This window comes from Lutra lutra, chromosome 14 (assembly GCF_902655055.1).
Source record: "Lutra lutra chromosome 14, mLutLut1.2, whole genome shotgun sequence".
Taxonomy (NCBI): Eukaryota; Metazoa; Chordata; class Mammalia; order Carnivora; family Mustelidae; genus Lutra; species Lutra lutra.
Window position 1 is genome coordinate 55,959,094 of NC_062291.1, and position 72,089 is coordinate 56,031,182.

Consider the following 72,089-nt stretch of genomic DNA (forward strand, 5'->3'; position numbering starts at 1 on the left):
GTCATACATATTTTCTGTCTAAAGGATCATCGATTGACGGGATTTAATCATATCAGCCAATTTGTGAAAGTGCCTTGCAGATAAAAGCGCTCCTAAAGTGTTAATTCTGAACCATCATCCAATACGTGAGGAAACTGGGCTCTCCACAGTGGGCAGACTCACTCGTCCAGTGTTACAGACCTAGTTAAAAGCTAGCGGCAGAACCCAGTTTTCCCAAGATAGACCTCTTGGTAATAGCCCACGGTCAGCCAGGTGGGTTCTGACGAAAACTAAATTGCGCCAAATCTCGCGCCTCCGGGATTCCGGGGGCGGGGCGGAGAGTAGAAAGTATCGCGAGATGACGACGTTTTCCCGCGAAGTAGAAGCGCGCGTTTTTCCTTGGCCGGGGAATTGGTGAGGAGGCTGAGCAGGCAGCGTCTGTGAGACTTCGGCGCGCGGCGTTGCAGACCCTGAGAGCCGAGGATCGGGTTCCGGAGTGTGTGTCCAGCCATGCCGGCGCAGCGGCCCGCGAGTAGCGGTGGTGAGTGCGGAGACCCTTCCTCCGGGCGCCCGCGGCGGCGTCCGGGCCGGGGGCGGGGGGGGGGGGGGGGGAGGGGGGCAGCATGGAGGCTACAACCGAGATTGGTGGGTAGAGCTGATTCCAGGCAGAGACTGAGGAAGAGAGGGCAAGAAGCTGTGGAAGGTGAGTGGAGGGCCCCAGATGCGCATATGTGCGCGATGTAGGAGACTTTACACAGCGGGGCCGCATTTTCGAGAGCATCCCTACTGGTCACCTGGGGTCCTGGCCACTTGACATTGTGGAGACCCAGGATGTTTTCAGAGGACTGATGCTGGCGTCCCGTGGGTCTTCAGTTTTTGCCTCAAATGCATCCGGGAAAGATTATTGAATGTGGGAGTTGAGTAACCGGTAATTTTTTAAAACTGCAATTTTAAAACTTTATCCCCTCTTAGGGTCCCCGACTCCAGACGTGGTTGAACCGGAGCCTGCCGTGATTACTCAAGCCATGCTGGAGGAGGAAGAACAGCTAGAGGCTGCTGGACTTGAAAGGGAGCGGAAGATGATCGAAAAGGTAATTTAGGAATCAAGTTCATCGTCGATTGAGCCAGCAGTGACCTTCCTCGGAGGTTTGGTCTCCCGTCTGCTTTTTTCATGATCTTTAAAACGGGCTGTTATTTATCTATTAGTATGTTTACTCAACGCTATCTTTGAGACACCTTTGCTCGTGCTTTCAATGATGCTTCTGTGATTTGTAGTCTTGGTCGGAGAACGTTTCAAGTTGCTTCTTTAGCTAGATCAATTCTTCCAAAATCGGTAGTGAATTTCTTAGGTATTTAGTGCTATTGACCACCTAAGTGATAAACTTGGTGTTTTCCTTTTGGTTTCTTGGACTAGTGCTAAGTAAGATTGTTTAGATAAAAATGGGGTGTACATTTTCGGTGATAAGTGGTTTTCTTTTACAGAGTATATATTTTGCAGATGACCGAAGCAGTTTTTAACCACTTGAAATTTCAGTTCTTAAGTGTATTTCACTCCCAGTAATAAAGCCCCACTTTGCTGCTTTATCATCCCCTGTTCAAAAAAAGGAGTGATAGCCACCCCCACTTACATTCCGCCTCCTAAATTATTTTCTTGTAGTAATTTATTTAGCACTCCTGATATTGTGATGCTGTAGGTACTTTTGATATCTCTACATTTACATATGAGGAAGCTGGGGCACTTGGGGGGGAGGGTCACACACCAGTGAACTTGAATTTGAACTCTGGCTGTCTTAAGTGTTCTTATCTTTAACCCTATACCTTAGGAAGTATACTTTAATATTTAATTAACTCCATGCAGAATTACTTAATTTGGGAAATACTGCACCTCAAAGGCAATTAATGAATCAATTGGTTCCCTGCTATTTAATATTAACAGAAATGATTCTTCTGCTAGCACTGTTAACACCTCCTGAACACTGTTGTGAATGTTGTACATGTATTTACTAATTGGCATCTTAACTAGACTACAAAGTAGATACTGCTGTTCATTATAACTATTAAATTTACTAGCTTAATTACTAGTATAAACTACTATTTTTATTAAAGCATTCTGTGAAGTAGGTTCTGTTTTCACTTCATTTTACAGATGAGAAAACTGAGGCATGTAGAGAACGTGCCGGGAGCAGGGAGTTCCACAGCTTTAATAGAGCCAAGATTGTAATGTAGGCCATGTCATTCCAGAATTCACACTTTCTAACCACTGTGCTGTACTTTCACTCCAGTAATACTAGTTTTGTTATTATTCGTCAACCATAGTTAACCATAACCAGTTACAGAAATGTTAAGAAATTTTAATAGAAAAACAAATTTTAATAGAGTTGGGAAGTCGACCACGAATCACCTTTTACCTTTCCTCTCTGTATAAATTTTTGTAGTACTATCTAGTACTAAGTAGTGTTATCATTACTTACCATTTTGCTTACTGAGAGGGCGTCACTTACTGTTTTGTTTTTGTTGGCTGTTCACCTATCAAATAGGCAATCAGTAAATTGTTTATTGAATTTCAAACTATGGAAAAAGAATACTTTATTATTATACAGCATATATAAGATTATGTAAATAAAATAAAGGTACTTACTAGCCATGTAACCAGAGGATAATTATAAAGGGTGAATCCTGGGGCAAGTGTCTAGAACTGAATCAACTGCAGAGGTTGTAAGAATGGTAAAGCCTTCATTTTGAGTAGTATATCTTCAGTTTTGTGACTCATGAAGATTGTTGGGAAAGAAAGTACTATTTGAAGAAACAGTATGAGGTACAATGAAAAGACATTTCCAGAATGCATTAATTCAAGGGATGAAACATTTTTACATTTTTCTTTTAAAAGATTTTATTTTTAAGTAATCTATACACCTAACATGGGGCTCAGACTTACAACCCTGAGATCGAGTCACATGTTCCACTGATTAAGCCAGCCACATGCCCCCATTTCCACATTTTGGAAAGCTCTCTCAAAATTTATAGTACCCTAAGTATTTGCTGATTAAACAAGGAATCAAAATGACTTATACTTTAAGCGAAATATTTAAGCTTTTGAACAAATGTTTTGCATCAGTCCAAAAATTTTTTGGAATTGTTACTGTTGAGGGATAGGTATGGTAAAACTAGCTTTTCTTTAGCAGTTATTCATCATAGAACTTTAAATAGCAATTTCTTTTTTTTTTTTTTTTAAGATTTTATTTATTTTTTTGACAGAGATCACAAATTGGCAAAGAGGCAGAGGGGGGGAGTAGGGAGCCAGCCCAGATTCGAGGCTCGATCCCAGGACCCTGAGATCATGACCTGAGCGGAAGGCAGAGGCTTAACCCACTGAGCCACCCAGGTGCCCCTAAAATAGCAATTTCTAATCCATTTTCAATCACTCCATGAATAAATTGTATAGCTCTCTTCAGTTCTTACACTAAAACCAGTGTGTGCTTTGCCGAAAAGCCAGTCGTATTATGGTCTATTATTATTATATTGCCTTTTTATTTATAGTATTGAAAGAATTTGATTAATTTTTGCACTTTTAACTTACAAGTTGTTCCTTACTTGACGATGGGGAAAATTCTAAGAATTAGTCTCTCCTTGCTTGCTTGTCTTTGGAGACCAAAAAATTGGCAGTACAAAAATAAAGATTCCTTTTCTTTTGGGAGAAAACGTATTTATGGGCATATATTTAGAAGTACTTAAGAAGAGCTTGCTTAAGATTCTTTTTTTTTTTTTTTAAAGATTTTATTTATTTATTTGACAGAGAGATCACAGGTAGGCAGAGAGGCAGGCAGAGGGAGAGGGAGAAGCAGGCTCCCCGCTGAGCAGAGAGTCCGATGTGGGGCTCCATCCCAGGAGATCCCAGGACGCTGAGATTATGACCTGAGCCGAAGGCAGAGGCTTAACCCACTGAGCCACCCAGGCGCCCCAAGATTCTTAATGAGGAGCATTAACTTTGCTTTAGGAGATTGTAAAGTTTGTAAAGAGTAGAAAATGGCTTTTACATTGATTTGCTACAGTTATTTTCTTTGGCTTTTCACCTGTATTTCCTTTTGAAAGAAGTCATTGTTAGTCCAGAAGAGGTGAAGAATAGCATTAATGTGTATATCCTGGGGGAGGGGAAAGGTAAAAAGTTCTGATAAGTGTTAGATGAAAGGAAAGTAGTTCAGATTGTGGAGAGTGAAGTGTAACTCCACCCCCACTCCCAAACTGGTGTTGGTGCTCGGGAGAGATAATGATGTAGACTGTGGGAATTTATGCCATTGGTGTCCATTGGCATACTCTTCCTGCCAGGCGCTCAGTGCTTTCCACAGAGCTACAGTTCACCTTAATATAACAGATAAAATTGTTAAGAAACAGTAATGGTAGATAAGGCTTATTACCAAATTATTTTGAAATACGGAAGGTTGGTGTTGAAGGTTAGTAATTGATTTAGTTTCCTAATTATATTATTTACAGATTAGTGTAACATATTTAATCTTTAATTACTTAAAATGTGTGCTAAATTATTCTGAACAGGATTTAAGGTAGCATATATATCTAAATTAATATCTAAATTAAGCCCAGAATATTTTAATTAAAGTTTAAACAAATTTTAAAAGTTAAGGATTTTTTTCAGGGGCACCTGGCTGGCTCAGTTGGTGGAGCATGTGACTCTTGATCTCAGGTTTGTGAGTTTGAGCCCCATGTTGGGTAGAGACTACTTAAATTATTTACCAAAAAAATCTTTTTTTCAAATTCTAAGTAATTTCATCTTTCAGTTTATAATATCTATTTCATTCATTGACTATTGTAATCCAGTAACATCGGTAATAGTAAAAGAAACACTGTTCTAAAAGAACTGAAAATAGTTTTGTGAGATGTGAACAGAGATTATCTGCATGGACAGATTTGGGGTTTTTTTGTTTGTTTGTTTGTTTTTAAGGATTTTATTCATTTATTTGACAGACAGAGACCACTAGTAGGCAGAGAGGCAGGCAGAGAGAGAAAGGGAAGCAGGCTTCCCGCTGAGCAGAGAGGCGGACAGGGGACAGGGGACTCCCCTAGGACCCTGGGATCATGAACCAGAGGCTTCAACCCACTGAGCCACCCAGGCGCCCGATAGAATTGTTTTATGGGTGTTTTTTAAATATATAATTTTTTTTTTTAAGATTTTATTTATTATTTGGACAGACAGAGATCACAAGTAGGCAGAGAGGCAGGCAGAGAGAGAGGGGGAAGCAGGCTCCCTGCCGAGCAGAGAGCCCGATGCGGGGCTGGATCCCAGGACCCTGGGATCATGACCTGAGCCAAAGGCAAAGGCCTTAACCCACTGAGCCACCCAGGTGCCCCTAAATATATAATTTCTCTAAAATGTGTATTTATTTTCATTTTATTTATCCTTACACATTTTATTGTCATTGCTTTTGTAATAGAAAAATTTATTTTGAAAGAAAAGCTGGAGAGATGATAGAACATCTAGGAAAAACAGTGGTCTCTGAAGTACAAGATCAGCCTCTGCATGTATGCATACATGCGTGTGTGAACCCTCATGCACACACAAACTTTATCTCAGGAGTAGAATTGCTGGTTGGTAAGGTTTGCATATATTTAGCTTTGATAGATGAATTCACCTGGATTCACTTCAGCGCACTTAGTGTGTTGTAGGTTTTTTTTGTTTTTTGTTTTTAAATTCAGATTATACTGAGTTGACATATTATGAACTGGATCGTGCCTGTTTAGGTAAATAAAGTTCTGTTGGAACATAGCCTTGCCCATTTGTTTATATATTGTTTTACTGCTCTTGTCCAAAAAGGCAGAATTGAGTATTTGTAAGCCATATGCTCAGATATTTAAATATTTACCCTTTGGCCCTTTACAGAAAGAAGTTGTGGACCACTGAACTATACTATTTATTTGTTGCTTTTATGTTCATCATGTGCCCTCTGGTATTTTTTTTTTTTAATTTTTTTTAAATTTTTTATTTTATTTTATTTTTTTTTCCCTCTGGTATTTTTTAGAAATATTTTACTTTATCATTGTGAACTGAGAGAGGATTCCTCCTCAGCCACTAGCCTACTGTAGATTTAGAAATCACTTAATAAATGGTGTGTTAAAGTAATAGAGAAAGCAGGTTTGTAATTTGAAGATGTACAGAAGAGGAAGATTGAGCTAAGAGTAGGAATAAAACAAGCCTAAAAACAAGGGCAAAACTGGGGACACAACGCTGAGGAGGAAGAAGCTTCTAATAATCATAAGTAGATTTAGCATGTTGAAATATTTTGACAGCGCAGTTTTTGTTTTGTTTTTTGTTTTCTGAAGCAATCTCTAGGCACAACTGGGGCCCAAACTCATACCCTGAGATCAAGAGTCGGCATGCTCTACCGACTGATTCAGCCAGGCATCTGGACAATACAGTTTTAAAATTCTAAGAACAGTTGTTCTAGTTCCTAGCCAATTAAATTATTTATTACTTCTAATGCTCTTTCAAATAAAACTGGTATGTAAAAATTTTTTGAAATCATTTGATTGTTCAAAAAACTTAAATCTGCTTGAAGTATTTAATTTATAATGTTAATTTTGTAACTTTCAAAAATTGATGGATGCCAGTAAACGTGTCCAGTGTCTGAATTTCAATATTTTGGTATCTAAGCTGCATCATACCAAATGGCATGTTGAACCCCGGAATCCTATTTTTTAAGCTATTTGTCCTGGTTTTGGGTTAAAATAAACCATTGTTAGTAAAGTTAATACTAGAAAAATATTTTTTCCCCATTAATTACAGGAAATATATCAAACTCAAAGAGTATTTATTTAGCCTTTTTTTTTTTTAACGTCTTGTGCAAAACATCATGTATGTCAGAAAACTTAACAGTTATGGAAATTTTCTTTTTGGATAGGCTCGCATGTCTTGGGATAGAGAGTCTGTGGACATTCGGTACCGTAGACTTCAACATTTACTTGAGAAAAGCAATATCTACTCCAAATTTTTATTGACTAAAATGGAACAGCAACAACTAGAGGTATGTGTATGTAAATGATTAGAACTAGTAGCTTACATTTTTAAAAAATCACTTTATTGTGATAAAAATCACATACAGTAAGCTGTACACATTTTAAGTTTACTGTTTGATGAGTTTTGACCAGTGTATAGATCTGTGTAACCACCAGCACAGTCAAGATGAGGAGCATTTCCGTTACCCCAAGAACTTTTCTTGTCTCAGTGATCCCCATGCCTGGCCTCCAAGACCTCTGATTTCTGTTTTCTGTCACAATAGATTGGTATTGCTTTTTCTAGAATATACAGATGGAACATGCATTAAACACTTTATTGTGTCTTGCCTCTTTAGCTCAGCATATTGTGATTCACTTGTGTTTATTCAGTAGGCCGTTCTCTTTATTCCTGAGAAGGATTCCACTATATGAATATACCTCTGTTTATTTGTCTGATTTTTATCCTGTCTAGTGATAGTTTTTGGATGCTGGAAATTGTGGACTTTATGTTGCTTAGTCTTTTTTTTTTTAATTGATTTATTGAGATATAATTGATACATACAAAACACATGTATATAATGTACAGTTTTATATGTTTTCACATGTATACACCCATGAATTCACCACAATCAAGGTAATCAACATAGCCATCAACTCAAAAAATTATGCCCCCCCTTCTTTTTAAATTAAAGTAAAATTGACATAATGTACTAGTTTCAGGTTATGATTCAGTATTTGTGTATGTTGTGAAATGATCACCACAGTAAGTCTAGTTAACATCTTTCACCATACATAGTTAACAATTTTTTTCTTATGATAAGAAATTTTAAGCTTTAGGGACGCCTGGGTGGCTCAGTGGGTTAAGCGGCTGCCTTCGGCTCAGGTCATGATCCCAGCGTCCTGGGATCGAGTCCCACATCGGGCTCCTTGCTCGGTGGGGAGCCTGCTTCTCCCTCTGCCTCTGCTGCCACTCTGTCTGCCTGTGCTCATGCTCTCTCTCTCTCTCTCTAACAAATAAATAAATAAAATCTTTAAAAAAAAAAATTTAAGCTTTACTCTTAGCAACTTTTAAACAAGCAATAGAGTATTACCAACTATAGTCACCAGGCTGTATAATGCATAGCCCTGACTGACTATAACTGGATATTTGTACCTTTTAACTTGTCACTCATTACACCACCACCAATCATCAGTCTTTTCTCTGTATTTATGAGCTTGGGGTGTTTTGTTTTTTTAAGATTCCACAAATTAGATTATGTGGTATTTATCTTTCTGACTCATTTCACTTAGCATAATGCCCACAAGGTCCATTCATGTTTCAAATTGCAAGGTTCTCTTCTTTTATATGACTGAATTCCTGCCCCCTTTTAAATTTTCTCCCATCCTTCACTTCCTGTCTTCCTCACCAAATAGTCACTGATCTGCTTTCCGTTACAATAGATTCATTTGCATTTTCTTTTGATGATATATTTTTTAGCTTTTGTATTTCTGAAAAAGTCTTCATTTGCTTTTGTTTTTGGAAGTATTTTTATTTGAGTGAAGAATTTATTTTTCTTCAGTGCTTCCTTTTTCCTGCGAAGGTGATCCCGTGTTTCACTGCTTTCTATGAGGTTTCACTGTTTTCCAGTTTACATTGATTGTGACAAAACCAAAATGGTTTTTTTTTCTTTTTTTTTTAAGATTTTACTTAATTTGAAAGTGATTACAATGGACGGGGCAGGGGAAGGAGGAGGGAGATGCAGGGGCAGAGGGAGAATTAGCCTCCCTGCTCAGCAGGGTTGGACATGGGACTCTGCCCCAGGATCACGACCTGAGCCAAAGGCAGATGCTGAACCAGCTGAACCACCCAGGTGCTCCAATAAGCCTTAAGTCTTAATGGTGGTCCACAAGACAATAAGCAGTCTTTTTTTTTTTTTTTTAAAGATTTTATTTATTTATTTGCCAGAAAGAGAGAGCACAAACAGGAAATGACAGGCAGAGAGAGAGAGAAAGAAGCAGGCTCCCGCTGAGCAGAGAGCCCGATGCGGGGCTCGATCCCAGGACCCTGAGACCATGACCTGAGCCGAAGGCAGAGGCTTAACCCTCTGAGCCACCCAGGCGCCCCAAGACAATAAGCAGTCTTAACTGTCTCCTTCAACCCTCTTACTTTTCTAGACTTCATTCTAGAAAAGTGTGTTTCTGCCTTTGGGCCTTTGCACTAGCTGTTTTGTACTTGGAACCATCTTCTTGTAGATATCTGCATAGCTTACTTCATCACCTTTAAGCCTGGCTTAAATGTTTTCCTGATGAAGCCTGCCCTAACAATCTTAAGTGAAATTGCTGTCTGACACCTTTTCTGTCTGCACACTCCTGACCCCCTTTACCTTGTCTGTTCTTCCCATTGTACTTATATAAGATACTATATAATTTATTTATTGCCCACTAGAACCTATGAAGATTTAAAACCTTGTGCAAATTTCAAGGCTACAGTAATCCCCTGTGTCCCCATCATTCACAGTTCAGTTATCAATCAAGATTTTGCTTTTGCTAAGTATTTTTTCCTTTGCTCATGAACTTTTGTATGGTAAAATGAAATACAAATATAGGAGAGTAAAATAATCCACACTTAATGAGTTATTATAATGTATGTATCTTTTTTTTTTTTAAGATTTTATTATTTATTTGACAGAGTTTGCACAAGCAGGGAGGAAGGGGAGAGGGAGAAGCAGACTCCCCCTGAGCAGGGAGTGCAATGTGGGACTCGATCCCAGGACCCTGGGATCATGACCTGAGCCAAAGGCAGACACTTAACTAACTGAGCCACCCAGGCACCCAAGGCATACATCTTTTTTTTTTTTTAATATATATATTTTTAAAGATTTTATTTATTTATTTGACAGAGAGAGATCACAAGTAGACAGAGAGGCAGGCAGAGAGAGAGAGAGAGAGAGAGGGAAGCAGGCTCCCCGCTGAGCAGAGAGCCCGATGCGGGCCTTCATCCCAGGACCCTGAGATCATGACCTGAGCCGAAGGCAGCGGCTTAACCCACTGAGCCACCCAGGCGCCCCATAAGGCATACATCTTTTAACCATCTTTTGGAAATGGTTTGAATCCCTTTTTTTTTTTTTTAAAGATTTTATTTATTTATTTGACAGAGATCACAAGTAGGCAGAGAAGCAGGCAGAGAGAGATAGGAGGAAGCAGACTCTCTGCTGAGCAGAGAGCCCGATGCGGGGCTCGATCCCAGGACCCTGGGATCATGACCTGAGCGGAAGGCAGAGGCCTTAACCCACTGAGCCACCCAGGCGCCCCTTGAATCCCTTTTTGTCTGTCTTTTAAAGCTTTGTTAGGGTGCGTATGGAACAGCTTTTAGTCTGGTAGTAACTTGCCTTGTCACTTTGCCTGATGGGTACGAACTGTTCCTGATCGATCCCCTGTAAGCACAAAGGATTACTTTACTTGCTATTTTCTAGTTGCCTTGGTTTTACACTCATGTCACTGATAGTTCTCAACCTGAAATTTCAACTACGTACCTTGAGGGCTTTCTTTGTGTACCTGACCCTGAGTATGCTAGCTGCTCTTAAGTTTTGTCCTCTTGTCTCTTCAACTCAGGGAGGCTGTTGAGCTGTTAGGATTCTTCCTCCACGGGGCACCTAGGTGGCTCAGTGAGTTAAGCCTCTGCCTTCGGCTCGGGTCATGATCTCAGGGTCCTGGGATCGAGCCCCGCATCGGGCTCTCTGCTCGGCAGGGAGCCTGCTTCCTGGGCTCTCTGCTCGGCAGGGAGCCTGCTTCCTCCCCTCTCTGCCTGCTGCTCTGCCTACTTGTAATCTCTCTGTTAAATAAATAAATTAAATCTTTAAAAAAAAAAAAAAAAGATTCTTCCTCCATTATTTGCACTTGAGAATTGCCTTCAGGCAGTAAACTGAACAATCAAGATTTGTCTCATTTGTTTCCCTTTTTCAGTGTTCACTCTCCTTTGCTGCATATTGTCTGAAAATCACTGTTTAATATACTTATATGGATTTCAGTTGTGTAAGGCAGGAAGGTCTGTTCCTGTTGCTCCTTAAAGGTTTGAAGTGTAAGTTCTCCCTTGTTTTTAGATCTTTCTATAGCTCTTCGTTGTGTACATGTTACTTGAGCTGTGTGTTTTATATTTTGCATTTTCCACTTGTGGCACTAAGAAAAAAGTATCTTACAGGAACAGAGGAAGAAAGAGAAATTGGAGAGAAAAAAGGAATCCCTAAAGGTTACTAAGGTAATATATAGTAAGCTAGAAAGTCCTTTATGTTACCTTAAATATTGAGGAAATTCCTCTGTAGTCTTAACTTTATAGATCATCTACTTAATTTTAACCTTCTTTATCTGAAAACCTATCTTTGTTATAAGCTGCATAGGAACATATAAAATCTGTTTTCTCAATATTCTTAGATATGGAAGGAAAGCTAAAGTATAACCCTTTCAGTTTCTTATTCTGTTTTTCTTAATTTCAAAATTTCACTCTTCTAAGTGGCCAGTTCTTTTGGTGCTCATAGTGATTATTCTTTCCCCTTAATGCCTCCAACCTCATCATGTCAGCATGGATCCATAATAATTTAAATTTGTATCGTGCATAGCTGCAGCAGTGAAGCCAAAATTGGAGCAAATTTATTCTATCCGCTAATAACATTTCAGATAATAGAGCATTCATTTAGGGATAGCTGGAATTTTAGATGTGATCTTTTGGGGTAAATTTATTTTAACATGAGGCTGTTTAATGCCATATTGTTGGAATTTGTATAAAGAACAGTTGTACTAGTGAAAAGAGAGAGCAACATTTAGAGTACTTACTGTGTGTCATATATTCTAAGCTTTACTTTTATTTTTTATTATTATTGTTGTTTTAGATTTTTTTTTCCTTTCTTATTTGACAGAGAGAGATCACAAGTAGTCAGAGAGAGGGGGAAGCAGGCTCCCTACTGAGCAGAGAGCCAGATGCAGGGCCCGATCCCAGGACCCTGAGACCATGACCTGAGCCGAAGGCAGAGGCTAAACCCTCTGAGCCACCCAGGCACCCCTTATTTTGGGTTTTGAAGAATGTAAACTTAAAAGATAATTTTACTTGTTTAATCATTTACTTCCTACTCTTCAACCTGTAGGTTTAATCTGTTGTTCACTTTTTCCCAGCTAACTTTTTATGTCAGGGTTTTGTCCCCGTGTGCCCTCCCCCCCACCGCTGCTGTATTCAAAAGGTGCCAGCCATTAAATTCTGCCTGTTCCATCTCACCAGTCCCTTTTGGTATTTTATATTTTTAATCCTCTAACTTTTTTCTAAAGATTTTATTTATTTATTTGACAGAGACACAGCGAGAGCAAGCAGGGGAAATGGGAGAGGGAGAAAGCAGGCTTACTGCAGAGCAGGGAGCCTGATTTGGGCCTCAATCCCAACCTGAACCAAAGGCAGATGCTTAATGACTGAGCCACCCAGGTGCCCCAGTCCTCTAACTTTTTAACTTTATTTTAAAATTTACCTTCTTTTTTTTTTGAGATTTTATTTATTTTATTTGACAGAGAGAGATCACAAGTAGGGAGAGAGGCAGGCAGAGAGAGAGTGGGGGAAGCAGGCTCCCTGCTGAGCAGAGCTGGATGCGGGGCTCAATCCCAGGACCCTGAGATCATGACCTGAGCCGAAGGCAGAGGCTTAACCCACTAAGCCACCCAGGCGCCCCTAAAATTTACCTTCTTGAGGCACCTTGCTGAATCATTCGTTAGGTAGAGCACATGACTCTTGATCTCAGGTTGTGAGTTTGAGCCCCATGTGTGGTGTGGGGTTTATGTAAGAAATTAAATTTACTTTTGTTATTTTGATTTCTTATACATATTTTCTCCCTATTCTTGATCTTCCTTTCCACCTCTCATTTTGAAACTTTTTTTTGAACATCTCTTCCTTTCCTGTATTTCCCCTCACTAATATTTTTAAATCATTATTCTCTTTTATTTCTGCTTTCAGTTATTTAACATAAAAATTTTACTGAAAATGAGTTGTCCTTCCATATCATACCCACTGAATATCTTTAGCATAAACCTGCAGTTACAGAAAATATACATGGCAAAATAAAAATGCCTTCTGTGTTTAATTTGGAAATATATCAAATGGGAAAAAAATGGGGAAAGTAGAGTCATCAAGAAAAAGGAATACAGTTATAAGCAAGTTCTGGTGGGGAAATGTAGAAAGAGGTTACATGTTGGTAGGAGTAATAGAGTTGTGGATGTGACTCAAATGCAAGGACATTGGGCATTTATTTACTTAATGTCTTTTAATATGTAATACCATAAAGTTCCTAGAAAAATAATATCCTAAATTCTTGTTTTGTAGAGTAAAAATTCCATTGATGCAAGTGAGGAGAATCCAGGTAAACTTCCTTGTTCTACTTTTGAAGAATATGTTTATATTTTCACTTTTATTGCTATCAAAAATAAAATAATTTTTTTTAATAGTCATGAGAAAGAAGAGAGGAAGAGAAGATGAATCCTACAATATTTCAGAGGTCATGTCAAAAGAGGTAAAAATAAAGTGGGGAGGGCCCATAAGATTCACTGAGTAGAACTTGTGGATTTCAAACCACATTTAAAGCTGTATGGATTGCTGTTATTTGTTTGGCTTTTCAGGCTGTGAAGGGACTATTTCAGGGAAGAAAATGGCACCGTCTTCCTGTTTGCTAAGGGAATGTGAGCTTGGCCTATTTAGAAATTATTATAATAAAAAGTTACTATTATCAGATATTTCTCATGACTTCAAGATCTTATCTTCAGAACTTTGTTCTTGTTCCTTGTTGAGGACCTTTAGGGAACTGAAATCATATAGTCATTTTTATTTTATTTTTTATTTTTTAAAGATTTTGTTTATTTGAGAGAGAGAGTGAGAGCACAAGCTTGAGGGAGAGGCAGACTGCCCACTGATCAGGGAAGGGAGCCTGATGCGGGTCTATCCCAGGACCCTGGGATTATAACCTGAACTAAAGGCAGACACCTAACTGACTGAGGACTTAGGCACTGCCCACCCCCCCCCCCCCCATATAGTCCCTTTTAAAACCAGATCCTTTTTTATCTTCTTGTCACATGTTATTTCATAAAATATAAATTAAAAAGCATATTTAATTATAACAAACCTTAAATATCCCTTAGGCATATTTAATGTTACATTCTTACATTAAAAAAAAAAATTCTAACATTGTTATTTACTATATTTTTCTGTAACCTGAGATTCAAACTCTTGAGATCTTCATAAAGTATAAAATACAAAATTTCACATACTTGTGTTTATGGGTACACTCTAATATTTTCCTTCTTTTTTTCTTTCATTTAAAAATAATGGTGAAGGGGCGCCTGGGTGGCTCAGTGGGTTAAGCCTCTGCCTTCGGCTCAGGTCATGATCCCAGGGTCCTGGGATCGAGCCCCGAATCGGGCTCTCTGCTCAGCAGGGAGCCTGCTTCCTTTCCTCTCTCTCTCTGCCTGCCTCTCTGCCTACTTGTGATCTCTGTCTGTCAAATAAATAAATAAAATCTTAAAAAAAAAAAAGTAAAAATAATGGTGAAGACTCATTTGATTGATTATAAACATAGCCTACAATTTGAAAAACTATTATTTAAGTATTACTTAGACTTATTGAAATTCAGGCAGTTACACATTTATCAAATGTTGGTAGCATATCAGGTGTGGGCAAACTTTGTCTTACATGTATAAGATCAATTGATCAAGCTTAGTAGATACGGTCTTTGCCTTAGCTTTCATCCTGTGAGAAATGAGTAGTCAATTATAATTGGGCTCTTTTGAGCTTATAAATGGACTCTAAACTGAGGCACTAAGTTCATAAAATTTTTATTTAGAAGGTGACATCTGAGTTGTAACTTGAAGAATAAAAGTAAAATCATTTAAAGGTTGGGGAGAGTTAATAGGGAAATAGTAAGATATAGAGGAGGTAGTGAAGAGTGTTCTAGGAAGAGTGAATAACCTTTGGCAGAATAACCTTTGACAGATGTCCAGAGGCAGGAGAGAGCCTGGCAATTTCAAAAACTTAAAAATACATATTTGTTACCAGTTTGTATATAAATGAAAAGGAGGTAAGGAGGGTCAGGAGTTTAGTTACAAGGTTTAATTTTTAACAGTGCTTCATAGATAATACTAGGTTTGTTTTGGCTGATTCACACATTATTTTTCAAGAAGGTTCAGCTTAGTCATTGTATTTATTTATTTTTACTTAGTTTAAAAGACAGCTCTGTTCCCTATATCCCTTCAGCCTTAGGGTATGAATATCTATACTTAAATAATACTTTGCATACACATGTGACAACCCATGTAAGCATGTATATATATTTTTGTCAGCCACTTAACTCATGTGTCCCATCATCCTACATATCTTAAATTTAAGATATATTTGAAGTTTCTTGAAAGTATCTACCATTTCATCCCCTCTGCACATGCTATTCTCTGCTTGAAACATACCCTAACTTAAATCTTTAATGGTTATGTCCTGATGATAACTTTTTCAGATAATTTGATATAATACTCTCCTAACTCATCAAGTGGCATTCAGGTATTGCTTGTCTTCATAACTTTAGCATCTGTTTTTCTTTTTTCTTTTTTTTTTAAAGATTTTATTTATTTATTTGACAGAGAGAGATAGAGATCACAAGTAGCAGAGAGGCAGAGAGAGGGAGGGGGAAGCAGGCTCCCTGCTGAGCAGAGAGCCCAATGTGGGGCTCCATCCCAGGACTCTGGGATCATGACCGGAGCCGAAGGCAGATGCTTAACCGACTGAGCCACCCAGGCGCCCCGTGTTTTTCTTTTTTTAAAGATTTTATTTATTTATTTGACAGACAGATCACAAGTAGGCAGAGAGGCAGGTAGAGAGAGAGAGGAGGAAGCAGGCTCCCCGCTGAGCAGAGAGCCCGATGCAGGGCTCGATCCCAGGAACCTGAGATCACGACCTGAGCTGAAGGCAGAGGATTTAACCCACTGAGCCACCTGGGTGCCCCATACCCTTAGCATCTAGTAGGTACTTCAAAATCAGAACACTTCTATTCCGTATTTTTAATTTATTTGTCTTTGCCTCTTGCTCAAAATTACAAACTCAGATGTCTATCCACAGAGGCCTAAAGTGGAATAGAGTTGGGACTAGAATACATTTGGAAGTGAATCCTGAAATACCAGGAGTAGCCACAACTTAGACTGTAGAGCAGGGTTTGGAAGACCTTTTCTGTACAGGGTCAGATAGTTGTTGGCTTTGAATAGTTGAGTGGGTAACTACTCAACACTGAACTTGGCCTTTTGTAGCCTGAGAGCAGTCATAAGCAGTCATAAACTAAGCAAATATGCTCAACTTTGTTCTGATTAAACTTTATTTACAAAAACAGGTTGCCAGTTGGAGTTGGTCTACATGCTATATTTGCCAATCCCTGTACTAGAGGATTATTGTCATATGTGAATTCGGATTTAAGTCTCTTCAGTAAGCTTTGGCTTAAAAAAGAAACAAAACAAAAAATCCTGGAAATTTTAGGAGCAAAGAACCCAATTTTTAAATATTGTTAACTAATGCAGAGTTTTATAAGACTAACCTTAATTTTGCTTGAGGTCCACCAGTTTTGAGTCCTGTATTTTAATTACCTTGAGAGCCTATCCCCATTTCCTGGCATGAAGATATAACAGAATAGAATATTTTATAGAATATTAGAATAGAATATAACAGAACAGAATAAATGCTTGTTGAGTAAATAAATGAATGAACTACATATATTGTTACTTTATTTCTGTTTTCTCAATGTTCTAGGAAATTTTGTCTGTGGCTAAAAAAAATAAAAAGGAGAATGAGGTAAGAGATTTATGAGAAATTAAATATAGGAGCCTTATCTGTTTCTCTGATCATTAATTCCTTTAATCTCCAGTGTACATTTTTTTCTCACTAGCTATTCTATTTCTTAACCTTAAAAAAAAATTTACTTTTTTCTTATCCTATCGTGCTGCTTACTTACATAATCAACTTAAGGTTTTCTATTGCATGGTCCTTAATATGTAAATATTAGTTTATGGGTCCTTGGGAGTTTAGCGGTAATGCGAGTGCCTATAACAAAATGCATTCCACATGTATATATTCCACAGCTTGTGGAAGCTCTAAGAGGTGCCTTAATCTTGTTTCTGACATGAAATATTGTGTTTGGATCTGTTTGGGAAGACTTCTCACCCCACCCCCATTTTATGTGGAGAGATTCCTTGTTATCTGAGTATTCACTGTCCATGTCCCTTCAAGTATAAGATTTCTCAGGGAAGCAGAAACAGTTGTAATACGAAAATGCTTACCAAGGGTTATAAAAACTAACTTACCTATCAAAGATTAATAGGCTTTTGGGAAAATTGATGACATTATAAAATGGGAGCTATTCTTTTTGCCCATCATAATTTTGACCAAAATTTGTATCTTATATAAGTGCACTAATTTTTATTCTTTGTTCAGTATAAGGATTAGTTTATGATACAGTTAAAACTCAACAATGTTAAATATAAATAAGATTAAGCATTTTTTTTATAATATATAGTTGCATATTTATTTAATTAAAAAATTCTATTTAAGAGCACGCCCAGAGCAGCGCAGGAGGGGCATGGCAGGGGGAAGGGGCAGACTGGGAAACAGGCTCCCCACTGAGCAGGTGGGGCAGGGCTTATTCCCAGGATCCTGGGATCATGACCTAAGCTGAAGGCAGACTGCTAACCTACTGAGTCACCCAGGGGCCCCTTTAGTTATATCTTCAAAGATAAAGCTTCAGTCTGATTTCCCATGACTTACTATGGAATTTTGACCATTTTATAGTATGCAGTAAGTAAATGTGTACCATGCTTATGTTAATTCTGATGAATTTTGATAAATGTATGCATTCCTGTAATTACCACCCAAATCAGGATCCTAGAACCTTTTCATATGATAGAAGGATCCCTTGTATCCCTTGCTATTCATTTCTCCCACCACCAAACCTGGAGGCAACGACTTTTTGACTTTTGTCACAGACCAGTTTTGCCCAGTTTTTTTTATTTTTTATTATTTTTATTTTTATTTTTATTTTTTATTTATTTATTTATTTATTTGACAGAGAGAGATCACAAGCAGGCAGAGAGGCAGGCAGAGAGAGAGAAGGAAGCAGGCTCCCCGCTGAGCAGAGAGCCCGATGCGGGGCTTGATCCCAGGACCCTGAGATCATGACCTGAGCCGAAGGCAGCGGCTTAACCCACTGAGCCACCCAGGCGCCCCAAGTTTTGCCCAGTTTTTAACCTTTTTCACAGGCTGTTTCATACAAATAAAATCCAAATATGTATCTTTTATTTCCTGTTAACTTGTTATTCAACATAGTTGATACTCATTTATATTGTTGAGTTTATTAGTAGCTTTTTTTAAATTGCTGAGTAAAATTCCATTGAATGAATATTATAATTTCTTTATCCATTCTCTGGATGGGCATTTGAATTGTTTCCAGTTTGTGACTTATGAATAAGACCACCATGATAATTTGTGTACAAGTCTGTATGGACGTATTTTCTTGTTATTGAGTATATACCCAGGAATGGAATTGCTGGGTCAAACTGTAAATGTATGTTTTAAGTTTAAGAAAATTCTTTTCCTGAAGTGAACACACCATTTTATTCTCACCAGCAGTGTATAAAAGTTTCTGTTAAGAAAAATAAAAATAAATAAAATAAAAGTTTCTCTTGATGTTACTACCAGCATTTCATGTTAGTCTTCTTAATTTTAACTGAACATGAAATGAATTTCACATTTTACTGAATGTGAAATGAATCTTGTGTGGTTTTATTTTGCATTTTCTTAATTGCTAATGTATATTTTCATGTTCTTAATGGCTTTATGTTTTCTTTTAGAGTTCCTATTCACATCTTTTGCCCATTTATTGAGTTACTTGTCCTTTTATTGTTGATATATGAGTTCTTTATATAATGCACAAGTTCTTTGTCAGATTTATGTACTGTATTTTCTTTCAGTTTGTGGCTTGCCTACTCATTTTCTTAATGGTGTCTTTCAGTAAGCAGAACTTCTAAGTTTTATAGTAGCTCAGTTTATCGCTTCCCCCCAACCCCTTTGGTAGTTAGTGCGTTTTTGTCCTGTTTAAGAAATTATCACGAGGTTATCAAGATCCTCTGTTTTCTTCTAAAAGCTTTATGGTTTTGTTTTTGACTTTATGATGAACATCACAAATTAATTTATGTATGGAATGGTAAAATTCAGGGTTTGTAATTTTCCAGTTGAATGTCTAGTTGTAGCATTATTTGTGACTTCTCATTTATAAGACTTCCATCTGAATTGACTCAGTCCTCGTTTTCACATTCTTAAATGTGAAATAAAGAGTTGTGGACGTCACTAACCAGTAAAATCTATCATTTGTTGTAAGTTGGTAATGCGTGTCATTACAGATAAATGGCTACTTTTTTTTTTTTAATTTTTATTATTTATTTGACAGTTCACAAGTAGGCAGAGAGGCAGGCAGAGAGAGAGGAGGAAGCAGGCTCCCCACTGAGCAGAGAGCCTGATGTGGGGCTCTATTCCAGGACCCCGGGATCATGACCTGAGCTGAAGGCAGAGGCTTAACCCACTGAGCCACCCAGGCGCCCCGATAAATTGCTACTCTTAAGTGTGATGTAGGGAGTTCTTAAACTTTATTTACTTTGCCCCTTTTTCTTCAACGAAAGTAATTTAGATGGAAGTAAATGTTCTTGTTTCCTTGAAAGGATTTTTTTTTTCCTTTCTATTTTATGGACATTACCCATTATTTTTAATTTGGGTGAAAGAAATTATTATTAAGAAAATAGTTTAATAAATTCTTGAGTAGCTCATTTAAAAAGTTTGGATGGGCGGTACAGTTGTAAAGGTCATTTCAATAATGTGTGCCTGTAATCTGTAAGAGTTATCTCAATTTTTTTTCAATGGCTTTGCGTTTGTGAGAAAATGGGGGTAAGTATCTCTAAGGTTTTATTCAACAAATGGTTTTATTTCTATATACTTAATGATTATAGGACTGGGTAAATTTTGATTAAATTTTCTGATAAATAGAGGGTAGCAGCCTTATGTATCAGCGTTCTGATTAAGCTTTTTTTCTTCACAGAATGAAAGTTGTTCTTCTAATCTCTGTGTAGAAGACCTTCAGAAAAACAAAGATTCAAATACTATAATTAAAGACAGATTGTCTCAAACGGTTAGGCAGAACACTAAATTCTTTTTTGACCCAGTTCGGAAATGTGATGGACAGCCAGTACCCTTTCAACAACCAAAACACTTCACAGGAGGAGTGATGCGATGGTACCAAGTGGAAGGCATGGAATGGCTTAGGGTAATGAATTCTCAATTTTAATAGAAGATATTGGTTCATATCTATATAATAGCCTATTAATGTGCTATAACATAACTTGAGTTGTTCCTTCCAAGTTCATTATTAAATGTGAAATTTTGTGTGTAAATACTTACTTTCAAATTTATTTATCTAGACTAAATTTTTGGTATTTTATTCAAGATTGCCAACACTTCTATGGTTTTGATAACCAATTTCCCACAGGTGTTGTAACCATGAATATGTCAATCTTATCATTATTATCATTGGGTAAAAAGAAGAAGTAAACTGTTGCTAATCCAGCAGGTGTTTATATCCGAATTTAAATACAGTGTGTATTGTTTTGTCCAGATGCTTTGGGAAAATGGAATTAATGGCATTTTAGCAGATGAAATGGGATTGGGAAAGACCGTTCAGTGCATTGCTACAATTGCACTGATGATTCAGAGAGGAGTACCTGGACCTTTTCTTGTCTGTGGCCCTTTGTCTACACTTCCTAATTGGATGGCAGAATTCCAGAGATTTACACCAGATGTAAGATATATTTCCTTTTGTTGAATATATTATCATTTCTATTACTGTTTTGTGGCCTGAATTGTAAAATTATTATTATAATTGATTTTTGTACTACATCTTGAGGGTTGTGTTAATTTTAAGTTTTTTTTTTTGTTTGTTTTGTTTTTTTTTAATTTATTTATTTGTTAGAGGGAGAGAGAGAGCACAAGCACAGGCAGGCGGAATGGTAGGCAGAGACAGAGGGAGAAGCAGGTTCCCTGCCGAGCAAGGAGCCCGATGTGGGACTCGATCCCAGGACGCTGGGATCATGACCTGAGCCGAAGGCAGCCGCTTAACCAACTGAGCCACCCAGGCGTCCCTGTTTTAAGTTTTTTTAAGTAATCTCTATACCCAGTGTGGGGCTTGAACTCATGACCCCAAGGTCAAGAGTTGCATGCTCCTCTGACTGAGCCAGCTAGGAACCCCTAGTTGAATTATTTTTCAAATGTTAGCAAAATCCATGTTAAGTGTATATGTAAGAGTAGGTACTAGTAATCTCAGGTATTTGCCAAAAATATCCCTGGATGATTTTCAGTGCATTGGATAATTTCATTCACATAAGACTGACATAGGTAGAAATTATTTCTCTTACTGTAGTGTTTTCCTTCCATATATTTGTGTCATCTTAGCCATATCCTTCCCTTGTATTTGATTTGTTCATGGCTTATTTTATTCTCTTGTATAAGTAAAGTAATTTATTAGAGTTGATTGACTCCTTTGCTATAGAAAAATAGAGCTAAGATTAATCATCTTTTCTCTCCTAAATGATAAATTTTATATTTTCCAAATTGTTAATAATTTGCATTTTGTCCTTAAGTTTGTTATAAATCAATATAAAATCTTTTAGATTCCTACTATGCTATATCATGGGACCCAGCAGGAACGTCGAAAATTGGTAAAGAATATTCACAGACGAAAAGGGACACTGCAGATTCATCCTGTGGTAATTACTTCATTTGAAATAGCTATGAGAGACCGAAATGCATTACAGGTATTGGTCTCCATTGAACTCTTTGTGACCCATAAACCACATTTTTCTTAGTTCATAGCACTTTCGCACCATCTGGTAGCATTTGTTGATTTTTTTTTTTTTTTTTTTTTTTCTGATGGAAGCAGTGGATTGTGTTCTACAGATTCTTTCAGAAACCAAAAGTTGGTATTAACAGATTGAGAAGGTTGTAGTCTTTAACAAGAAAATTGAAACGATAGCACCTTGACCTATAGCCATAATATCATTCTAGTGTGTTAAGTTCAGCTAGACATAAACCTAATCTGAGAATATGTTCCAGATGTGTCTGACATGTGGTTTAAGTATATAGAACTTATCCATTTAATTTTAATTAAATAAGAATAGCATATATGAAAACAAGTTATTTTTAGACTGTCTTATGACTATATGGTGTATCTGTTTTTAGTGTATGTTGTAGCTACTTAATTATTAGTGCTCAAGTTATGCAGTTGGAAAGTTAACCTTTGCTCATTGTCTCTCGATTCATTTTTTGGTATTTGCACTTCTCTATCACTGTTCCACCTATTTCACATTTAGTTCTAAATTTACAACTTGTCCTTTTTCTGTCTGGTATATCAGATTTTACTTGTGTGCTGGTGGAAATTTGGGCTATGAATTGCAGTTATGTTACTTCACAATAAAAGTAATATACACTGCTTGTAGAAGAAAGCATACAGACTTCAAAGCAGTTGTAATTCTGAGAATGCTGCTGCTATATTATTTTTGTTAGCATATAGATATAATTTATATATTGTGTCTTGAAAATTAAGTTTTCTACTAAATAATATAACATGAAGACCTTTCTAGTTATTTTGACCTCCCTACCCTGACCATATTGGAACAGATGAGCCTTATTGTCAATTCCATTTGCTAGTGGTTAAGAATTTTTATAATTTTCCCTTTCACTGAACATAGGATATTATTTTAAGAATCTTCACTTTGAGGGTACAGGGCTCCTATTCCTGACTGGCAGCAGAAGGATCCGTTAACTTAGGAAATTTTTTTTTTTTAATTTATTTATTTGACAGAGAAAGATAGCGAGAGAGGGAACACAAGTAGAAGAAGTGGGAGCGGGAGAAAAAAGCAGGCTTCATGCCAAGCAGGGAGCCTGATGTGGGGCTTGATCCAGGATCCTGGGATCATGACCTGAACCGAAGGCAGACACTTAATGACTGAGCCACCCAGGCACCCTACTTACAAAATCATTTTTCAGAACCCTCGTTTCTGTTGCATTGGGTTTTCTCTTTGCTTTTACATACTCATTTGTATTTGTTTTGCTTTTTTATGGTAATGTCTTATAGTGAGAGATTACTTAGGTTATCTGGTATTACCAGCAAAAGCCGTCCCAGTTTGTTTTTTTCCTTAAAAAAAAGTCATAATTGGGCGCCTGGGTGGCTCAGTGGGTTAAGCCGCTGCCTTCGGCTCAGGTCATGATCTCAGGGTCCTGGGATCGAGTCCCGCATCGGGTTCTCTGCTCGGCAGAGATCCTGCTTCTCCCCCCGCCCCCCGCCTGCCTCTCCATCTACTTGTGATCTCTCTCTGTCAAATAAATAAATAAAATCTTAAAAAAAAAAAAAAAGTCATAATATTTAAAAAAATTTTTTTTAAGGTTTTATTTATTTATTTGACAGAGACAGTGAGAGAGGGAACATAAGCAGGGGGAGTGGAAGAGGGAGAAGCAGGCTTCCCGCGGAACAGGGATCCTGATGCGGGGCTCAATCCCAGCACCCCAAGATCATGATCTGAGCCAAAGGCAGATGCTTAATGACTGAGATACCCAGGTGCCCCCCAAAACTTTTTTTTTAAATTCTGCTATGAATCTATTAGAATGAAATGCAAAATATGTCCCATTTTATGTTCTTTCCCCCAGTTTACCAATCTTGTTCTCCGAGGATACCTATAATTGCCAGCTTGGTATTTATATTTCCCAGAAATAGTCCATATTTTTGCATTTTTAAACAATAAAATAGATGAACTTTAAGATTGCCTGATCAAAATAAAAGAGAAAGCACAGATAATAAAAATGAGAGTAAGAAGCTTTGCGCAGTGACAGTATTGTAGCCAATGAGGTTTATCTGAGGTGCTAATTGAAAAATGAGAGTAAGATTTGTTTTGTTGTTTTTGCTTTTTTTCCCCGCAAAGTTTTTTTTCCTCCTTTGAGTTGATGATGCTCAGAGTAAGATTGTAGTTTTGTTGTTTTTGCTTTCTTTTTTTAACAAGGTTTTGAAAAGTGAGAAATTAAAATTATTTTTATGACAACTTACTGAAAGTAGATGGATGGCTTTCTATGAAGATAGAAATTATTAAAACTGCCCCCAGAAGAAAGGCAAAGCCTAAACAAATCAGTAATTATATTAAGAAACTGAGAACACCATCAGATTAGAATGTCCATTTCAGATGAGGGTCTCAAGAATGAAAATTCTAATATTTAATGTTTCAGAGCATGTGGCACTAATAAAGCTTTAGTTCTTTTTTAGGAATCTAGTATAACACTAATCAAAACCTGATAAAGCATTACACAGGGAAACCACGGACTGCTCCCCCCACCCCGTTTCTTTTAAGATTTATTTTTAGAGAGAGAGAATGAGAGGGAGCACGAGTGGGAGGGGTAGAGGAAGAAGGAAAGAATCTCAGGCAGACTCCACACTGAGTGCAGAGCCCAATGCCGGGCTCCATCTCACGACCTGAGCCAAAATCAAGTAGGACACTCAACCAGTTGCACCGCCCAGGTGTCCCCAGACTGCCTGACTAAATAATGTGAATAGAAAAAATTTAAATACATAATAGCAGGTGGACTTTATTAGTTCATAGCCAAGGGAAGTCTATTTTAGGAACAAAAGTATGCATCAGTTTTAGGAGATTTATTTATCGTTTTAGTAGATCAGAAGAAAACATGACCATCTCAATAGATACAGAAATGCCATTTGATAAAATTGAACATCCATCCCTGATAAAGAAGTTTTATTTTCAGAATTGTTTTTAAAAAAAAATTGTGAGATCATCATTTTAAAGTTTTTCCCTAAATTCCTTTTCTAGCACTGCTATTGGAAATACTTAATAGTAGATGAAGGACACAGAATTAAGAACATGAAATGCCGTCTAATCAGGGAGTTAAAACGATTCAATGCAGATAACAAACTTCTTTTGACTGGTACTCCCTTGCAAAACAATTTATCAGAACTTTGGTCATTGCTAAACTTTTTGTTGCCAGATGTATTTGATGACTTGAAAAGGTAGGTAAGCCAGTTATTTAACTATTTTCTATATTTTTCTAACTTCAAATCTGCTCTTAGTCAAAATTAATTCCTTTCTGCTAGGTAGTTGGATTAAAAATGATAGCTTTTTGGCAACTTCTTTGTGGTATATATATGTTAATATAATTGATTTGTGGGGTAGGTTAAGTTGTAATCATTTTTTTCTCTTACAGCTTTGAATCTTGGTTTGATATCACTAGTCTTTCTGAAACTGCTGAAGATATTATTGCTAAAGAAAGAGAACAGAACGTATTGCATATGCTGCACCAGGTTGTGACTTTGTCTTATTCTGCTTACTATGGACTCAGAATGAAAAAGGATCTGCACAGATTATCTTTTGTAATAGATTTTGAAAAAGTGACCTCTAGGGCTGGGAGAAGAGCAAGGGAATAAGTTAAATCTAAAGGGGGTAGGAGGCTCTTCGTTTTTCAAGACTTGATAGTATTTTTATTTATTTACTTATCTAGCTAGCTAGCTATTTATTTATTTAAAGATTATTTATTTAAAGATTATTTATTTATTTATTTGACAGAGAGCGAGAGAGAGAGATCACAAGTAGGCAGAAGCAGGCAGAGGGAGAGGGGGAAACAGGCTCCCTGCTGAACAGAGAGTCCCATGCGGGGACTGATTCCAGGACCCTGAGACCATGACCTGAGCCGAAGGCAGAGGCTTAACCCTCTGAGCCACGCAGGCGCCCAAGACTTGACAGTACTTTTAAAGGAAAAAAGAGAAAGAAGGGATTAAGAGGTGTGTGGAGAGAGTATTGCCTGAAAGCATACGAATGCTTCATATTCACATACGTTTATTCATGTTTAAATTTTAGATTCTAACACCTTTCTTACTGAGAAGACTAAAATCTGATGTTGCTCTTGAAGTTCCTCCTAAACGAGAAGTAGTTGTTTATGCACCACTTTCAAAGAAACAAGAGATCTTTTATACAGCTATTGTGAACCGTACAATTGCAAACATGTTTGGATGCAGTGAGGTAGAGTATGGCTTTGACATAAACTATAAATAACAGTTGGTATTGGAAATTCCTTGGTTAATTTCAGTCTTAGATCTTATCATCTGTTTTTAGGACTTACAGAATATGAATTTCTAACTAGAGTATAAAGCAATAATGAAAGTTGTCTCCTAGTAATTCTGTGATCCTACTAAAATTCAGGTGATGGTTCATGCATTAATTGCTTTATAGTTATCTGGAATGTTCGTTAAAATTTTTTATTCCTATCCCAGATTAACCCAAATTATGCTATGTGGAGATGGACTAGGAAATAACAGGCACACACTATATACAAGAGTTTCCCAGCTAGACCAATCCCCCATACACAATCCCTTTATAGGAGGTTACTGGTCTCCAAAAATGTAATAGAATACCTTATTTGAAAGAAATATCTTCTTTCATTACCCACCATATTAAAGTAGAATGTGATTATCTTAAAAGATTAGGGGACCCTTAAATTTTGTTTAAATGTCTAGACTTTTTGCTGTATACCATGTACCAATCTATTTTTCAAGACATTTATGGTTCTGTACATTTCTATTTTGTGTAACCTTTAGATTCTGTTCCCCAATTTTTATTATAATTAAAGAGAGGATCTGGTTTTTGAACTATTAGAAATTTATAATCATTGCTTATTGTGAGGAATTTCATTGCAGTGTTATACCAGTCCAAAGAAATGTTCTCTAATGCAGATATGTGGAGCTCCTTAACTTAACCCTAAGTTACTAAATTCTTTTTTTTTTTTTTTTTAAGATTTTATTTATTTATTTGACAGATAGAGATAACAAGTAGGCAGAGAGGCAGGCAGAGAGAGAGGAGGAAGCAGGCTCCCGGCTGAGCAGAGAGCCCAATGTGGGGCTCGATCCCAGGACCCAGGGATCATGATCCAAGCCAAAGGCAGAGGCTTTAACCCACTGAGCCACCCAGGTGCCCCATAAATTCTTTATATAAGTTCAGAACAGTTCTATCCATCCTTAATTTTTTCCACTGAGATATGGAGGCATTTACTCTAATGCTCTGATACTGTCATAAGTGTTTAAAATACTTAGACTTAATATGACCACATTTGCACATGGCCAGAGTTTATGGAGCCTTTATTTTGTGCCTTTGGAAATCCCTAAACTTGATGATGAAAGAAAATTATTTTTTTCTTTTTATCTTAAAACATTTGCACATAAAAATATTACAATCCACTTTTATGTATTTAGAATTTAAGTGTATAGGTTCTTTAACATATATTCCTTTTTAATTATTCACTTTTAGAAAGAAACTGTAGAGCTAAGTCCCACTGGACGACCAAGACGGCGAACTAGAAAGTCAATAAATTACAGCAAAATAGATGATTTCCCTAATGAATTGGAAAAATTGATCAGTCAAATGCAGCCAGAAGTAGACCGAGAAAGGTGTGAGTTTAAAATAAATTTAAGTATTCTTTAAACCGTGATACTTTTTGTATTTCTCACATTCATGGATTATATGTTTTTGATAGAGCTGTTGTGGAAACAAATATCCCTATAGAATCTGAGGTTAATCTGAAGCTGCAGAATATAATGATGCTCCTTCGTAAGTGCTGTAATCATCCATATTTGATTGAGTACCCTATAGACCCGGTCACACAAGAGTTTAAGGTGAATACCATTTAATAATATACTATTTTGATTTCTGGAACTACCCCTCCGTACTTCCCATTCCTCCCTCCCCATCCTTTCTCCTGCTCCCCCTCAAGTAAATAAATCTTTAAGAAAAATCGACATTTGTGCTGTAAGTTTAAACTTAACGTTCTCTTATAAAGCCTCTGGGAGAGGAGTGAGAAGGATAGTTCAAGGTTGGACTTAGATTAATTTTTTTGTGAAATCGTTCATTTTATTTATTTTTTGAGAGAGAGTGTGCGCTCAGTGTTGGGAAGGAGGAGAGGGAGAGAATCTTAAGCAGGCTCCCTCCTCCATGTAGAGCCCTATGTGGGGCTTAATCTCATGAAGCTGAGATCATGAGTTGAGCTGAAATCAAGAGACAGTCACTTAACCAACTGAGCCATTCAGGTGCCCCCATTTTAAATTCCAGAGTATGTCTTTCCTTGAGAAAGAATTGTCTTCTGATTTAAAAAGATCAAATGATAAGGTCAGTTTGTTTTTTAATTTAAAGTTTTATGGAGACTTGTCATTGAGAATGAACTATTTACCTAGATTTTATTTTGACAAAAACAGATTACTGGTAATTATTGTAACTGTTTATTCTGTTCCTTCTCTGCTTTTAAGATTGATGAAGAATTGATAACAAATTCTGGGAAATTCTTAATTTTGGATCGAATGCTACCAGAACTAAAAGCCAGAGGGCACAAGGTGGTAATTTTGATCGAATTTTTGATTATTTAATTACTTCTATTAATTGGTAATAGATACTAAGATATATTTAAATTTCAGGTGCTGCTTTTTTCACAAATGACAAGAATGTTGGACATTTTGATGGATTATTGCCACTTCAGAAATTTCAACTTTAGCAGGCTTGATGGATCCATGTCTTATTCAGAGAGAGAAAAAAATGTAAGATTACTTCAGTCATACATACCAAATTATCTTTTGTAACCATCTAGGTTTCTAAAGTAATGTTCAGAGTAGAATCACAAATTGATAGACTAAAAAACCTTGTAGTAGGCTCAAACATTTTTTTAAAACTGATTTTTTTAAAAGATTTTATTTATTTATTTGACAGAGATCACAGGTAGGCAGAGGGGCGGGGAAGCAGGCTTCCCACCAATCAGAGAGCCCGATGCAGGGCTCAATCCCAGGACCCCAAGATCATGACCTGAGCCAAAAGCAGACGCTGAACCCACTGAGCCACCTAGGCGCCCCAAACACATAAACATTTTTATTTAGTATTAGTAAGTCTTAATTTTTCAAAAAGATATTTATTTATTTATTTATTATTTTTATTTATTTATTTATTTATTATTTATTTATTTATTTATTTATTTATTTAACATCAAGAGACATAGCGAGAGAGCAAGTATAAGCAGGGGGAGGGAGAAGCAGGCTTCCTGCTGAGCAGGGAGCCTGATGTGGGGCTCAGTCCCAGGACTCTGGGATTCATGACCTGAGCCAAAGCCAGATGCTTAACGACTGAGCCATCAAAGCGCCCCTTAATGTTTCTTAAGTTATATATTTTTCTGGTCCAACTTGACTTAATAATATCCTACTTCACTACCACTGTAAGAATATTGAGAGAACAATACTTTTTTTCCCTCCTGATTTTGGCTCTTTTCTCTACCCTAACATTTCACTGAAAATTTAAAATCTAAGCAGTTGAAAGAGTTTTATAGGAACATCTAGAAATCCGAGAACCTGTCATTAAGCTTATACTATTCCTTTTGGTCATATGCTTGTGATACAGAATCAGTCTATTTCTGAATCCATTTAACATTTTATCTTTTGGGGAGCATTTCAAAATAAATTACAGATAATAATTCCCTTCTATTTTTTTTTCTTAATATTTTATTTATCAGACAGATCACAAGTAGGCAGAGAGGCAGGCAGAGAAGGGGGAAGCAGGCTCCCCACTGAGCAGAGAACCCGACGCGGGGCTCGATCCCAGAACCCTGAGATCATGACCTGAGCCGAAGGCAGAGGCTTAACTTCCTGAGCCACCCAGGCGCCCCATTTCCCTTCTATTATTTTGGCATATTTTATCTTTTGGGGTGAATTTTACATATCATGAAGTGCATAAAGTCAAGTGTACATTTTCTGAGTTTTGATGAATGCAAACTTAACATCAGCTCAGCAAGTTCTATCATGCCCCCTCTCAAGGAACCCACTTTTCCTGCCTACCCCATGCACTGGGAAACCACTTGGGGTTTTAGTTGTTGTTTTGGTCACTATATTTTTAAGATTTTTAAGAGAGGTTGGTCTAGACTTTTTTTTTAAATAACATTAGATATTCTTCCTTCAATTTCCTTTGTGATGTGTGAGTTTTCTTTTTTAACAAAAATATCCTTTTTCTTTTTTTTTTTTTTGAGGATTTTATTTCTTGGAGAGAGAGAGCACAAGCAGGGGGAGCTGCAGAGGTGGTAGGGGAGAAGCAGGCTCCCACAGAGCAGGGAGCCTGATGCAGGGCTCCATCCCAGTACTCTGGGATCATGACCTGAACTGAAGGCAGACACTTAACTGACTGAGCCATCCAAGCACCCCAACAAAAATATCCTTAATAAAAGAGGGGCTTGGAAAACAAATGAAGGTAACATAAGCAGATGTTTAATATGTTAACATAATTGCTCCTAGGTCTAAGTGACTGATTCGGTTTCCTATGGGTACATCTTTTAATTGCTGTAATTAAAAACAAGTTCCCTCCTCAGTTCTTTCTGCTGAAGTTCTCTTTTCTTTATTTCTAGTACTCATGGCTATGATTTAATACAGTGAAAGGATACAGATTAAAATCAACAAAAAGAAAAGTTGTAGGGTGAAGTCTAGGAGAAACCAGATGTGACTTTTCAGTGAGGTCACATAGACAGCACGCACTTCTCCCAGCAGCAGTTTATAATTGCGCATCTGAAGTAAGCCCGGGAAACTCCTCTGAGCTTGCTCTCCGTGGTTTCCATTGAGGGTTAATCATATAGGCATGATGTATCTATGTGATTGGCCTGAGCTACCTGGTCTCAAGCCCCTCTGAAGATCAAATTGATAGTTTCCCAGGGTTACAGTCTTAGCCTGGGCAGTAGGTAATGTTTAATGATTTTTTAATTTCATGAATGGGAAGTCTTGATAACTTTCTTTTCAGCAAATTTTTTTTTTCCCCAACTTTCATGACTTCTGGGTTTTCAGTGTTTATTTATTCCACATCTGAAGAATTCATAGTTTGAAGAGTTCTGGTTTATTGGGGCACCTGGGTGGCTCAGTCGGTTAAAAGGCTACCTTTGCCTCAGGTCATGATCCCAGTGTCCTGGGATTGAGCCCCACATCAGGCTCCCTGCTCACTGGGGAGCCTGCTTCTCCCTCTGCCTCTGCGTTGCATTGGTGGTTCAGTGGTAGAATTCTCGCCTGCCTCTCCCTCTGTGTGCTCTGCCTACTTGTACTCTGTCTCTTTGTCAAATAAATAAATAAATAAATTCTTTAAAAAAAATGCTGGCTTATTATATCCCTTGGCATTGCTGTCCCCACTCCTTTGCTATAAACACATGGTTATAAGATGGTTGCTCCACAGGCAGCACAATATCCGCATTCTAGGCTGTAACAGTTTCTTCCTTACGTTTACCTTTTTTTTTTTTTTTTTTCTTGCTTTTAGATGCACAGCTTCAACACAGATCCGGATGTGTTTATCTTCTTAGTAAGTACACGAGCTGGTGGCCTGGGCATTAATTTGACTGCAGCAGATACAGTTATCATTTATGATAGTGATTGGGTAAGTTGGAAGTATAGCAATATGTTGTTATATTTCCATTCTGAATTTTTTATCTTTCATTGTATGCTTTGCAGTTTTATCTGTTTGTAAAAGGTATTCCTCTTAAGACAAAAATCATTATCAGGTGCCCTGTTTGTAAAGTCTTGAATATGTTTAATCATTGAAACTATTCTAGAAATCTAAAATGAGTTAAGACACTTAGACAAATTATGATTGGATCATGCATTTAACTTCAATAGGAGTTTAAATAACTTTAACGTTAAACTATTAAATATTATTTTTCTTTTCACTTTAAGAATCCCCAGTCTGATCTTCAGGCCCAGGATAGATGTCATAGAATTGGTCAGACAAAGCCAGTTGTTGTATATCGTCTTGTCACAGCAAATACTATCGATCAGAAAATTGTGGAAAGAGCAGCTGCTAAAAGGAAACTGGAAAAGTTGATCATCCACAAAAGTAAATTATACTTATTATTTTCTTATTTTTAACATTCTTTTTTATTATGTTCAGTTAACTACTATGTAGTACATCATTAGTTTTTGATGTAGTGTTTAGTGATTCATTAGTTGTGTATAACACCCAGTGCTCATCACAGCATGTGTCCTCCTTAAATACCCATCACCATGTCACCCCATCCTCCCCATCCGCCTTCCCTGTGAAATGTCAGTTTGTTTCCCGGGGTCCTTAAGTTTCTCATGGTTCACCTCCCTCTCTGACTGCTCCCCTTTCAGAGTTCCCTGCCTCCCCTATGGTCCTCCATGGTATTCCTTATGTTCCACATATGAGTGAAACCATATGATAATTGTCTTTCTCTACTTGACGTACTTGGCATAATCCCCTCCAGTTCCATCTATGTTGATTCAAAGGTTGGATATTCATCCTTCCTTTTTTTTTTTTTTTTATTTTAAAGATTTTATTTATTTATTTATTTGAAAGACAGAGATCACAAGTAGGCAGGGAGGCAGGCAGAGAGAGAGAGGAAGGGAAGCAGGCTCCCCGCCGAGCAGAGAGCCCGATGTGGGGCTCGATCCCAGGACCCTGGGATCATGACCTGAGTCAAGGCAGAGGCTTTAACCCACTGAGCCACGCAGGCGCCCCAGTATTCATCCTTTCTGATGGCTGAGTAATATTCCATTGTATATATATATATACCACATCTTTATTCATCTGTTGAAGAGCATCTTGTCTCCTTCCACAATTAGGCTATTGTGGACATTGCTGCTATGAACAATCGGGTGCAGGTGGCCTTTCTTTTCACTACATCTGTATCCTTGGGTAGTGAAATCGCTGGGTCGTAGGGTAGCTCTATTTTTAACATTTTGAGGAACCTCCATACTGTTTTCCAGAGTGGCTGTACCAGCTTGCATTCCCACCATCAGTGTAAGAGGGTTCCCCTTTCTTTATATCCTCACCAATGTTTGTTGTTTCTTGTTTTGTTAATTTTTGCCATTCTAACTGGTATAAGGTGGTATCTCAATTGTGGTTTTGATTTGTATTTCCCTGATGGCTAGTTAATAATAATTTGTAGTGCTTTTCTTATTTCAGTTGTCTGTCGTTTATTGTGAGATTTCATTACTGTTACTTCCTTATAAAATAAATTGGTATGACTTAACTAGTGTGGGATTTAAATAGGCAGTGGGGAGGGGCACCTAGGTGGGTCAGTCGGGTGAGTGCCCAACTCTTGATCTCAGATCAGGTCTTGATCTCAGGATTGTGAGGTCAAGCCCATGTTTGGCTCCATGTAGGGCATGAAATCTGCTTAAAAAAAATAGATGGTGTGGGGGGGGGCGCCTGGGTGCCTCAGTGGGTTAAAGCCTCTGCCTTGGGCTCAGGTCATGATCCCAGGGTCCTGGGATCGAGCCCCTCATCTGGCTCTCTGCTCAGCAGGGAGCCTGCTTCCTCCTCTCTCTCTGCCTGCCTCTCTGCCTACTTGTGATCCGTGTCTGTCAAATAAATAAATAAAATCTTTAAAAAAAAAATAGATGGTGGGGAATTTGCTGATATAAAGACCTAAACTAGGTTGGTGTGTCTATAAACATGCATGAAGAAAAACATAGTGTTTAGATGAGCAGAGGGGCAAAGAAAACTCTCCAGGACAACACTTTCAAAGTGCCATATCTTCAATTCTGTCCTGGGAATTTGGCATGATGTTAATGCTTATTCTTGATAAGAGATTGCCTGTCAAAAGTCTTTAAGAAAACGTCAAGCCGCTTCTTACTAGTCCAGTATATTAAGTATTAGAGTATTAAAGATATGTTGAAGTAGTGCTATTAAAAAAAAATCTGTTTACTTGAACTCCGTATTTCAAAAAATATTTGGCTCTGTAGAATGTCCCATTTCATCATTTCAGACCTGGTATTTTTCAAATATTGTGTGTTTTTGTTTTTTAAGAGAGGGAGAGAGGGTTGTGGGGGCAGAGGAAAAGGGAGAGAGAACAGGCTCTGCATGCAGCACGGAACCCAGTGTGTGGCTCAGTCTTACGACTCTGAGATCATGACCTGAGCTGAAATCAAGAGTGGGGTGCTTAACCGACTGACCCAGGCACAGATACAGTGTTTTCTTAAACTGGAAAAGATTCTGAGAGGTAGGGGAAGTAAAGTTATTGAGGCATTGGTATTTTATATTTTATTCCCTAAGATTCTTTGGAGAAGTTCTACTTCTATTCGTTCAGTATAAAATTCTATTCAGATAAATTAGCTTCATGGCTTAATGTTAAAAAAAAGTTGAGGGGCGCCTGGGTGGCTCAGTGGGTTAAAGCCTCTGCTTTCAGGTCATGATCCCAGGGTCCTGGGATTGAGCCCCGCATCGGGCTCTCTGCTCAGCAGGGAGCCTGCTTCTTCCTCTCTCTCTGCCTGCCTCTCTGCCTACTTGTGATCTCTGTCTGTCAAATAAATAAATAAAATCTTAAAAAAAAAAAAAAGTTGAAAAAATCTGTAAGTTATGAAGCCTAGAGAAATGGAAACATGATAATGTTGAAAATCACTATTCATTTGTTTTATGCTACTTTTCCTACCTGCTCTCTACTTGAAAATACTTTCTCCAGTGTATCTGATTTTGAGGGAGATATGGTTTAGGTTTTAGAAATCTTTAATTTGACTTGTTGGAACATTTAGATTGTAGTTGGAATTTACACTGGAGGAAAAAAGAACTTTTCTAGGGGCGCCTGGGTGGCTCAGTGTGTTAAAGCCTCTGCCTTCGGCCCAGGTCATGGTCTCAGGGTCCAGGGATTGAGCCCCGCATCGGGATCTCTGCTCGGTGGGGAGCCTGCTTCCTCCCCCCCTCTCTCTGCCTGCCTCTCTGCCTACTTGTGATCTCTGTCTGTCAAATGAATAAATAAAATCTTTAAAAAAAAAAGAAAAACTTTTCTAGTAAAATTTTGTGCAAATTAAAATTTTTTCACCTGTGCTGCTTTAGGAATTTGAATGATGAAATATATTTTCTTTATTGAATATAACTTAAATTCAGTAGAATGTGTGTCTAGTTTTATTTTTCCAAGTCTGTTTTTAGTATTTTGAAAAAGTAATATCAAAAAGCAATTTGAAAGGAATTTTTAAAATACTGACAGTATTTTATTACAATAATAGACATACAGTAAAATGCCCAGATCTTAAGTGTACAGATTAATGAATCTTGACAAATGTATATACTTATGTAACTATCCTCCAGGTCAAGGTAACAACCTCCGTTCTCCAAAAGCATTTCCTTGTGCACCAGTTCATTTTCCATGTGCCCTTGTCCCTCAGTAGAAGGCACCACTGTTCCAGTTTCTGCCACATAGATTCCTTTTCCCTTTAATTTCATACGTGGATTCATTTCTATATATGTAGCTGCTTTTGTTCAGCATAATATTTTGAGATTTGTTTGTGTTGTGTGTATTAAGAATTAATAGTTCATGTATCCATTCCTTTTTTTTTTTTTTTTTTTTTAAATTTTATTTATTTGACAGACAGAGATCACAAGTAGGCAGAGAGGGAGGCAGAGACAGAGGAGGAAGCAGGCTCCCTGCTAAGCAAGAGCCCAGTGTGGGGCTCGATCCCAGAACCCTGGGATCATGACCTGAGCCGAAGGCAGAGGCTTTAATCCACTGAGCCACACAGGTGCCCCTCATGTATCCATTCTTAAGTTGGTTGACATGTAAATTGGTTTCCAGATTTTTGTTTTTATGAATAAACTGCTCTTGTACAGCTGATTGTGGACATATGCCTTTATGTGTTTGTGGTCTTTGGGTGGGTGTATGTTTACCTATAGGAAATTACTAAACTTTGCCCTAACTTTACATCCTTATCAATACTTGGTTTTGCCTTTTCTTTTTAACATAAGACATTCTGATTGGTGTGTAATGTAATATATTTTGGTTTTAAAAGTGATTTTCATTGTTTCTAATTTCTTGAACGTTTTTTCTAGATCATTTCAAAGGTGGTCAGTCTGGATTAAATCAATCTAAGAACTTCTTAGACCCTAAGGAATTAATGGAATTATTAAAATCTAGAGATTATGAAAGGTACAATTTTGCTTAAAAATAAACATTTTTTACAAAAATGTAATTGACAGTTTTGATTTATCGTATGGACTTGAATATTTTGTTTTCTTACAGGGAAATAAAAGGATCAAGAGAAAAGGTCATTAGTGATAAAGATTTGGAGTTATTGCTAGATCGAAGTGATCTCATTGGCAAGTATCATGCTTTTACTTTCTTTAAGGAAAAGTGAAACAGACATTTTAAAAGAGAGAATAGTAATATTTAATATACCCCTTTATGTAATTCATTCAGCCACTAGTCCACAACATTTAACCAATCTTTTCTCATTGTAATTCTCTTTTGTCAGAATCTTAAAATCGTGAGATTTTACCCATCTTTTACTCAGGCATCTTTTACCAAGAAGAACCTCTCTTTAAATATAGTCACTATGTCATTACATTATTAAAGAATATTGGCAGTAAAACTTTTGATATCCTTTACCTAGGCCATATTGAGATTTCTCCAGTGGTCTTTACAGTTAGAATCAGGATCCAAATTTCATTGTTGGCTTTGTCTCTTTTCTTCTATAACACCTTCCTCACTTTTTTGTTTTTCCAAGTCATTGACAAAAACCAGATTATTTGCTCTGTGCAATGACCTGCATTCTGGAATTGGCTGCTTTTTTTTTTTTTTTGAACCGCTTTTGTGTTGTCCTCTGATTTTTTCCTAAATCTACTTATTTTCTGAAAAGTGTAAATAGCTATATATGTAGCTGTACAAGCTTAATTAGATCTAGGTTCCATTTCTTAGGAATACTTCGTTCATTCTCTCTTTGAGAAAAGCACTTGTTAGCATTTAATGAGGCTCCTTCCATGTGGCTTCAAGCTACCAGGACACAGTGCCCGCCCTCCTCAGGCCCCGATGCCAACACACCATTAATATTCTCAGCTGTTCTGCTAAAGAATTTGGCCTTCTATGATGTCAAGCTGCTTTATGAACTTTACCCGTCCCAGAACTTTGTAGCTTAATCGAATTTCATCATCGAACGATAGGATCAGCTCTAATCTTGTTCTTTGGCAGCATTTTCCAGTGTTTGCTTACTGACAGGGGCCAGTTGATCAAGGTTGCAGATGTGCAGAAGCTCTGATTCCTCTTTAAGCAGTATTGTGCCATACCAGCTTTTCCACAGTAACCTGGGTGATAGTTGTTGAAGTTGATGACCCTGGCTTCCTGGGTGCTTCTGGTGCTTGCCAATGTGGCCATGGTTCACATGGTCCTGACATTTCTGTGTCTTTCTTAGTCTGGATGGTACCTCAGCAGCCAAAACAGAAGAGCTGTCGTCAGAGTTAAAATCCTACCAGGCAGTACATATATCTGAGTGTCTTATTTTTAGTGAGCTAGGATTGGTCATCTGATTCAGGCTGATCTTAAAAAGTTTTCTGCCCTTCTGTTCTACCTGTTGGTTTTAGTATCCATTGATGATGATTGTTTAGAGCCATTATTTCCTGAAAGATTGCAAAAATGGTGATATTTCTTCTTTTGTTATTCCTTCATTAGTTAGAATTAGTTTATTAAGAACTTTTCCCTATCAATTATTTGGTTATTCTATAGGGGATACAATCTATACAGGTGAGGCAGGATAAGTTGCTTCTTTTATTTATCAGTCTTTAGAATAATGAATTGATGTCTATCATGGTAGCCATAAATAATCTTGAAAACAAATGCAATAAATATTTAAAACTCATCATTTCCTGATTATATTATTAACATACTACCAATATCTATGCTCTTGATTGTATTATATTTGTATAGTGGAAATAGTGTATAATGCTGTACTCTGCACATCTTTTCCCAAACCTAGTTCAACACTGTTATGTTGATAGCTTGGTATTGATAATGATAGGGATATTTAATACCATGGAGAGAGGAAAAAACTACAAATCAGGGCCTTTTGATGGGGCAGGGCATCAGGGGAACCAGTTAAACATTTATGAGCACATCACTGGGTTTAATTTCTTGATGTCTTTAACTTCGTTTCAAATAGCTCTTTTTAAAATTGTGCTCTTTGTCTTCTTATCATTGAGTTGAAAGAAGTCTTTATATATTCAAGATATAAGTCCTTTATCTGATACATGTTCTGCAGATATTTCTTCCCAGTCTGTAGCTTAGCTTGCATGTTTCTTCTTCTTCTTCTTCTTTTTTTTTTTTTTTAAACTAAATTCTATGCCTAGTGTGGGGCTTGAACTCATGACCCTGAGATCAAGAGTCACATGCTGTACCTTCTGGGCCAGCCAGGCACCCCTTGTCTTGCATTTTTCTTAAGTAGTGTCTTTTGAAGGTCAAAAGTGTTTAAGTTTTATAAAGTCCAGTTTGTCTTTTTTTGCTATCTCTCATGATTTTTAAATTTTTTTTTTTAAGTTTTTATTTATTTGACAGAGAGAGATCACAAGTAGGTGGAGAGGCAGGCAGAGAGAGAGAGAGAGGAGGAAGCAGGCTCCCCACTGAGCAGAGAGCCCGATATGGGGCTCGATCCCAAGACCCTGGGATCACGACCCGAGCTGAAGGCAGAGGCTTTAACCCACTGAGCCACCCAGGTGCCCCACCTCTCATGATTTTGATGTCATCTCTAAGTAATCTTTGCCTAACAAAGGTCATGGTGTTTTCTTTAAAGAGTTACGGTTTTAGTTGTTGTATTTGAATTAATTTTTCTGTAGAGTATGAGGTAAAGGTCTAAATTTTTTGTGCATGTTGTTACTCAGTTGTCCCAGCACCATTTATTGAAAAGATTATTCTTTCCCTAATGAATTGCCTTAGCAATGTTACTGAAAGTCCGTTGATCGTGAATGTAACAGTTTATTTCTGTACTCCCAACTCTGGCCCCTTGATCTGTTTGTCAATCCTATGCCACTACCACAGTGTCTTGATTATTATAGCTTTGTGGTCAGTTTTGAAATTGTGAGTGAATCCAATTTTGTTATTTTTCAAAATAAGTTTTAGCTATTCTGGATTTTTTTTTTTAAAGATTTTATTTCTTTATTTGACAGAGAGATCACAAGTAGACAGAGAGGCAAGCAGAGAGAGAGGAGGAAGCGGGCTCCCTGCTGAGCAGAGAGCCCGATGCGGGGCTCCATCCCAGGACCCTGGGATCATGACCCGAGCCGAAGGCAGAGGTTTTAACCCACTGAGCCACCCAGGCGCCCCGCTATTCTGGATTTTTTGTTTTTTGTTTTAAGATTTTACTGATTTAGGGGCGCCTGGGTGGCTCAGTGGGTTAAGCCGCTGCCTTCGGCTCAGGTCATGATCTCAGAGTCCTGGGATCGAGCCCCGCATCGGGCTCTCTGCTCGGCGGGGAGCTTGCTTCCTCCTCTCTCTCTGCCTGCCTCTCTGCCTGCTTGAGGTCTCTCTCTGTCAAATAAATAAATAAAATCTTTAAAAAAAAAAAATTTACTGATTTATTTGACAGAGTGAGAGCACAAACAAAGGGAGGAGCAGGGAGCCTGATGCGGGGCTCAATCCCAGGACTCTGGGATCATGATCTGAACTGAAGGCAGACGTCCAATTGACTGAGTCACCCAGGAGCCCATATTCTGGGATGTTTGCGTGTTTATTTTAGTTTTCAAATAGTTCAGGAAAATGAGAAAGATAAAACCCTATGGCCAAATTTTAAATACATTATTTAATAAAAATCAGTTATATGGGTGCCCAGCTGGCTCAGTCTGTGGAGTGTGCATCTCTTTTTTTTTTTTTTTTTTTAAAGATTTTATTTATTTATTTGACAGAGATCACAAGTAGGCAGAGAGGCAGGCAGAGAGAGAGGAGGAAGCAGGCTCCCTGCTGAGCAGAGAGCCCGATGTGGGACTTGATCCTAGGACCCTGGGATCATGACCTGAGCTGAAAGCAGAGGCTTTAACCCACTGAGCCACCCAGGCGCCCCGAGTGTGCATCTCTTGATCTTGATCTTGATCTATAGGTGATCTTGACCCACATTAGGTGTAGAGATTACTAAAAAAATTAAAAATCTTACATGGAGTGGGTGGTTGAGTTACGGACTTTGCGGAAGGTATGTGATATGGTGAGTGCTGTGAAGTGTATAAGCCTGATGATTCACAGACCTGTACCCCTGGGGCAAACAATATATTATATGTTAATAAAAATAATTAATAAAAAATGGGGAAAAATCTTAAAATAAAAAAAATCAGTTGTATAGAAGGAATGTAAGGATGGTATAATATCTGAAACTATTTGCATTATCTGAATAAAGGAGAACTAGATACTGAAAACCCACTTGAGATAACATCATAATCACCTATATTTCTTAAACTAGACAGGGAGAAGAATGTTGTTAATCTGGTAAAATGCATCTATCCAGTAAGTTACAAAAATCAGGAACATTCAAAGATAACCACTCTCACTCCCACTGTACAGTATACAACTTTGCACAATTTACAAGGAAGTCCTAACTAACACTATAAAATAATAAAAGTAGGTTTAGGGGAGTAGTATTTAATTTTACCCTTAAAAGTACTTTAAGTAGGGGCGCCTGGGAGGCTCAGTGGGTTAAGCCGCTGCCTTCGGCTCAGGTCGTGATCTCGGAGTCCTGGGATTGAGCCCCGCATCGGGCTCTCTGCTCAGCAGGGAGCCTGCTTCCTCCTCTCTCTCTGCCTGCCTCTCTGCCTGCTTGTGATCTCTCTGTCAAATAAATAAATAAAATCTTGGGGCGCCTGGGTGGCTCAGTGGGTTAAGCCGCTGCCTTCGGCTCAGGTCATGATCCCAGGTCCTGGGTTCGAGCCCCACATCGGGCTTTCTGCTCAGCAGGGAGCCTGCTTCCTCCTCTCTCTCTGCCTGCCTCTCTGCCTACTTGTGATTTCTCTCTGTCAAATAAATAAATAAAATCTTTAAATAAATAAATAAATAAATAAATAAATAAATAAAATAAATCTTAAAAAAAAAGTACTTTAAGTAGTTAACTAAGTACTTTAAAAGTAAATTAAGTAGTACTTAATTTTTACAGGGGGGTATAATCATCTCCATAGAATGTAAGGGAATTTAGAAGTGTTTAGATAGAATTCAAGAATGTTGCTTTTAATTAATAGTATGTGTGAGGCACTTGGGTGGCTCAGTTGGTTAAGCGACTGCCTTCAGGTCATGATCCTGGAGTCCCAGGATCAAGTCCCGCATCAGGCTCCCTGATTAGTGGGGAGTCTGCTTCTCCCTCTGACCCTCCCCACTCTCATTCTCTCTTTCAAATAAATAAATTTTAAAAACTCTTGAAAAAAAATTAATAGTATGTGTATCAGCAGTAATTATTTTGAAAATAAGAAGCTTCCAGTAACTATAAAACTGTAACATCCCTAGGATTAAGTATAACAATTTCTTTAAGGCCATTATGGGCAAAATTATGAAACATAGGACTGAATAAATGTACATATTTAACTATATTCATGGATGTGAATGGTGAATATAGTGAAATGTGTATGTGTTAAAATATAAGTTGCTATTCCCCAACTTAACTTACATTTCTTATATGACTTCCTAATTAAAACTCCAGTATGACTATTTAAAGAACTATGACAGGCAGTTTTAAAATTTTATGTGGAAGAGAAAAGGGCCAACAGCCAAGACAATTTTTAAGAACCACAAAGTATTCCATACCATGTATTAAGATATAATTTAAAGGTCACAATAACTGAGACTAGAATTAGGATATGATAAGATAAATGAACCAGTGGTTTGGCAGATTGAGAAAGCCAACCAAACTTGTGTGGAAAATCAGTGAATGACAGAAATGGCAATTTAAACTAGAGAGGGAAATTCCTGTTATTCAAATACATGATGTGGGGACATTTCTAACCGGGGAGACTTCATATCATACTCAGTGACACATTCTAGATAGGTTAATCTAATTGGTGAAAACCTAAATATTAAAAGCAAAACTTTTTTTTTGTTAACATATAATGTATTATTTGTTTCAGGGGTACAGGTCTGTGAATCATTAGTCTTATACAATTCACAGCACTTAACATAGCACATACCCTCCCTAATGTCCATAACCCAGCCACCCTATCCTTCCCCCACACCCCAGCAACCCTCAGTTTGTTTCCTGAGATTTAGAGGCTCTTATGGTTTTTCTCCCTCCCTGGTCCCATCTTGTTTCATTTTTTTCCCTCCCTCCTCACCACCACACCCATCCTGCCTCTCAAATTCCTCATATCAGAGAGATGATAATTGTCTTTCTCTAATGGATTTATTTCGAACAGAGGAATATATTTGTATGATTTTTAGAACAGGGAAATAATTCTTAAGGTACAAAATTAAATGAATAGATTGATAGATTTTATTACATTAAAGACTTGTATAAATACAGATGATACCATGAGCAGAGATGAGAGACAAACCACAGAAATATGTGCAACACATAACAGACAGGAAGTGTTTATTACATATAGATAACTAAGTCAGCAAGAAAAATGGACAACTCGAGCAGGCAGTTACCAGGAAAGAAGTGGCAGTTAACATTCAAAGATGCTTCAACATCCAAAGAAATTGGAGTAACGGCATTCAAAATCAGTAGAGATTCCATTAACAAAAACATAAAAGACCACATATTAGCAGTGAGGGGTGTGTATGAAGATAAATTTTCATGGTATCTTGCTTTCCAGCTTTTAAACTAATCACTATTGGGCTTTTTTTTTTTTTTTTTTTTTAAGATTTTTATTTATTTATATGTCCGAGATCACAAGCAGACAGAGGCAGGCAGAGAGAGAGGGGGGAAAGCAGGCTCCCTGCTGAACAGAGAGCCCAATGTGGAACTTGATCCCAGGACCCTGAGATCATGACCTGAGCCAAAGGCAGAGGCTTAACTCTCTGAGCCACCCTGGCGCCTCTGTTTTGTTTTGTTTTTTAAAACATCTCAGAATGTAATTTTAAATTGGTGCTCTAAACCTGTGTATCTTAAATTCAGAAGTGATTTTGATTAGCAAACTGATGTTTATCTGTTCCCTAGAGGCCAGTTCTCATTGTAATAAGAGGAGTATGCTTTACTTTCTCACTTTTGCTATGTTGACTATTGATTAAGGAATAAAGTGTCCCACATTCCTGTGGGTTTTTAAGCTTTGGGCCGATGACTCTTCTCATAACAATATGTTGGATGTCTCTTTTAAGAATCCTTTTTAGGGGAGCCTGGGTGGCTCAGTGGGTTAAGCCACTGCCTTCGGCTCAGGTCATGATCTCGGGGTCCTGGGATCAAGCCCCGCATCGGGCTCTCTGCTCAGCAGGGAGCCTACTTCCTCCTCTCTCTCTGCCTGCCTCTCTGCCTGCTTGTGATCTCTCTCTGTCAAATAAATAAATAAAATCTTTAAAAAAAAAAAATCCTTTTCAGGTTTGTAACTTTTTTTTTTTAATTTTATTTTTTATAAACATATATTTTTATCCCCAGGGGTACAGGTCTGCGAATCGCCAGGTTTACACACTTCACAGCACTCACCATAGCACATACCCTCCCCAGTATCCATAACCCCACCCCCCCTCTCCCAACCCCCCCTCCCCCCAGGTTTGTAACTTTTAAAAAAAATAAATCCTTGTTTATATATTTTTCTCTTAGATCAAATGAATGCCTCAGGACCGATTAAAGAGAAGATGGGGATTTTCAAGATTCTAGAAAATTCTGAGGATTCCAGTCCTGAATGTTTGTTTTAAAGTGGAGCTAAAGACTATCTTTTAAAGTTCTTGTTTACATCTAGTGATTTACCTATATTGGTTTTAAAATTTGGATTATCCAGTTTACCCTTTTGATTGTATCAGTTTACATAATGACTCTTGTACCATTGCATAATCAATAGGTGGTAATTCTCTGAGCCTTATTAAGAACAAAAGAGTATTCATAGTAACTTTAGATTTTCCGTTAATTTTTCAGGCTCAGTAATATTTTTGGGTACAGGCTGATGTGTACTTAACCACTGCCAGATTTATACAGTCTTCCTGTGGAAGTTTAATGTCTTTTTCCCCGCTTTTAGCAGTACAGTTCATGGGTTTGGGGTACTTCAGTTATGGAGTAGGCTTTGATGGGGGAAAGATTGGGATTATACTTTGTTGTTTAAATAAGAAATTGTTTGATTTTAGGGTCTATTTCTATAAAATAGTTTACCAAATAAATGTTTGTTATAAGATGATCTCATCAAATTTTTTTTTTCAGAAAAATAATGGCTCAGGTGAAATAATAACAAACATCTTGACTGGCGTTGTGATTCAACATTATGTTGACTTGATTTTATTCATTAGTACTCTACACATATATAAAGATTTCAACTGGACATTGGTTCTTGCAGAGCAGGCTTTTGAAAAAACTGTAGGGTCTTGATAAAAGAAGTGGTAGTATATCATGCAAAAAACCAAAGAGTAGAACAAGGAAGAAGAGACCTTGAAAATGTATAGTAGGGGAGGAGTAAATATTACCCGAGAGAGGAAAATAGAATGTAGGAATATAAGTAATGTAAAATTTATGGTATATGATAGATAAACATAAAGACCAAAATAGGAACAGTTTAGGCCCTGTATGTATATCAGACTATGAGGAAGAGAGCTCCTGAATGTTCCCTGAGCCATTTCTGTGTTGGTGGTTTGTCTCTTGGGAAAATGTTATATTCAATGTAGATCAGATTATCCTTGCCATAGGGTAATTGATCTGGGACTCAGAAGAAAAACCATCTTGAGAGAATATTCAGTCTGATGAAAAGACTACAGAGAGGTGTATTTTTTAAGTGGGAATGTTTACCAGCCAATCATGCTGACCAAACATCCCCAAACTTGATTGCTTAGTAGTCCTAAATTTCCCTACTCTGTTCTATTTTCTCCAATGACTATTTCATGGGTCCACCTCTGTCTTCAAATCTGTAGTAACTCCTCTCTCACCTTGCTACCTGTTGGCACTGAGGCAATAGAATTAGAAGAGAACTTGAAAGTTGCCAGACAGCATCTATAACCCCCCCGCCCCCAGCATCTGTGCCCATGTATCCTTCATTCCTGCTACTGTGGATATATTGTCCTAGCTAGAACCAACAGAAGTGTCTCATTTCTTTCTCGTAAGGAAAGCTCCTTGGAAAGTTGTAGGTATGCAATATTTTGGTGGTAGTTGTTCTCTTCCTTTTTTTTCTGAACCTGTTCTAGTCATCCCTGTCTTTCCATTGGAACATTTCCTGTCACCTCAGTTTGCTTGATCTTTTTTTTCTTTTTTTTTTTTTAAATTTTTTCAAGTTTATATGTCAGAAAGAGAGCGCAGGCAGGCAGAGTGGCAGGCAGAGGCAGAGGGAGAAGCAGGATCCCTGCTGAGAAAGGAGCCCGATGTGGGACTCAATCCCAGGATCCTGGGATCCTGGCCTGAGCTGAAGGCAGCTGCTTAACGGACTGAGCCACCCAGCATCCCAGTTTGCTTGATCTTTAAGCAACGTTTCCTATAGTTGTATAACCTCCACTAAGCAATTTCTGTAGTTTGTTAGTTTCTGGCAAACATATCAGCTGGTTTTCCTTCCTACTTCTCTGGTCCTTTCTTAATCCCCTTAGCTATTTGTTTCTTATGTCTTTGAACCCTAGACTTTAGAATGTCCCAAGCAAGGCTTGGGGTTCCCTTGGTGGTCCTACCTCATTGCTTTAAATAGATGACTCAGATTTATATCTCTAGCCAGAATCTTGTTCCTGAACTCACTTCCAGCTGACTACTTGACATTCTTACTTGGTTGCCTGATAACGCAAACTGTTCCAAACCTGAGTTTATGAACTTGTGTGCCAGCCTGTTGAGACTGACCTGAGCAGGAGCCAAGATTCAGATGCTTAACTGACTGTGCCAGCGAGGTGCCCTGGAACTTGAACATTTCTGTGCAAACATGTTTGATGGCGTCTTTCACTAATGTCTTGGCAGTTACATAATGATTTTTTAGTCTTAGCAGTTTGAAGTAATACTTTATGAGAAGACTAAAAAGCAATAATGCTTATATTCACAACATTAGGTGTTTCTATTTTAAGGTCCATACTCAATTATTTTGGTTTTGAGCTTCTTTTTAAATTAATGGCAGGTAAGTTTTTGTGATCCTATTTGTTCTATTAGCCAGTACATTTCCACAAATAACATAGTGTGCTTTTTTACTACACCATCAATTATGGTTACCAAATTAAGCCCAAGGAATCATACTTAAGAATAAAAATCTAAATCTCCTTTGCACTTCAGTACTTTGGAATCACTTATTGTCATGACTTGATTTACTACCATTACTGTTATGTTCAGAGAACACATAACTTGTCAAAATCTAGTTTGGGGCACCTGGGTGGCTCAGTGTCCAACTCTTTGTTTTGGCTCAGGTCTTGATCCTGAGGTCCTGGGATCAAGCCCCATGTTGGCTGTCTGCTCAGCAGGGAGTCTGCTTCTCCCACTCCCCCTCCCCCAACCACCAACCTCATGTTCTCTCTCTCTAAAATACATGAATAAAATCTTTAGCTCCAATTCATGAGCAATGTCTGCAGAGTCCATCATGAGAAACAAAAGCATAGATTTTTCCTAATCTCTCATTCACAAATCTGTGCGCTAACCATATCAATCAGCAGATTGACCCCCAAGTCACACCTCTGAATCTTTGTTTATTCCTGAGTCTTATTACTTAATATCCATCACTGGCTTGGTTGAACATCACCATTTGAAGAGAAGTCTCTTAGAGGTGTGTGGGGAAATTATGTGAGCTGCTCCTCTTCTCTGCGTATTGAAGAAATTTATAAAGTATGCCTGCCTCTCTCCATACTCAGTACTCTGTGACCACTTACCCACCTAAGGTGGTCAGATTCAGGTTTCATTCCTTTTCTAGCTTTAATAAGTTCTTTAATGAAATATAAAAATAGCATAGTCGTTAGAGAAACATGACAGATTTCTTCTTATGGGTGTATAACTATTCAGAAGAGTATACAATCAAGTGCTTAGTTGTACACGTATATCCACCGTAACTGCCTGTGTTACAGCTAGCATCTCTGAAGGCTTTCTGTTCCTCCTAATTAAACCCTACCCCAGGGTAACCACTTTTGTAATCTTTATCACCATGAACTAATTAATTCTACACTGCAAAAATCTTTGCCAAGCATGTGAATAATGAAGTTTGGGACATTTTAAATTAATAAAAAGCACTTCTTCCAGTATAGATGAAATAAATGGTAAGAAAACCTCTGGTGAGAAGAGGTCTGTTAGGTTTATCTTGCCTTCCTCTTATTCTGTGTACCATTTTTACTGGATTTTAAATAAGGATTGTGTGCTTTGTTGCCCCCAACACTTTATTTCTCTGATTACTTGCAAGATATGAGATGAGTCCTATTTTAATGTTTTATCAAAATGAGATCTGGGACTGACTACTTTGTGCTGCAGAACAAGGTGCAGACTCATCTGGGAGCATTGGGTGCAGGGGGTTTGGCTTTACCCTATTTCTCTCAGTCCCAAGGTTGTATCTGTCCTTGTTTCTCCACCTTTCATTGAATCCTTTTTGTACAAGTACTAGGGTGTAAAAGCGAAGTGATACTAGAATTTCATGCAGCTTGGCACAATACTGGTTTAATCCTTCCTTGGGAGAGAATGGGAAGTTTCAAGATTCGAGTGGACTCTAACAGAGGCATCAGCAGTGCCAAAGGTAATCAAAAATTCATAATTCATCGATTATTAAAACTTGATATTTGGTCTTGTTCTCACTCAGATATTTGCATGGTTGGCTCCCTGGCATTCAAGTCCTCAGCTCACAGTTCACTTTAGAATGAATGTCCCTCACCTGTCCCTTCTCCCTTCCCAATCTGTCGGCCTTTCATAACTCCATGTGGTGGGGTGTACTGTGATCTATCTTGTTCATTATATAAGAGAGTGAGTTGGAAACATGAAGCGGGAATACAGTTACCAAGAAGAACCAGGTAAACTGCACTGGATTAAATAGTATGGACTCTTAACTAGAATTAAAGATGAAGGACCTCCGTTGGATTAGTTCATCAGGTGCTAAAAAGAAAAGACAAACTATACCTAGATTTGTTGCACATAAAATAACATCAAAGAAAATCTAAAGGCTAGAGAGCTCATTCACAAAGGGACAGAGATCAGGTAGATGGCACATGCCTTATTTTAACAAAAGGAAGACCGTAAAGTTGTCAATGTGTTGCAGGGAAAAAACTCCAACCTAAAACTTATATCCATCATTGGCTATCCCTTGGAGATTCATACATAACAGTCAGGTGCTTGAGTAGGCGGTTAAAATTATAGATAAAGAATAGAGGAGGGGCACATGGGTGCTTTGGTCGAGCATCGATCGGACTCTTCCTCTCAGCTCAGGGTCCTGAGTTGAAGCCCGACGCTGGGCATGGGGCCTACTTTATTTATTTTTTAAAAGACTATTTATTTGACAGGTCACAAGTAGGAAGAGAGGCAGGTTGGGGGGGGGGGGGCGGGAAGCAGGCTTCCTGCTGAGCAGAGCCCCATGCAGGCCTCAATCCCAGGACCCTGAGATCATGACCTGAGCCGAAGGCAGAGGCTTAACCCACTGAGGCACCCGGGTGCCCAACAGAGCCTACTTTAAAATGAATAGAGTGATGTAATTTTAAGTGTCGGACGTCGGACAGATGTTACTAGCAGATAACCTTGTAACAATTAAAATTCACCCATTTTGGACTACAAAAAATTCTCAGCCTTTAAAAAAATACTGTAGGGGTGCCTCTTTCTTTCGTTCTTTCTTTTTTTCTTTTCTTTCTTTTCTTTCTTTCTTTCTTTCTTTCTTTCTTTCTTTCTTTCTTTCTTTCTTCCTTCCTTCCTTTCTTTCCTTTCTTTCCTTTCTTTCCTTTCTTTCCTTTCTTTCTTTCTAATTATTTGACAGGGAAAGAATACAAGCTGGGAGAGGGAGAGGTAGAAGCAAGCTCCCTGCTGAATAAGGAGTCCAATGAAGGGCTCAGTCCCATGATGCTGAGACTATGACCTGAGCAGAAACCAAGAGTTGGTTACTCAACCAACTGAGCTACCCAGGAGCTCCACCAAATCACATTTTTTTTTTTTTTTTAAGAAAGATTTTATGAGGGAGAGCATGAGCCAGGGAAAGGGTAGAGGGAGAAACAGACTCCCCTTGAGCAGGGAGCCTGATGGGGCTGGATCCCAGGACCCCAGGATCACAACCTGAGCTGAAGGCAGACTCTTAACCAACTGAGCCACCCAGGTACCCCTAAACCACATTTTTAAAAAAGATTTTATTTATTTAGGGTGCCTGGGTGGCTCAGTTTGTTAAGTGACTGCCTTTGATTCAGGTCATGATCCTGGAGTCCCAGGATTGAGTCCCACATCAGGATCCCTGCTCAGCGGGGAGTCTGCTTTTCCCACTGACCTCTCTCCTCTCATGCTCTCTCTCTCTTTGCCTCTCTCTCAAATAAATAAAATCTTTTTTAAATAAGATTTTATTTATTTATTTATTTGAGAGAGAGATCACAAGTAGGCAGAGAGGCAGGCAGAGAGAGTGGGAAGCAGGCTCCCTGCTGAGCAGAGGACCCAATGCGGGGCTCGATCCCAGGACCCCGAGACCATGACCTGAGCTGAAGGCAGAGGCTTAACCCACTGAGCCACCCAGGTGCCCCTTAAACCACATTTTTTATTAAGAAACAGGACTCTGGAGAAATGGCTGATTGGAGAGCCAAGCAGGAGAAGTAGGAGATGAGACTGAAATATACCGCTCCATTAGAAAATAAGAAATTGCTCAAAGATTGATGGGGTTATGTGAAGAGTAAAGAATCCCATCATTAGACAATTTGAAAAATAAAATCAATGATACAATAGATTGTGACCTATGAAAGTAATTGAATGCCTGATTTCATAATAATATATAAATCCATTGAAAACTTGACGAATAGATATAAGGTTTCAAAGAGTCTGCCTTCGAAATATTTCTTAGTTGCAAATGATGTTAAAGAGCTCCTGGGTGGCTCAGTCAGTTGTCTGCCTGGGATCGAGTCCCATATCAGGCTCCGTCTCATCAGGGAGTCTGCTTCTCCCACTGCCTGCCACTCCCCCTGCTTGTGCTTAGTCTCTCTCTCTCAAATAAATAAAACCTTTAAAAAAAAATACAAATGCTATTAAAATAATTTTATGGTGGGGATGCCTGGGTGGCTCAGTTGGTTAAGTGTCTGCCTTCAGCTTAGGTCATATCCCAGGGTCCTGGAATAGAGCCCTGCATTAGGCTCTATGCTCAGCAGTGACTCTGCCCCTTCCCTGCTGCTTGTGCATTCTCAAATATAACATCTTTTTTTTTTAAGATTTTATTTATTTTTTTGACAGACAGAGATCACAAGTAGGCAGAGAGAGAGAGGAAGGGAAGCAGGCTCCCTGCTGAGCAGAGAGCCCAATGCAGGGCTTGATCCCAGGACCCTGGGATCATGATCTGAGCTGAGGCCGAGGCTTTAACCCACTGAGCCACCCAGGCGCCCCTCAAATATAAACATCTTTTTTAAAAATAAAAGAAAAATAACTTTGTGGTAGAAGAGTCTGACAGGCACTCTTAAGTAGTCAAAGTGAACATCCCCCCCCCCAAAAAAGTGAACACCCATAATGGGCAGATTGGAATTGTCATCCAATAGAATGCAATGAGAAGAAAAAGCATTCTGTGATTTTCCTTTCAAAGATGCATAACCTCAGGGTGCCTGGCTGGCTCAGTTGGTGGAACGTTTGACTCTTGATCTCAGGGTTGTAAATTCAAACCCCAAGTTGGGGATAGAGATTACTTAATATCTTTGAGGGGTGGGGGGGGGGGACAGATACATAACCTGAATCTAATCATGAGGAAATACCAGACAGACCTACATCAAGAGACATTTTACAAATAGCCAACATATATCTTCAAGAGTGGCAGGGTCATGGAAGTCAAGGAAAGGCTGAGGAACTATTCCAGACTGAAATAGATTAAGGAGACAACTTCTTGCAACATGTGCTTATGGGTTTAAACTGGATTCTGAACTGAATATCATGGGAACTTTTGGTGAAACATCAATAGAAATGAGGATTGTGGGGTCCTAAAGCATCAACTTTAGTTTCCTGATTTTGAAAGTTGTATTAGGGTTATATGGGAGAATTGCGTTGTTTTTAACCCAAAATATGGTTTTGGAAATTCAGGTCCACAGTTTACTCTCAAATGTGCAAAATAAGGAAAACTACAAACTTTGGACTTTTCTATACACTTAGAATTATTAAAAGTAAAATATGTAAATATATATATGTGTGTGTGTGAAGCCAGCAGTGGGCTCATATCTAAACTACAAACCCTTCACAAAAGAAGTGATATTGTCAATGGACATCTGAAAAAGCACTCAGCATCACGAATTGTCATGGAAATGTGAATTAAAACTGCAATGGGGTATTATGTATCTCTCAGATGGTTAAAATGAAGAACTGAATATACTTAGTATTGACAAGAAAGTAGAGTAACTGACAACTCATAGTAAAACTTTCAACCTTTTGGATAATTATTTGGCAGTATTTACTGAAAAAGAACACTTGCATCTCCAGCAATTGTAGATATGTATTGAACAGAAAACCAATACACTGGGATACAGAAAAGCCTTCTACAGGAAATTAATACTATTCATAATAGTCTCAAACTAGAATCAACCCACATGTCTATCACAATACAGTGGGGAAAAACAGTGGAATAGTTATTAGACACTATAAGAAAACATAACTAGTGCTATTTGCAACAGCATGAAGAAAAGAAACGAAATACTAAATGTATGATTTCATTTATGTAAAGTTCACAAACAGGCAAAACTAGCTTTTGACATAATGGATACATTTAGTAAGGGCGAGGGGAGGTTCTGAATAGGAGGCATAATGGGGCTTCTGGTGTTCTGGCAAAATTTTTCTTGGCCTGTGTGTTGGTTTCACAGTATATGTTCAGAGCACAACTTTTAGGACTTTAGGTTTATTATGCATCAATGAAAGGTTTCTTTAAAAAGAAACTTCTAGGGGCGTGCCTGGGTGGCTCAGTGGGTTAAAGCCTCTGCCTTCAGCTCAGGTCATGATCCTAGGGTCCTGGGATCGAGCCCTGCATCGAGCCCTGCATCGGGCTCTATGCTCAGCAGGGAGCCTGTTTCCTCCTTTCTCTCTACCTGCCTCTCTGCCTACTTGTGATCTCTGTCTGTCAAATAAGTAAATAAAATCTTTAAAAAAAAAGTTAATTTTCTTTAGTAAAAGCTTAGAAAGAACTGTACTAATCAATTAAGAACAAATATTTTTAGAGAACATCCCTTTGTACAAATATTACTATTAGTGATCTGATCATGTATAGCTATCATTCCAGTGATCAGTAGATCCTCCTGACCACTGAATGTCATCTGTTCAGGTCTTCGTGTGGTGGTGGTGGTTTTTTGGGTCTTTTTTTTTTTTTTTTTTTTTTAAGTATCTCTACACTGCATGGCAGGTGGGGATCGAAGTCACAATCCTGAAATCAAGAGTCGAATGCTCCTCCCGCAGAGCCAGTCAGGGGCCCCAGACCTATGGGTCTATTTAATGAACTCCCTGCATCCCATTCTCCACTGAATTCACACCTTTTGTTTTAAAATCTTGCCTTCCTTGTTGTGCATACTTCATTCCATCATTTTTGACAGTGGCAGCCTGCCCCCTCAAAAAAAAATCAGAAGTTATTTCTGGAGGTCACTGGAAGGTAGGGGAAACCATATTTTCTCAAGTCTTGCCTCCTAAATTCTGAGACAGGATCTTTTTTCAATTACCTGAGCAACTTTCACCTGTGCAGTGATGGAGAGGGGAGAATCCCTTTCTTTTATTTTTTTTCTTTTGAGAGCCTATGGTCCTTTTATCCTTGGAATCAAACAAAGGCTTCTACTTAGTGAAACTTACTATTTCGTGAACAGTCAGTGAGGTATGCATACAGAGGAACTAGTACTTGGGGGGTTCGATTTTGTTTTTCCTATAATTATTGAGGCAGCTGTGGTGTAAGCCATCATGCATCATAATGGTCCTCAAAAAATCTAGGTTCAAATCCCATTTTTGTCACTTAGAAGGTGTACAACACTGGATGGGTCTCCTGTTGCCTCCAAATTTCCCCTTCTCCTTTTGTAAAATTAAAATTCCTTTTCCCTGTGTGTGGGGGTGGGGGTGGGAGTGGGGATAAGAGTTTGATGGTAAATATATATAAATTTACTTAGCTAATTACTTGCTACATATTTGGACATTCAAGAGTTCTGTTACCTAGGTTTTGTTTAATGTTAGTACAGTACACAAATATTTCAAAAGGCTTTCATTTTCTAGGACAAAATATACTGGTGTTTGCTAAAGCATTAAAGGATAAACGTTTTTGTGTATAAGGATTTCCTCTAAAATCATAAATTCTCAACTGGTCATTAATCTGAAAATCCAGAATATTTTGCAGTTTTTGTGATTAAGTGATTTACTTCACTGGCTCTCAACTGGAACCACCTAGAATGTTAAAAAAACAAACAAACAAACCCAAAAACCGAAAACATTACCAGTACCTGGGCTCTGCCCCAGACCTGTTAGACCAGAATCTCAGGGCAGTAGTAGTAGAAGCAAAAGAAAAACACGTATTTTTATCTTTATCAGTAGGCCAAAGTCCTTTCAAAAGAGAGATTGAAGCAATCCATCTGATTGATTAGTTTATGAGTCAGAGGGACAGGTTGAATTAGCAGGGAGTATTATAAAAGCTTTAGATGTCAAGCTCACTGTTGTCCAAAAAGAGAGTGCTTCCATGGATCTAGTTGTGGTTCTGGTGCTCTGTCTCTCCTGTTGGCTTCTCCTTTCACTCTGGAAACAGAGCTCTGGAAAGGGGAAGCTCCCACCTGGCCCCACTCCTCTCCCTTTCATTGGAAATATCCTCCAGTTAGATGTGAAGAACGTCATCAAGTCCTTGAGCAATGTAAGTATGCTTTATGGTTCTCCAGCTCCTCTACTTTTAAATAAAATATATTAAAATTAACCACATTATATTAAAATATCAAGGTATGTCTGTAAAGCATATACTTGTGAAATATTGTCAAGAATAGTGGAATAAGGGGCTCCTGGGTGGCTCAGTGGGTTAAAGCCTCTGCCTTCAGCTCAGGTCATGATCCCAGGGTCCTGGGATCGAGCCCTGTATCCCTGCATCAGGCTCTCTTCTCAGCAGGGAGTCTTCTTCCTCCTCTCTCTGTGCCTGCCTCTCTGCCTATTTGTGATCTCTGTCAAATAAATAAATAAAATCTTAAAAAAAAAAAAAAAAGAATAGTGGAATAAGGGGCGCCTGGCTGGCTTTGCCAATACAGCATGCCACTCTTGATCTCAGGGTCATGAGTTTTGAGCTGTAATGTTGGGTGTAGTGATTACTTAAAAAAAAAAAAATAGTGGAATAAAATAATGTGTTCTATGAGTAAAGAAGCATTTAGGCTGTTCTGTGGTAGCATTAAAATAATAAAGTCCAGGGTGCCCGGGTGGCTTTGTCGATTGAGTGTCTGGTTCTTGGTCTTGGCTCAGGTCATGATCTTGAGGTCATGGGATCAAGCTCCTCATTGGCTCCATGCTTGGCTCAGCGCTCCATGCTTGGCTCAGCACAGAGACGGCTTGTGATTCTTTCCCTCCCCGACTCCCCCTCTCCCCAATCCCCATTCATATGCTCACTCTCTCAAACAGTCTTTAAATCTTTTAAAAAATAATGAAGTGACAAAAGCCAGGAATTCTGCTGCCTTTGTTTCACAGCCCTTTGCTGTGATTTCTGGCTGAAAGTAAATGGTAAGGGTGGTGTTTTGTGATTAGAGATTTCATTTGAGGAGTCATCTACTATATAGTCTGTGTGTTTTGTTCATGAAAATTGAACTCTGAAGAAGCAAATAGTGCCTGACGGCAAGCAAGTAACTGGGTCCAGAACTAGCTTGAATGAATGCAAAAAATAAGAAATCATCAGGACCAACTGGATGGTAACATGATCCCCGGATTCCACACAAAGCTGCTGTCTATACCCTGTGAATGCTGCAGGATAGATGAGATGTGAGATGTTGCCTGTCCTGGCACTACCTTTGGTGTTAGTAATACCAGCAGATCTCAAAGTGGAATGGGCATGAGCACCAGCTGGGGTGGTTTTCTTTCTTTCTTTCTTTCTTTCTTTCTTTCTTTCTTTCTTTCTTTCTTTCTTTCTTTCTTTCTTTCTTTCTTTGTATGGATTTCTAGTAACTATCATAAGGCTACCAAGTCAGAATCTTCAGGAGATGGGAGCACCTGGCTGGCTCAGTCAGTAAGCTTGAGACTCTTGATCTCGGGCTCATGAGTTCAAGCCTCATGCTGGGTGTAGAGATAATTTAAAAAGAAAATCCTTTAAAAAAAAAAAAAAAGAAAAGAAAGAAAAGAGAAATCTCCAGAGGATGGGCTTTACAGGTGTTCCTGAAACAGCTGGGTACTGGTTCTGAGATAGGCACTGGAGACAAAAGAGGTTGGCTAAGTAGGGTTCAAATTTGGGTGTTCTGTTATTAGACACTGGGATTATACAGGAAATTCTTTGAATTTCAGTCACTTTATCTGTAGAACAGGGTAAATAAACCGAGCTCAAGGCGTTGGTGTAATAATCAGTTGTAATTATCTGAGTACCAATTTCCCGGAGCATTGCCTGTCACATCAGTGGCCCTCTCTATGTGTCAGCTGTAACAATCTTATTTATATGTAAGATCCAGGAATATTTGAAGCCATGTTTGGTAGAATAAAAATATCGACAGTATGATGATATCAGGCTTAATCACACACACAAAATCATGCACAAAACATAGACTAAATTGTGACTTCTTTTGCTAACATACATGTTTTCTTTGAAATTCTCCGCTCTCAAAAGCGTATGGCCCTGTATTCACTCTGTATTTTGGCATGAAGCCCACTGTTGTACTGTATGGGTATGAAGCAGTGAAGGAAGCCCTGATTGATCTGGGAGAAGAGTTTTCTGCAAGAGGAAGTTTCCCATTAGCTAAAAAACTTAATAAAGGACATGGTAGGTGAGCAGGTACACACGTTTGGCACTGGTTATGGGGTTGGAAAGGATGGAAAACTAGAATTTGAAGAGCAACTCAGCAGAACTTGGCCCATCGTGAGGCTGCTGAGTATGACCTTCCTCCTCCTTGCTTAGGACCTCCCGCCCAGTTTCTGTTTCCCCTCTGGTAGGAATCCTTTTCACTAACGGAAACAAATGGAAGGAGATAAGGCGCTTCTCCCTCATGACCCTGCGGACTCTGGGGATGGGAAAGAGTGACCTTGAGAGCCGAGTTCAAGAGGAAGCCTGCCACCTTGTAGAAGCTTTGAGAAAAACCAAAGGTGGGTTATTCTATAGCTCTGATCTTGGCAGGCTGTTCTCATCTACTGATGTCCTTGGAAACATTTCAGCCCTCACGTGGGAAGAGGGAGTGCAGCAAAGAGCCAGGGGAGCTTCTGTGTGTCTGTGCTTATCAGGTGTCATTTCATGACTGTGCTACAGTGTGGGTATAAAAGGTCATTTAATCCTTTTCTGTCCCAAATTTTTTATTTCCACATCATTACACCATGAAGGTACAACATTTGGGGACTCAATTTTTTTCAGTTAGAGAACGGTATTTTTCCCATAGTAATAGTAATAATACATTCCCATGTAAATGTGTTTAAATTCCAGTCAGCTAACATACAGGGTTTTTTTTTTTTTTTTAATTGGTTTCAAGTATACAGTGTAATGATTCAGCGCTTCCATACTTCACCTGGTGGTCATCCCAACAAGTGCCTCCTTAATCCCCATCACCTACTTCACCCATCCCCTCGCCCACCTCCGCTCTGGCAACCATCAGTTTGCTCTCTGCAGTTAAGAGTCTGTTGCTTGGCCTGTCTCTCCCTTGCTGTCTCTGTCTCTCTCTCGTTTTCCTCTTTGCTCATTTGTTTTATTTCTTAAATTCCACGTATGAGTGAAATTATATAGCATTTGTCTTTCTGTGACTGAGTTATTTTGCTTAACATAACACTCTCTAGATCCATCCACATCATTGCAAATGGCAAGATTTCATTCTTTTTATGTGTGAGTAATATTTCATTTTGTGAAATATTACACACACACACACACACACACACATCTTTATCCATTTATCTATTGATGGACACTTGGGCTGCTTCCATAATTTGACTATTGTAAATAATTCTGCTATAAACATCAGAGTGCATGTATCCCTTTGAATTAGTATTTCTGTATTTTTTCGGTGAATACCTAGTAGGACAATTGCTGGATCGAAGGGTAGTTCTATTTTTGAGGAAACTCCATACTGTTTTCCAGAGTGGCTACGCTGGTGTAAAGAACTATTTTAAAATTATCAGTTTGAGTTATTTAATGTTGTTCCCTATTTACTCTAATACCCTTCAATATATGGTAAGAAATGCATGTTATAGCATAACCCTGAAACTTACACAAATACCAGGTTATAAAATGATTTACTTAATTAGACTTCAGCTATCATTAATAACTCTTTACCCTGCCTTTGGCTCTGTTTTTAGCTTGATTCATTTTATTCTCTTTTATTGGTCTTTTTAAAAATTTTTTTACAATTTATTTTTTTATTGGTCTATTTTTAAAAATGATTTATTTATTTATTTATTGGATACAGAGAGAGAGAGAGCACAATTGGGGGGAGCTGCAGGCGGAGGGAGAGGGAAAAGCAGGTTCCCTGCAGAGAGCCCAGTGTGGGGCTCTATCCCAGGACCCCAGAATCATACCCGAGCTGCCTTCAGGTACCCCTCTTTTATCGGTCTATTAATCATGTTTTAAATTTTCTCTATTTTGTGATGTTTTGACATTTTAGGGGCCTTTCAGAACCAGGGAGCAACCTCCTCTCCTGGGGTAGCTAATTACTAGATACAGCAAACATATTGTCTTTGATTTATAAATCAACCTATCCAAGGCCCACACCCCCAAGTTGCCTCCATCACCAAATTCCCACACACGAAGCCAATACTCTCCCTGCTCTAAATGAAACCAGGGCCAGTCACTGGATAACCAGTTAATACCGCTATAGCCCATAGCCCTCTGCAAATATTCAAGCTATCCAGTCCTAAATTTACTTAGCATACCTATCCTGCCTTGCTCATTCTTTCCCATGAAAACCTCAGTAAAGGCTCTGGAACATGCTTTCCCCTCGTGCCTCCTGCTTTCCCCTTGTTCCTCCTGCCTCCTGACCTTCTTTGGTCCTTCTCCATGTGGCCTTGTGTGACATGTGGCCTTGTGTGATGCACTTCTCTTCCTGGGAACTATGAGTAACAAACTCTCTTTTCAATGGGTACCTTCCCTGATCTATTGGCCTCATCATCTGAATGAAAACAGAATTGCAAGCACATTTTAAAGCACAGTGGGATTTGGGGTTAGAACTTTTTTTTTTTTTTAAGATTTTATTTATTTGTCAGAGAGAGAGAGAGAGAGAGAGCGAGAGCATGAGCACGCACAGGCAGGGGAGCAGCAGGCAGATGGAGAAGCAGATTCCCTGCTGAGCAAGGCGCCTGATGCAGGACTTGATCCCAGGACCCTGGGATTATGACCTGAGCTGAAGGTAGACGCTTAACCTACTAAGCCATCCAGGATTCTCAGGGTTAGAACTTTTATGCTAATTGTTTAACCCCCTCTGCCACTCTATGAAGTGCTTGTCACGATGAATCTGATTTTCACTCTGGATTCCAAATTACCCTGCTTTTAAATTCTCTCAAATGAAGTGAAAAATCCTAAAAGTACCTATTTTAGCTGTGAATCTCTCTCTCTCTCTCTCTCTCTCTCTCTCTCTCTCACACACACACACACACACACACACACACACACACACACAGACACAGAAATAAACCTCAAGACCTTCCCAAATTATCCACTACCTTCTAAAGTTTTTCTGAAAGCTTAGTGTCCTCAAGTGTTTCAACTGAAAAAGAGTCTGGGGGCACCTGGGTGGCTCAGTTGTTAAGTGTCTGCCTTCAGCTCCAGTCATGATCCCAGGGTCCTGGGATAGAGTGTCACATCAGGCTCTCTACTCAGGGGGAAGCCTGCTTCTCCTTGCGTGTGCTTTCTCTGTCAAGTAAATAAATAAATAAATAATCTTTAAGGGGGAAAAAAAGAGTCTGGAATAGAAGCAGTTACCCAAACACGTTTCCTATTTTTTAATTGCCTCTCATTTTGGATTCTGGTCAACCTTAATTACATCACTGATGTGAATTTGGGGGCCTTTTGCATACAAAGTTCATTGATCATTTGATTATAGCAATTACATTTAAATATTTCTCACTAAAAAATAAAATTTTTCCTCTGCTTTAATTTATCTGTAAAATGACAGAATTGGCCTAAATAATAGTCCAGTTAAAAATTTATAACTAGGGGCGCCTGGGTGGCTCAGTGGGTTAAGCCGCTGCCTTCGGCTCAGGTCATGATCTCAGGGTCCTGGGATCGAGCCCCGCATCGGGCTCTCTGCTTGGCAGGGAGCCTGCTTCCTCCTCTCTCTCTGCCTGCCTCTCTGCCTGCTTGTGATCTCTCTCTGTCAAATAAATAAATAAAATCTTAAAAAAAAAAATTTATAACTATGGTCTTCTGCTAATGGCTATATATTAGCAATACTCCAGAATTCCATAAGAGGGCAGGCTGTCCAAAAAATGTGGGTCCTGATTGACGATGAGGGACCCTGTTTCCTAAAGGAAATTATTATTTTTTGTATCGTAATAAAGAAACACAAGAATTCCATTTATTGCCTTTTCCTTTTTAAATTTAAAAAAAATTTTTAAGATTTTATTTATTTATCTGACACAGAGAGAGAAATCACAAATAGGCAGAGAGGCAGGCAGAGAGAGAGGAGGGAAGCAGGCTCCCCGCTGAGCAGAGAGCCCGATGTGGGGCTCGATTCCAGGACCCTGGGATCATGACCTGAGCTGAAGGCAGAGGCTTAACCCACTGAGCCACCCAGGTGCCCCAATTTTTTTATATTAAAAAAAATTTTTTTAAGCAAGTTCCATGCTGAACATGGGGCTTGATCTTATGACCCTGAGATTAAGAGTCACATGCTCTGCCTACTGAGCCAGCCAGGTACCTCAGGACTCTATTTGCAAATTTAATCTTTTTTCTTTGCCTTAGCTGTGATTTAAGTTTGAAGTGAAAATTTCTTATTTTACTTTTGTCTGAGGCAAACAAATCTGCACTATAATTTTATTCATTTGTGTTAGTTTTCCTCTCAGACAACATGGATACCTTTTGCTTTTTTGTTTGTTCCATCAAAATACCTGAATTTTTCCATCATCTTTCCTCCTTTAATCTTTTCCTCTGCTGATTTTACACATAATTCACTTTAACTATTCATTATCTATAGAAGGTTTCCAGGTCCCAAACTATTTCTTCCTCCCTACAGGAGTGTACACGTTTACCAGACAGGTGTGATTCTGCATTGATAACTTAAATTATTAGGTGTTTTTAAAAAATGTATTTTTATTATTATTTTTAAGTAATCTCCACACCCAAAGTGGGACTTGAACACATGACCCCAAGATCAAGAGTCAGGTGCTGGCTCCACCTACTGAGCCAGCCAGGTGCACCATTAGGTGTTTTTAAAAGTGGCGTCTTTAAAGTTTTTTCTTTTGCTCTTCAAAGTAATAGTCACCTTGGGTCAGAATCAAGTAAATAAAGGTAGTGATCTAAATGGAGTATTTGGAAGATTGTTATTAAACAAACTAGGGTGGGATGGACTTCCCATTTAAGGGAAAGGTGATGTGTTGATTTTGAGCATGCTGAAATCTTCGCTGACAAGGGGATTGCTATTGTTTTAGAGATCCTAAAATTACCTATTATGAACAACAAAGAGTTTTTTTTTTTTTTAAAGATTTTATTTATTTATTTGACAGAGAGAGATCACAAGCAGGCAGAGAGGCAGGCAGAGAGAGAGGAGGAAGCAGGCTCCCTGCCGAGCAGAGAGCCCGATGCGGGGCTCGATCCCAGGACCCTGAGATCATGACCTGAGCCGAAGGCAGCGGCTTAACCCACTGAGCCACCCAGGTGCCCCAACAAAGAGTTTTATATGTATATTTTAATGGTATTTTCTAAATCTTTCCTATTCTTTAGCCTTACCCTATGATCCCACTTTTGTCCTGGGCTGTGTTTCCTGCAATGTGATCTGTTCCATCATTTTCCAAAATCGTTTTGATTATACAGATCAGACTTTAATGGACTTCCTGAAAATATTTAATGAAAACTTCAAGATTCTGAGTTCCCCATGGATTCAGGTAAGGTCATGTGAGGTCTTCCCTCTGACACATCCAAAATTCTGTACGGACCATGCTGTGAAGTAAATGAAAACTGGACATTTTGGATACTATAATGTAACTGTGGAAATGAGGTTCCTCCCCCTCCTTGAGATTTGTTTTGTCTTGTTTGTTCTGCTTGCTCTAGATTCGTGTTGCTTTTTGCTTTCCATAGGCTATAGATATTTGTTTATTTCGTGACTTTTCTGGACCATGTTTCTAAGTCTCCTCTTCTTCATCATGTGTGGTCTCTGAAATCTCTGTTTCTTTGTGTTCAGCTAGTGTTTGCTGCAGTTTTCCTTGAGTGTGAGGGGCTGAAAAAAGGGTGTGCGGGGAGAAAGAGAGAGGAAGAAGGGGACAGAGAGGAAGGGAGGAAGGAAGGAAGACAGGACCAAACAAATGAACTCTTCCAAATTGGTTCTGGACTGGAGCACTCCTTCAGTGCTTTCACCAGACCCTTCAATTCTTTCTCAGTCTTGTTGCTTACATTGAGCCAAGATCAGCTAGAGGTGAAAACTTAAGGTCTTCTGGGGTCTTTTCTTAGCCGATGTCCTGGTTTCTAAATTTTAAAATGTCTAAATTCCTCAATATACCTGGGTACTTTGGAATGCCCTAATACCAGAAGATACTTTCTCCCCAGCTTTTCTTCCCAGGATTCTGGTGCCCTATCTTATGTCTTAACTAGTCTTTGCCCCAGGTTATTCATTTGCCTTACAGATTTTTGAGACATGCCTGCTGCTCTCCACCTGAGCTCTAGTCCGATGACAAAGACAAGAGCCTGTGTCAGTCCTTCAGGTTGCCCCAAAGCAGTTGCAACAGAAAACACAATTTTTTGTAAGGTCTAGTCTAGTCTCTTGCACTGGAAACCAGAATCCCACACAAGAAGCTGCCCTTATTAAGACCACTGCCAAACCAGGAAGGAGGTAGAAGAGGGCAAATTAAAAGTTACACAGACTTTTCCACCATTTTCAAGTTGCCTTTTTCGGGATTCAGCATTCACTTGATTGCTGTAAGCCTTTGTTTTCTAGAGTTCTGACAAGTTGATTCTCATGGTTTTGCAAAAAATCTCAGCTCTCTTTTTTTGGAGTGTCCTGCCTTTGGAGATATCCAGTCTGGCATTTTCACTGGTCATACTCAGTGAAGTGAATTTTTGAATACCACACTCTTGCCCAGGGCAAACCTCATGGAGTGTACATGTTGAAAAGAGAGTCAAAACCTTTATTTCACAGATAAGAAGATAAATGTCTGGGGTGCCTGGGTGACATCATTCGGTTAAGACTCTGCCTTCGGCTCAGGTCATGATCTCAGGGTCCTGGGATCGATCCCCGCATCGGGCTCCCTGCTCAGCAGGGAGCCTGCTTCCTTCCCTTTCTCTGCCTGTCTCTCTGCCTGCTTGTGATCTCTCTCTCTGTCAAATAAATAAATAAAATCTTAAAAAAAAAAAAAGAGAAGATAAATGTCCAAATATGGAGCTGGTGGAATTCAAGCCTATTGACTCCCTGGCCACTGGTCTTTCCCCTAAATTCCAAAGACCTTTTTTTGGTGACTGCCCAGAAACGTGCTGATAGCACACTCAGTGGGCATCCAGGCCCTTGCTGAAAGGTTCCCATTGCCTAAAAGATTTGTCCTCCACTCACACTTAGTGACCTCTTCATCACATATTACTTAGCAGAAATATGTTAATCTAGGAAGGAAGAGAATGTCTCCTTTAAGCAGGGAAAACATTTGGGACCACAGGTGCTGCCAGGATGCACTGATGAAGGAGTAGCTTTTTGCTGTGTATGAGGTTGTCCAAACTCCCTTAACCTCAGTCTTCATCTATAAAATGTGAATCATAGTAATTCACGGCATTCTATATTTCAAGGTTGTAGGGAATAATTAATATAAAACATGAGAGAATTGATGTAAAGATGCTTTAATACTATAAGGTGGACGATGTCTGAGTATAGGACGTTATTGTCGTATTTCATCATCTGGTCAGAGTTTTCTCCCTTAGATATCTCCATGAGCATAGAGAATTACTTTATATACACAATATAAAATGCTCTTCCAGGAGACAGAGACCATTTTCTCTTCATCTCCTTTTTTAACCAGGGCTTGACATATCTTCTATATGTCTTCTATACATGTTTTAAAATTTAATATATATATATATATATATATATTTTAATCTCTAAGGTCTACAATAGCTTCCCTGCTGTCCTTGATTATCTCCCAGGAAGTCATAACACAATACTTAAAAATTCTGTTTTTTTTTTTTTTTAAGATTTTATTTATTTATTTGACAGAGAGAGATCACAAGTAGATGGAGAGGCAGGCAGAGAGAGAGAGAGAGAGGGAAGCAGGCTCCCTGCTGAGCAGAGAGCCCGATGCGGGACTCGATCCCAGGACCCCGAGATCATGACCTGAGCCGAAGGCAGCGGCTTAACCCACTGAGCCACCCAGGTGCCCCAAAATTCTGTTTTTGTAAATAATTACATTTTGGAGAAAATAAAAGAACACGAAGAATCCTTGGAAGTGAACAATCCTCAGGACTTCATTGATTACTTCCTGATGAAAATGGCACAGGTAAAATGTTAATGACAGATCCGTTATTTGTTTGCCTGCATTTCTTTTGTTCACTGATTAGTGCTCATGAGGATGTTTCAATCATCAGGCAAGAAATGCTTGACAGACACTTTAGGTACTTCTGTATGCATGGATCTACCTGGATTGAGCATCATGGAATATCACTCAATCTAAGATTGAATTGTTAAATAACTAGGATATGTGGAACCTATTTGTTAAGTTTCTACCTGAAGAGAAAGAGAATGTACTCTTTAGGGGAAATAAAAACACAAATTAGAAATTACAAAATATGGAGCCTTAAAATGAAGGTATATGTGATCTTATCTCAGTGTGTGGGAGAATAAGAAGGAAATGTTTAACCTAGCTGGGCTTCCTGCTTGTACTGAGGGCTGATGTAGAGCTTCAAAATATTTGCAATAAGAATAGGGGAGGGAATTTCAGATTGGTAGAATGGTATGATGAGAGGTTCAGAAGTACGTGTTGGCAAAGAGATTAGATGGATGGAAAAAGGAAGTCTTCACTGAGTGTAACCAAAAATGGATTTGGACAGATATAGAGTTGGAGGTTGGTGCCTGCCAAGTAACTGTAAGACTGAATGTTGGCATGAAAAGTTTTAATTTGCTCAGGTAGATGTATGAGCTTGAACAAGAGTGGAATACAAATAATTATTGGGGGAAATTATCCTGGGAGTCCTGTAGAATGAGCTGTATGATAAGAATGGGGCCCAAGGACCAACTGTGAGATTTTTCATTTCTTGACTTTCATTTGATGAAAAAAGTCTGGACCATGGAAATACAGGGAATCCTGTAATAAAATCAAATTGTTCATTTTGTCACATCTCAGAGATCTATAGAGGCTGATTTTAGTGGGAGGAAAGGAGAAGTAAGGACTGCATGGGAGATTTTAGTAATAAGAACAGATATCCTATTTTAGAAATTTAACCAAGGAGTGAAAGATTGAGATAGTAAATCTGAATAGTGAATATGATGAGTGATAGGGTCAAGCTGGAAATTGCGTGACAAAAGTAATGTAGATGCCATAAGGACACTTGTACCAAAGCAACATCCTTGAATGGGGGAGAGGCAGAATCCAGAGTGCATTATAAAAAGTTTATTCTAGAGAAGGAAATTCCTTATTGAGGCCATCACTTTATCCAATCACTTTGTAGCTTTGGGCAGAAATAAGAAACGGTGAGTAGGCTAACATGGGAAGGAAGAAAGATGCTGATGAAGTTGATTGTCAAAGAATTGTCCTTGGATTTCAGTTGGACACTCGAATCACATATTCTAGGTGCAATGGAGTGAAGAAGGTGGTGGAATTTTTTGAAGAAACTGGAAGTTTCTCTGCTTTCTCTGCTGTTAGGGCAATGTTTTTTATCTTCCAACTCTGTTCCCCTTCCACTTTTATTTAGATCAAAGACTGGCAAAGCTCATCTGTCTTTATAAATAAAGTTTTATTGAAACACACATACATACACAAAGTATGGACACCTTCCCAGAAGAATGCACCCATATAAATGTTTTTGTATTTTGCATATATTTTGAGCAATTTCCTTAATGCTAGGAAGCCTTTCCACTGGTCCTGGGTGCTGACATCTCTCATATATCAATTAACAGTATTTCCTTAATATTATATTTAAAAACTGCATTGTTCCTCTGGACTTCATTATAGTATTTAGATTCTAGCTAATTATTCCATTTTTTCTTATTCTTAATATCTACACTGAGTATAATTCACATGCCATACCCTCCCCACATTTCAAGTGTAATTCCGTAGTTGTGTATTTTCAGAGTTGTGCAACCACCACCACAATCAATTACCAAACATTTTCATCACCCTCAAAAGAAACCCCATAAGCTTGAGTAGTTATCTCCACTGTCCCCCAGACCCTTCCAGCTTTCAGGCTTCACTTCTCTACTTTCTGTTGATATAGATTTGCTATTCTGGATGTTTCATATTAATGAAATTATACTGTATTTTGTTCTAGCTTCTTTCATTTCACTCCTTTATGTGCTTGAATGATATTCCGGAGAGGATATACCATGTTTTATGTATCTACTCCTTGGTTGATGGACATTTTGATTGTTTCTGGGTTTTTGGCTCTTTTTCTTTTCTTTCTAAGATTTTATTTATTTGAGAGAGAATGAGAGAGCACGAGCCAGAGGGAGAGGCAGAGGGAGAGGGAGAAGCAGGCTCCCCACTGAACAGGGAGCCCAATTCCAGGCTTGATCCCAGGATGCTGGGACCATGACCTGAACCAAAGGCAAATGCTTAACCAGCTGAGCCACACTGGCGCCGCTGGGTTTTTGGCTCTTATGAATAATGCTTCTATGGACGTTTGTGTGCAAGTTTTTGTGTAGACCTATGTTTTAATTTCTCTTGGGTATATACCTGGTGGTAGAATTGCTAGATCATATGATAAGTTTATATTTAACCTTGGGTGGAAGTGTGGTGGATCAAAAACCTAAATGTAAGAGCTAAAAATATAAAACTCCTAGAAGAAAACTTAGGCATAAAATTGGCTAAAATTGATAATCTATGTGTATGTAAGCACTGATTCTTCAAATCACTTCAATAGATGAAATGCTAATAATGGTTTATAAGTGCCCTACTCTTTTTCCTGGCTTTAGAGTAGTTTTAGTTTGGAAAGGTTAGAAAACTGTGTGACGTTGATGTTACCAGTGGGTCTAGCAAATACAGCTGTTGAGGTTAAGCCTGTCTTAATGGAGTTGATGACAATTTAGGCATGCCACAGGTCACTTGGGGATTGTAAGAACCTTATTAAATTAATGTTGGCCCAGGGGACTGGATAGGAAGAAAATTTCTTTTTTAATTTTAGCGATCTCCATAGTCAATATTTCAAATGGTCCCATTGTTGTTTTCAATTTTGTGTCACCTTTATCTTAAACCAGCTTTAGTTGTCCTTGTGAGGTGCTTTTACTCTCCCTATGAAAAGTTATGAGATCTCTATTCATTCGGTGTCTTATTCTAAGCATCTGCCTTACTCCCATAGTCTCCTTCATCCTTTATGGGCAGTTAATGTCCAAATTTTCTGTCTTCAAGTCTGTAATATTTCTTCTATTTGTATATCTGCACTAATTCCTGCACTTATTTCCCAAACCAAATTGTCCTGCCTTACATCTGGAGTACCATAGGGGCTGGCCCCCTTTTGTCTTTGTAAATTTGTTCTCGCTACAATCTGTTCTAGGATGTGCTGCCATGTTAGCTTTTGCATATTTTCAACTTTGTAATGAGTTTTTAGGCAATATAGAGTCTACATAAATTCTGTAACAGAAGAGAATTACAAACTCTTGATCCTGGCTTATACCATTTTTTAAGATATGGCTCTAATTTACTCATTTCTATTAGATAAGATTGTGTTTGCCTACCAACAAGAGAAAACCCAATTAACAATTTTTTTTAAAAGATTTTATTTATTTATTTACAGACTGAGATCACAAGTAGACAGAGAGGCAGGCAGAGAGAGGAGGGGAAGCAGGCTCCCTGCTGAGCAGAGAGCCCAATGCGCGGGGTCGATCCCAGGATCCTGAGATCATGACCAGAGCCGAAGGCAGAGGCTTTAACCCACTGAGCCACCCAGGCGCCCCCCAATTAACAATGTTTTAAAGAAATAGTGGGGAGTGCCTCTCTGCCTACTTTCGATCTCTTTCTCTCTCTCTCTCTCTGTCAAATACATAAATTAAAAAAAAAAAACACCTTAAAAAAAAAAAAGAAATGGTGTATTTTTTTCAGGTACAGAGACTCTCATGTTGGGCAGTCCAGGACTTGTACAGTAGCCCTGAAGTATCATGGACTCATGTGCCTTCCATTTTTCTTTAGCATACCTACTGTGTAGACTTCATGTTCATCATGTTTCAAGATGATGTCTACACCACCTCCACCAACATATCTGTGTAGGCATGTAGTAAAAAGAAGGAAGGAAAGTGACACCAAGAGACCATTGGGAGGTGCCTGGGTGGCTTACTAGGTTAAGCAGCAGATCAAGATTCCAGGGTCCTGGGATGGAGCTCCACGTCGGCCTCCCTGCTCAGTGGGGAGTCTGCTTCTCTCTCTCCCTCTGCCCTCTCCCCACTCTTGTGCTTGCTCTCTCATTTGTTCTCTCTCTTTCAAATAAATAAAATAAAATCTTTAAGAAAAAAAAATAGTCCTTTGGTAAGAAATAGGTTGCTTGGCCAGTGTAGCTGTGAAAGAGGCTAGGAAATGGAATCTGTAGGCAAGTTTGCTTAACTATATAACAATGTGTTATTTTAGATTTGTTATAATTATGTATGCTGCCAAACCAGCAAATAATTACATCAAATAATTCCTAGGAAAATGACGACAATCAGTTGAAGTTTACTTTTGAAAACTTAGTAAACAGTATATCTGATTTATTTGGAGCTGGGACAGAAACGACAAGCACCACCCTACGATATAGTCTCCTGCTTCTGCTGAAGCACCCAGAAGTCACAGGTATGGCCAACATGGTGGGCAGGGTGTACTTCTGAGCATATAACTGATGTTTATAATGATGTTGGAGCACCTTCAAAGTGTTCATAGAACCCGAATTGGCATGTAAATATATATGCATTTTCTCTTTTTTCATCTCTCTCATTTGTGTTTTATCAGCTAAAGTCCAGGAAGAGATTGAGCGTGTAATTGGCAGATGCCAGAGCCCTTGCATGCAAGACAGGAGCCGCATGCCCTATATGAATGCGGTATTGCATGAGATCCAGAGATATATTGATTTTATCCCAAACAGCCTGCCTCATGCAGTGACCCGTGACATTAAGTTCAGAAACTATGTCATCCCCAAGGTAAGATGTGTTTCTCCTACACCTGACTTCAGTGCTCTTGAAGTTCTCATATTCACGGTGTGGTTTCAATCCTCTACCAGTACAGATGAGAGAGTGCAAGAATTATACATGTGGCAGCTTGATGGACTTTGTGCTGTTTCCAGTTTGAGGCTATAAATTTTTGTTTTTGAGGCTATACATTTTTATAACGGGTTTTGATATTGACTGTGTAATTCTTCCAAATTTGTTCTATTTCTTTAATATTGTTTTGGCTACTCTTAGCTATTTACATTTCCAAATAAATTGTAGTATTAATTTGCCAATTATCCAAAGCACTTGGCAATGGTTTTTATCAGGGTGATAGTAAATTAACTTGGAAAGAATTGACATGTTGGAATGTTGAATCTTTCAATTCATGGATATGGTGTATTCTCCTAATTTATTTGGGCTTTCTTTAATTTTTTTCAATATTGTTTTCAATATAGTGGCTTGTACATCTTTTAGATTTTTCCTAGGTAAATGATATCTTTAATGTTATTATAAATTGTATAATTTTTTAAATGCCTTTTCTACTTTTTTGGAATATGGAAAATAATTGATTTTATTATTTTGGTGACTTCATATCTACCAACCTTTCCAAATTCACTTATCATTGTTAATAATTTGAATCTAAGTAACCATGGATCACTCAAGTCTGTATTGGACATGACTGACCTAAGTGGTTTTTTTTCTTTTCTGTAATATTTAAAACCTTATCTTCAGGGGCGCCTGGGTGGCTCAGTGGGTTAAAGCCTCTGCTTTCGGCTCCGGTCATGATCCTAGGGTCCTGGGATCGAGCCCCGCATCAGGCTCTCTGCTTAGCAGGGAGCCTGCTTCCCTCTCTCTCTCTGCCTGCCTCTCAGCCTACTTGTGATCTCTGTCTTTCAAATAAATAAAATCTTTAAAAAAATTAAAACCTTATCTTCAGAGGCACATCAGTAGCTTAGTCAGTTAAGTGTTAGCCTTCAGCTCAGGTCATGATCCCCAGGTCCTAGGATCAAGTCCAACATTGGGCTCCTTGCTAAGCCAGGAGCCTGCTTCTCCTTCTGTATGCTGCTCCTGCTGCTTGTGCTCTCTCTCTGACAAATAACTAAATAAAATCTTAAAAAATATATTTTAGCTGGGCTTTAAAAAAGCATAGAAGGGGAGCCTGGGTAGCTCAGTCACTGGGCGTCTGCATTCATCTCGGGTCATGATCCCAGGGTCCTGGGATCGAGTCCCACATTGGGCTTCCCGCTCAGTGGGAAGCCTGCTTCTCCCTCTCCCACACCCCCTGCTCGTATTCCCTCTCACTGTGTCTCTCTCTGTCAAATAAAATCTTTTAAAAAAGGAAAAGGAAGAAGCATAGAAGGCACTAGAGAATCCCTTTCTAGAGAAATGAAAGAACTTAAATCTAAACAAGTTGAAATCAAATAGGCTATTAATGAGATGCAGTAAAAAATAGAGGCTTTGGGGCACCTGGTTGGCTCAGTGGGTTAAGCCTCTGCCTTTGGCTCAGGTCACAATCTCAGGGTCCTGGGATCAAGCCCCACATCGGGCTCTCTGCTCAGCAGAGAGCCTGCTTCCCCCCCTCTCTCTGCCTGCCACTCTGCTTACTTGTGATCTCTCTCTGTCAAATAAATAAATAAAATCTTTAAAAAAAAATAGAGGCTCTGAGTGTTAGGATAAATGAAGCAGAAGAAAGAATTAAGGATATAGAAGACAAAAGTGTTGGAGAATAAAGAAGCTGAGAAAAAGAGATAAACAACTACTGGATCACGAGGGGAGAGTTCAAGAGATAAGTGATACCATTAAGTGCAATATTAGAATAACTGGAATCCCAGAAGAGGAAAGGGAGAGAGAGAGAGAGGTAGAAGGTATATTGGAGCAAATTATAGCAGAGAACTTCCTTAATCTGGGGAAGGAAACAGGCATCCAAATCCAGGAGGCACAGAGAACCCTCCTCAAAATCAATAAAAATAGGTCAACACCTTGACTTATGATAGTGAAACTTGCAAATCTCAGAGACAAAGAGTAAATCCTGAAAACAGCTCAGGACAAGAGGTTCATAACCTACAAGGCTAGAAACATTAGACTGGCAGCAGACCTATCCACAGAGACCTGGCAAGTCAGAAAGCACTGGCATGATATATTTGGGGTCCTAAATTAGAAAAATACACAGCCAAGGATACTTTATCCAGTTAGGATGTTATTTAAAATAAAAGGAATGATAAAAACTTCCAGGACAAATTAAAAGAATTTGTGACCACTCAATCAGCCCTGCAAGAAATATTAAATATTAAAAGGGATCTGTTACACAAAGAGGGAGCCTAAAAGTAACATAGAACAGAAAGGAACAGAGACAATATACAGAAACAATAAGTTATACCAAAGAAAATTCATATTTTTGAGGGTAAAGTCAAGTGAGTTTTGATCAACATGTAAGGTTGTGTAATTAGCACAACTAAGATATAAAACATTTCTATCATCTCAAAAATTTCCTTCATTCTCCTTTTACAGTCAATCCACCTCCCCCAGTTTCAACCCTTGGTAACCATTGATCTACTTCTGGCTCTACGGTTTTGCCTTTTAAGGAATGTAACATAATGGAATGTGACATAAAAGTAGTATAACCTGTAATCAATATAAACCTTTATCTTTTTTAAGTGACAGAATGTGTTTGAGATTAATCTTTGTTATCACATGTATCATTAGTTGTTCCTTGTTTTGATGAGTAGTTTTCATCATATCGAGTGCCACAAGTTGTTTATCCATTCACTAATTGATGGATATTTGGGTAATTTCCAGTTTGGGGCCATTTGAATAAAGGTGCTGTGAATATTTGCATACAGATTTTTGTGTGGACATAAATTTTGTTTTCTTTTGGGTAAATGCTTAGGAGGGGGACTTGGCTTAACTGTTCATAAAAAACTGTCGAACTGTTTTCTAAATGTGGCTGAGACAGTTTACATTCCCACAAGCAACATATTAGAGTTCCAGTTACTCTAGGCCCCCTCCATCACTTGCCATGGTTGGTCTTTTTAAATTTTAGATCCTATAGGAGGTTGTGTAGTGATATCACATTTTGTTTTACTTCTATTTTCTGGATATATAATGATGATTTGCTTCTTTTCATGCGCTGATTGACTACTCATATATGTTCTTTGGTGGAGTGTTTGCTGAAATTATATTCCTATTTTTTATTGGGTCATTTCCCTTACTTAAGTATTGCAATCCTTTATATATTTTCCATGCAAGTCTTGTATCACATATAGGTGTTGCTAACATTCACTCTCAGTCTGTTGGTTGTTTTTTTCTTTTTCCCTTTCTTTCTTTAGTTTTCAAAGAATGTCTTTCAAAGAGCAGAAGTTTTGAATTTTCATGGAGTTCAATCTATTATTTCTCTTTTGACTTGTGTTTTTGTGTCTTATCTGAAAAATTTGTTGCC

The 72,089-nt window shown here is 38.5% G+C and overlaps 2 protein-coding genes across 3 annotated transcripts in view; both read left to right on the top strand.

The window, feature by feature from the left end:
* The first annotated feature begins 363 nt into the window (after positions 1-363).
* Positions 364-44,151, top strand: HELLS (helicase, lymphoid specific). Its single transcript, XM_047702965.1, has 22 exons — positions 364-520; positions 952-1,070; positions 6,888-7,010; positions 11,159-11,215; positions 13,313-13,349; positions 13,435-13,499; positions 16,763-16,804; positions 20,094-20,318; positions 20,667-20,849; positions 21,718-21,861; positions 24,916-25,112; positions 25,307-25,403; positions 25,957-26,118; positions 27,400-27,539; positions 27,626-27,764; positions 28,392-28,475; positions 28,557-28,676; positions 31,408-31,524; positions 31,821-31,980; positions 35,929-36,025; positions 36,119-36,195; positions 43,584-44,151. The coding sequence occupies exons 1-22, from the start codon at positions 490-492 to the stop codon at positions 43,676-43,678; spliced, it is 2,511 nt and encodes an 836-aa protein (XP_047558921.1). The 5' UTR covers positions 364-489; the 3' UTR covers positions 43,679-44,151.
* Positions 44,152-53,653: 9,502 nt separating this feature from the next.
* Positions 53,654-72,089, top strand: part of LOC125085209 (cytochrome P450 2C41-like) — a 23,048-nt gene continuing 4,612 nt past the window's right edge. Inside the window, exons 1-8 of one of the 2 annotated variants that reach the window (XM_047703492.1) lie at positions 53,654-53,904; positions 55,827-55,989; positions 56,160-56,309; positions 61,081-61,241; positions 63,438-63,501; positions 63,715-63,827; positions 68,159-68,300; positions 68,457-68,644. In XM_047703492.1, coding sequence (XP_047559448.1) covers positions 53,737-53,904; positions 55,827-55,989; positions 56,160-56,309; positions 61,081-61,241; positions 63,438-63,501; positions 63,715-63,827; positions 68,159-68,300; positions 68,457-68,644 — 1,149 coding nt within the window. In that variant the 5' untranslated portion in view covers positions 53,654-53,736. Of the gene's footprint in view, positions 53,905-55,826; positions 55,990-56,159; positions 56,310-61,080; positions 61,242-63,437; positions 63,502-63,711; positions 63,828-68,158; positions 68,301-68,456; positions 68,645-72,089 lie in introns of both variants that reach the window. The other variant, XM_047703491.1, reaches the window with a different exon arrangement.

Coding starts and splice junctions, on each gene's coding strand:
- HELLS (XM_047702965.1), top strand. CDS start 490: ATGCCGGCGCAGCGGCCCGCGAGTAGCGGTG. Junction 521..951: donor GCGGCCCGCGAGTAGCGGTG/GTGAGTGCGGAG, acceptor ATCCCCTCTTAG/GGTCCCCGACTCCAGACGTG. Junction 27,765..28,391: donor CGGTCACACAAGAGTTTAAG/GTGAATACCATT, acceptor TCTGCTTTTAAG/ATTGATGAAGAATTGATAAC.